At 48.2% G+C, this 71,021-nt stretch overlaps 2 protein-coding genes across 2 annotated transcripts; both read right to left on the bottom strand.

The window, feature by feature from the left end:
• Nucleotides 1-10,691: 10,691 nt before the first annotated feature.
• ABHD8 (abhydrolase domain containing 8) lies at nt 10,692-20,177 on the bottom strand. Its single transcript, XM_056845181.1, has 4 exons — nt 19,471-20,177; nt 17,039-17,209; nt 12,502-12,718; nt 10,692-10,847 (listed from the first exon to the last, which is right to left on the bottom strand). Exons 1-4 carry the CDS (start codon nt 20,175-20,177, stop codon nt 10,692-10,694), a joined length of 1,251 nt encoding a protein of 416 aa, XP_056701159.1.
• A 22,956-nt stretch (nt 20,178-43,133) lies between these two features.
• LOC130473140 (vomeronasal type-2 receptor 26-like) lies at nt 43,134-70,382 on the bottom strand. Its single transcript, XM_056844670.1, has 9 exons — nt 70,303-70,382; nt 69,910-70,149; nt 61,751-62,042; nt 57,441-57,639; nt 56,788-56,969; nt 49,230-49,526; nt 47,770-47,988; nt 44,853-44,979; nt 43,134-44,038 (listed from the first exon to the last, which is right to left on the bottom strand). Exons 1-9 carry the CDS (start codon nt 70,380-70,382, stop codon nt 43,134-43,136), a joined length of 2,541 nt encoding a protein of 846 aa, XP_056700648.1.
• Nucleotides 70,383-71,021: the final 639 nt, after the last annotated feature.

The raw sequence follows: 71,021 nt of genomic DNA, 5'->3' as shown, positions 1-71,021 counted from the left end.
CTAGGAAGCCCACAAACAAGATGACTGCAGCAGCATTCTCCTTCCTGTGTTCCAATGCATTTAATATAATAGGCATGTTCCTCTGATCCTGGAGAGAACAGGTATGCATCATGACTAGTATCCAGCTTGACTAGTAGCCATGGATAGCCCTCTCCTCCATGAACATGTCCACTGTAGCTAGTCTCACACACACAGTCACTTGTGAAGCTGCCCGATACTGAATTGGAGCCTTGGTCCATCAAGGTCAATGTTGCATACTCTCCAGACTCTCAGATTTTGGTCTTTCCCATCACCTACTGCCTTATAAGAACATAAGAAAAGCCCTGCTGGATCAGACCAAGGCCCATCAAGTCCAGCAGTCTGTTCACACAGTGGCCAACCAGGTGCCTCCAGGAAAGCCCACAAACAAGACGACTGCAGCAGCACCATCCTGCCTGTGTTCCACAGCACCTAAGCTCATAGGCATGTTCCTCTGATCCTGGAGAGAATAGGTATGCATCGTGATGAGTATCCATTTTGACTGGTAGCCGTGAATACCCCTCCTCCATGAACATGAATACAAACAACAACCCGTAAATTGCAATACATAACAGTAAATTTCTCCAGTCTAAAATATAACAGAACAACATTATTCTGTGTGAAAATATGCTATTTTACTACCTTCCATCTTCATTTTACTTTCCGTTAATAAAGAAAAATTAACTGTGTTTTGATGTTATCACTAGTGGATTGCTCATTATTCTATTCAGACCTTCTTTCTGTGTTGTAGATAAAACATAGTATAGTTAAATTTCTCATATTCTTGTTCAAATGAAACGGAAAGCTTAATTAAGTTCCCTAAATTCTATTCATCATCGCTATATAGATTAGTGAAATTAGCCATGTTACTTAATAACTTACGGATTTAAAAATGATTTAAAAGATATAATCGTCATACAATTTCCACTTTTTCTCGAACTCTTCCAGGGGTCTTTTATTCACAAGGTTCATTAGCTTGGCCATCGCTGCATGTTCTGCAAATGTGTCTAGCCAGTCCCCACCCCTGACCCTTCTTTCCTCTCTGCCTCCAGGGCTGAAGATGCTGACCAATCAGAAGCGGGGGAACTACTACGGCGTTGTGGCGGGCTGGCCCATGAAACGGTGCCGGCGCTTGGGCATCCACCTGCTGCACCGGGCCATGCAGATCTTCCTGGCCGAAGGGGAGCGGCAGTTGCGCCCCGCAGACATCCGCCCAGGCCAGTGACGGGCCGGTCGCCGTCCCTTTGCCTACCCGACAGCGGTTCAGGCTGCACGCCGGGCTCTCGCCGGTGCTCCAGTTGTGGGGATCGATCCGCTTCGCTCGCCAGCAGCCATGGCTTGGACTCAGAACTGGCCTGCGAGACGAGCTTTGATACTCTGCGGATTTGTAGTGGCCGAAGAGGGCGTTTGTCGGAACTGGTTGCCACTGTATCCCTGAGGCCGGAACTGCCAGGAATCCATGTTTAAAAGTCCAGATGGGCAGCTGCAGGCCCAGCCGCCTGAGTAGGGTTGCCGTATGCTAGTTAAAATGGCGGACTATTGCCCGCAAATTAACTGGCCTGGCTGCCATGCCTCAGCTGGCCGGCAGGCGGAAGCAGGCCACCTGAAGGGGGTGATCTGTGTGCACAGCGAAATTATGTCCCTTCCAGGTTCACCCTGGAAGCGACAGGGACGCTCTAGCACATTCCTCCAAAAACTCTGTGGTTACCATAGGGGGTTTTTTTCCCCAGAAGGATGCACTGGAGCGTCTCAATTGCTTCCAGGGTAAAACCAGAAGAGCACAAGCAGATCGCTTCCCACCTCCACCCCACTATAAGCAAGATCCCACCGGTAGCAATTAGAGACTTGGCAACCCTACACCTGAGGAAAGCTATGTTGCCTGCCTGCCAAGATACCGGTCTCCCTCGAAAGACTCACTTGAGATGCTCTGCTGCTTTCCCCCTTTCCAAGTTGTGAGTCGTTTCCCCCCAGCCTTAGTTGTTAACTGCATCCTTTTCCATATTTGCTAGGGATAATGTATAATTAATAATGTTAAGCAATAAGGTTACTTTTTAGAAACACAAGAAAAGAGCATCCTCCTTGCGTTCCAGTCAGCTTGTGAAGGGTGCCAGAGGTCTTCCTTTGTGGTTTTTGGACCAAGTTTCCTCCTTTTGGAAATGAAATTACTGCTGTCACTAGACAGATTGAATGTTCATCTCTCTCTCTTGCAAAAAATCAGGTTCTCTTTTCTTATAAGGTGCATGGAAGCCATTTTCAAGAACACATCAGACTACAGTAAATTCTTTTATACCTCTGTGGTTTTTATACTTTTTGATACTTTTCTAGGTGTGGCAGCATTAAATGATATTTCTTAGATCAGGCTCTGGACCTCAATTCTTTCCTTCTCGTTGACGCTCGTTGTGATTCCTGGCCTGTTCTTACCTTTTGCATTCTCGCTTTCAGCAGCAAGAGCAAAGTCAAGACATGTGAAATCTGCTTTTTACCAAGCCAGGCCTTTGGTCCACCCAAACCACGGTCTCAATTAGACGGGAGCTGTTTAATGAACTGATTTGGTTTCTAGGAATGTCTGGAAATCAAAGTACAAAACGAATTGACTCCTTCTGCAGGTTCGCATGAGAGTTGGCTGAAGAAGGAGCAGGCCAAATCGGGCCTCTCGTTTACCACGCAACTCCTATGTGCATGTTCTGCCCAAATGCGGGAGAGCTCTACCAATTCTATATGAGCTCTTCTGCTTTTCCTTTGATCCTGTAGATGAATGGCACTCAGCCCCACCCCTTCTTGATAGTCAGAGGTAGGCTGCCTCTGAACATGGTGTTTCCATTTAGGTGTCAATCGCCAACAGCAATATCTGTTGCTTTACTCCTTTATTTTTTATCTTCTCTTTTTTATTTCCTTAAAAAAAAAAACCAAAAACTTAAGAAGAATATACATAAGGACAAAAATATAATAACTGTGGTGGCAAATCTAGACATAAGTTTCTATAAATGGTTTCCAAATATCTAAAACCAAGTCCATGCGCAATTGACGTCTATATGCTGTATGTTCCTCCACACATTGAAGGTGGTGTTTCCCAAAACTTGCAGCCTCCTTCGCTCTTACAGTCCAATATATATATGTATCTTCTTACTTAGGTCTTAGAAAAAGGTCATCTAGCCAATGTTGCCTCATCATTTTAACCTCCCTTGACTCGCATCACCCCGCCTCCCTTTGAGGAAGTCAAAGTGACATGCCCAGTTCCTATTGGTGTTAGCCAAATTGCTCTTTAACTTGGGGAATTAGCAAGCAAGATGGCAAACTACAATATTTATATAGCGAGAGCAACCTTTGTATACCAGAGCCGGTAACTGTGACCTTTAAATAAAGACAGAAGCAAAGGATTCCGAATTAAGAGAGTTTATATTGTTTCCTTTCAAATCAGTGATGCATACACACATACAGAGAAATCTAAGAAATGCAAAGAGAGTAGTACAAGCACAGATGCCAACGTGGCAGGGATTGTTGATGGGGTGATATTTACTGTTCTTGAAGAGGTGTTGTCCGAGTTCACGTAGACTAAGAAGAAATTAAGAGCAAAGGCGGGGGCAAGGGGTTCCCGTAGACTTGGCCAGCAAGGCGGGAGGGAGCGTGGTCAGGCTGCGTAAAACCCAAACCAACAGAGTAATGGCAAAGATGCCAGGAAGAACCTAAGATAACTCAATGGGCTGGAGGCATCCCAGATATACTGTTTTTCTGGGGGCGGGGAGAGGGGATTTACCCCTCCTAGGTTCCCAGGTGACAAAAGGTGACAAAAGGATTAATCTGTGGCTACCGGGGTGGGGACGGTGAGAATTTGGAAATCTATTCTGATTCCAATGGCTTTTGCAACGTGGGAGGAACCGGGAGATCTCTGCTGAAGTGATTAATGTTTTGGAACAATAGGCATGATCTCTGCAAACGTCTGGGGAACGCTGCTGCATCGCTGGAGGAACGACTCATTGCTGATATCAGGATCGCGGCTGATTGCCCATTAAGCTGCAGATGTTGCAATGGGAAAGAGGGGTGTTGGCACTGACTACGTGACTGTCTGCTTTCCATGACATGGCTGCGGCTGGAACAGAGTCTGCACAGGAACATGGAGTCTCTCAGGTTCGCTGGAGGTTGCCCTTGCTTCTGTTTCCTAGCTGCTGGCTGTACGGAGCTCGCAGGAGCGGCCGTGCTAGTTTCAATGGAGCGCGCAGCGGCCGTCCAGTAGGGTTTGGGACGGGCACGCGGCTTGGAGCAGTAGTCGTGTGCCTGCATATCGGGTTGCCAGGTCCAGTCCGGGAGTTTAGGCGGCCCGTATGCTTTCATTGGTTGTTTTCCAAAAATCGTGATATTCAGAGGGATGCTACCTCTGAATATGGATGTTCCGTTTAGGTATCCATAGCTGAGAAAACTTGTTAAGTAACTCTTCCTCCATGAATATAGCACCTGTCTAGCCTTTTCAATAAAAGGACAGTATCATGGGGCAGTGGGGTGCATCTATACTTCCCCTTTTCCTGTTCCCATCAGAAGAAGAGGAGTTGGTTTTTATACCCCGATTTTCTCTACCTTTTAAGACTCAAACCGACTTACAGTCTCCTTCCCGTCCTCTCCCACAACAGACACCGTGTGAGGTAGGTGGGGCTGAGAGAGTTCAGAGAACTGTAACTAGCCCAAGGTCACCCAGCAGGCTGCATGTGGAGGAGCAGAGAATCAAACCCAGTTCTCCAGATTAGAGTCCACCGCTCTTAACCACTACACCATCTAAATTCTGGGTACAAATAATTGCCCCTAGAGCATCCAAGTGATGGGCTTGTTGTCTGACCTATTACAACCATTACAATCTCACTTTTTCCTGAGTTCAAGAAATGGATCCACACCTGTTGAGAATATAATACTTTATTTGAGATTCTGGAATAACAGTATTGTGCAGTCCTATTTCATCTTCCAGATGGTGAGATCGTGAGCCACAATCTCTGCTGCGAAAGCAGAGGGAATTTTGGAGTTCCCAAGAATGAACTTCAACAGACGCACCGTGGTATGAGAACGGCTGTTAACAGTCCCCAAAGAATACAAGGTTAAAAAAAACAACCTTAAATCTGTGTGTTGCAAATTGCCTGGCTCCTAACCGGGATCAAAATCCTCTCTTCCATCAAGATTTATTCAGTCTAGGGGCTACAAGACTCAGTCACTCCATCTTCCACCCAAGGCTTGTACCCCTGCGGCTGCCCGAACAAAACCAGGTGGAAGATGGAAGACAGAAATTGGCCTCATGGGTGGATTTTATGCTGTGGCTTTGATTTGTGGCATCCTGAGATGTCTCCTCTGCCCTCCCCATTCCACTCCATACCCTCTAAATATGGAGTTACAGGCCATTTATCCATGGCTGTTTCCTCACCGTCACCCCGCTGACTACTCCGGGGCTGTGCTTTGTTTATGCAGACTGCCAGAGGTTGCCTCACTCTCACTTCTCAGTGCGTATCCCCCACATTTTCTGGATGCTGGCTAAATACAAATCCATAAAACGCACGGGGAGAGTGAGGCAACTGCTGACGGCTGGAAAATGCAAGCATAAAGCAAAGCCCTGAACTGGTCGGTGGAGTGACCGCGAGGAAACAGCCATGCACAAATGGCCAAGACATTCATAGAATCAGAGTTGGAAGGGACCACCAGGGTCATCTAGTCTAACCCCTTGCACAATGCAGGAAATTCATAACTACCTCCCCCCCTCATCCCAGTGAACCCTACTCCATGCCCAGAAGATGGCCAAAACTATATATATTGAGCTGGATTCAGCCAGAAAAGAACTTGCTAGGATTCTGGGGTTAAAAATATAAGGTAATGGTACCAATTCTACTTTAGGTGGGGCAAGGATTGGATTAATGAAATCGGAGATACCTTTGTCCTTATAGCTGCTTCAAATATTGCTTTTTAATTGATTTGGGTGGGGAGTGGTGTGGGTATTTTACATGCGGGAGTGTTTCGGTCTTAAGTTGATCACACACCCAAGGTCTGAGAGGCTGAACAAGCCTTGACGGAATGGATCCTACCTACAGTTGGCTAGAGCCTGAAAACCTTCCCAAAATATGCCCTGTTAGGTTCTGGAGGTATAATGAAGCAGTCACCCACGAGTGGCACAGACTCCAAGTTACTTAAATTAAGCGACATGATGTTGCACACATCCATCCCAACACCTGCCAGGTGTGTTCGCACTGGCGTCCTTGTTGTCAAGGCTTCAAGTCTGATCCAGATTCAACAACTCGGGACAAGTTCACCGCAGTTACACTCGAAAAGGATGCTTCACTTCCAGAACCAGCGAAATTTGCTCAGCCTTTTTGCCTGAAGGGTCGGTGAAACCACTACAAACTTGACCTGACCCTAACGATTCAAGAGTAGACTATACCAGTTGTGGAAGAAATAGTGGTGAAGCGAAAGGTGTCTCTTTATGTTTGTGTGTGTAAAGTGCCTTCAAGTCGCAGCCAACTTATGGCGACCCCTTTTTGGGGTTTTCATGGCAAGAGACTAACGGGTGGTTTGCCAGTGCCTTCCTCTGCACAGCAACCCTGGACTTCCTTGGTGGTCTCCCACCCAAATACTAGCCAGGGTTGACCCTGCTTAGCTTCTGAGATCTGACAAGATCAGGCTAGCCTGGGCCATCCAGGTCAGGGCGGATCTTTATGTTTAGGTTCTTGTAGGTTATCCGGGCTGTGTAACCGTGGTCTTGGTTACACAGCCCGGATAACCTACAAGAACCAATGAACTCTGACCGTGAAAGCCTTCGACAATATTTATGTTTAGGATTTTTTTTTTTTAGGGTTATAACAGTGGATGCAATCCAATCCAAATGAAGGTCTTTTAAAGCCCCAAAAGAGTCAGTTCGATTTAAAAGAAAAAGAGTTGGTTTTTATATGCCGACTTTCTCTACCACTTAAGGCAGAGTCAAACCGGCTTACAATCACCTTCCCTTCCCCTCCCCACAACAGATACCCTGTGAGGTAGGCGGGACTGAGAGAGCTCTAAGAGAGCTGTGACTAGGCCAAGGTCACCCAGCTGGCTTCATGCGAGCTCTAAGAGAGCTGTGACTAGGCCAAGGTCACCCAGCTGGCTTCATGCGGAGGAGTGGGGAAACCAACCCGGTTCACCAGATTAGTGTCCGTCACTCATGTGGAGGAGTGGGGAATCGAACCCGGTTCTCCAGATCAGAGTGCACCGCTCTAAACCACTGCTTTTAACCACTACACCTCACTGGCTCTCTAAAAAGCGCTTAACTTGCACTGGGTTGCATCCAGTGCACATTCTGGAAGAGAGAGTGCAAAATGCAAGCCAGTGCAGCATGGCGTTTGGGTATGGCCCTGAGTAGCCAACATTTCCCCGACCCAATACAATTCAAAGTGCAGCAGTCTACCCTGGGAGAAAATGCCTGGTGCTTCAAAATGCCCCCTCAGCACCAGCATCCCAAAGATGCGTCTCCCTTCTCAGGACTATTCCCTGCCTGACACATGCTTAGGGTTGCCAACCTCCAGGTGGTGGCTGGAGCTCTCCTGCTATTACAACTGATCTCCAGCCGATAGAGATCAGTTCACCTGGAGAAAATGGCCGCTTTGGCAATTGGACTCTATGGCATTGAAGTCCCTCCCTTCCCCAAACCCCGCCCTCCTCAGGCTTTGCCCCAAATATTTTCAGGTATTTCCCAACCTGGAGCTGGCAACCCTATGCATGCTCCTGGATAATAGTTGGCTTTTGGTTGGCATCAACAAGCATGCTACGTTCACTTGGGTGTGGCAAAGAAGCAGCCTAAAGAGCGGCTTCCTCAGCTGACGAAAAGGGGCTTTGAGAACAGATTCTGCCCTTCTAAAGGGTCTCTGATGAGGGGCCGAGATCCCCCCCCCCGATGAAATGTGATGGGCAGGGGAAAATCATACAAACTCAAACCTAGTAGAGCAGCCAAGCGAGCATGTCAGTATATTTATTTTGTGGTCTGTGGAGGTGGAGCCAGACAAGAGCTGAATGTTTTGTCTCAGGGGTGTCAAACATAAGGCCCATGGGCCGGATCCTGCCCCTTGAGAGCGCTTACCCGGCCCGCAAGCCAGCCACCCTCCCCAACACTCTCGATCTGGGCTGGCGAGGCATGGCTCAGCTCCACTAAGTGACATTTATGTAATTTCCGGCCCTCGTAACGAATGAGTTTGACACCCCTATTTTATCTGATAGTAGGGTTGCCAGGTCCCTCTTCACCACCGGCGGGCGGTTTTTGGGGTGGAGCCTGAGGAGTGAAGGGTGTGGGGGAGGCACTTCAATGCCATAGAGTCCAGTTGCCAAAGTGGCCATTTTCTCCAGGTGAACTGATCTCTAACGGCTGGAGATCAGTTGTAATAACAGGAGATCTCCAGCTATTACCTGGAGGTTGGCAACCCTATCTGGTAGGTGTTTCAAAGATGTGCCCCACCCTGTGTTAGCTTCTTCCACACTTTGCTAGCAGTCCAGAAGTGTCCCTTGTGTCTTTTCACAAGCCTTTGCACTTAAGTGCCGTTAGGCATGTCTTACAGTCCTAGGGCCTGGGGGCTCAACGGCCACACAGGAAGGCATCCTAAACTGATCTGAAATGGGACTGTGTGCGGGCGCTGTGGGCTGTGATCAAACCCTGACTCTTTGGTCACTGCGAGAGCGAGAGGAAAAGGGACAGAGGAAAAACAAGACGAAGCAGTGAGATTAGGCAGACCCTCGCGATTGTACATGAAGTGGGTGTGATTGGGGCTCCGAGAGGCCCACAAGATATCCTAGGAACATAAGAAAAGCCATGCTGGATCGGACCAATGCCCATCAAGTCCAGCAATCTGTTCACACAGTGGCCAACCAGGAACCTTTAGGAAGCCCACAAACAAGACGACTGCAGCAGCAGCATCCTGCCTGTGTTCCACAGCACCTAGTATCATAGACGCGCTCCTCTGATCCTGCAGAGAATAGATGTGCATCATGACTAGTATCCATTTTGACTAGTAGCCATGGATAGCCCTCTCCTCCATGAACATGTCCACTCCCCTTTTAAAGCCTTCCAATTTGGCAGCCATCACTACATCCTGGGGCAGGGAGTTCCACAGTTTGACAATATCAAAGGGCAGAAGTAATACACCCAATCTTAGGGTCCCCCTAAGAGCCTTCTGTGTTATCCTAATATTCTTAGAAACCAGCTTTTTAGACTACACCAAAAAAAAAAGAATTCCTGGGAAAAACAAGTTCCAGAGAGCATCGTTGCTACTTGTTTCTCCTCCTCACAAGCAGGAAGAGAAGCAAGTGTTTGTGAATAGCATAGAACAGTGGAAGTAATGGCTTAAAGGTCAACAGTCTACCGCTGTGAGTTGACTTTCACTCTTCAAACCCAAGCGCCAAAGATCAGAGGTGTCAGCGTCAAGCCTGTGATCTAGGTCAGTGATGGCGAACCTTTTAGAGACCGAGTGCCCAAACTGCAACCCAAAACCCACTTATTTATTCCAAAGTGCCAACACGGCAATTTAACCTGAATAGTGAGGTTTCCTCCCAGCTCGGCAAAGGGGGGGCGGCGGGAAGTCCAGGGAAGAGGAGCCCTTCAAAGCCTGGCGGTGGGGAGTCCAGGGAAGGGGGGGGCTTTGAACGGCTCCGCGCTCTCTTCAAAGCCCCCACCGCCCCCGAGAATGCCCACAGAGAGGGCTCGACGTGCCGGACTTGGCACACGTGCCATAGGTTCGCCAACACGGCTCTAGGTGAATGTTTTTGTAATGTTTATGAGATGTAAAGGAGAGAAACAGCCTCTCCTATGAGCAGGCTCCAGAATCTTAGGGAGCTAGAGATTTGGGGCTGATGCAGAGAAACATCTCTGGGATAGATATCTTACGGAGAACTAACACTGGGCAACCCCACTTGAACCTGTTTCGCCGCAGAGCCAGGCGCTGTAAGAACAGCTGCTCCAAGGGGGTCATTTGGCATCTTGGCAGAGGACGTTCCCCAAAGCAGGCGAAAGAAATCTAGCACGGGCATGTTTCTAGTAGCAGCTGAGTTCACGTGCCACCCCTGCTACCGTTGACGTGTCCTTCCCACCTTCCCAACTCAGCCACTGCAAAGAGTCTTATCGGGCCAAGACCGACGTGCCGCAACCCTTCAAGAAGCAGCGAGTCACGGACGGGTTCCCCCAGGTCTTAAATTTCGTCCCTTCTGTTTTCCTCTCTGTGTGGCAAGCGGCCCATTGTCCTCTCTATGGCCGAGGTAGCTGGCTGAGCCAAACCCAAGAAGAGACCGCCATCTTGGCCCCAGTCGAGGAAAGGACACGCCCAGAGCTGCCCGCTTCCTGTCTTCTGTCGGTTTCACACAGCCGCAGCTATCTCTCCAGCCTGCCCGAGGCAGGAGCATGAGAAATGAATGAGGTTGCTACAAACAGAAACGGGATGGAAGTTTCACGCGGGCGGACTCTCCCTTCCCTCCCAGGCACCTGAGAGGTCACTTTATTTCTGCCTCGGGGCCATGGCGCTCAGCCCCTGCTCCATCCACCCTGCTCGTAGTCAACAGCTTTCCCCCTGAGGTAGGGCGGGCTTCTCCCAACAGACAAGCCTCCTGCCGTTGCAGACTCCCATCGGGAAAGTCCCTTCTTCTGGGGAGGCAACAAGGGAAGCGGGTCTCTCTCCTGTGCGCACCCCCACGGCTCTTTATTTCTCCGCCGTTTTTTGCCCGTCCTCTGCCGGAATCGGTTCTGGCTCCCAGAGTAGGAATTCGTGCAAGAGCGTGTTGACCGTCTCTGGACATTCCATCATGACCATGTGGCTGCCCTCCTCGATCACCTTCAGGAACGCAATTAAGAGGATCTGGGGACAAAATTGGGAGGAAAACATGATTTATTAGAAGAGTTGGTTTTTATATGCTGACTTTTTCTACCGCTTAAGGCAGAATCAAACCGGATTACACTTTCCCTTCCCCTCCCCACAACAGACACCCTGCGAGGTAGGTGGGACCGAGAGAGTTTGAAGAGCACTGTGACTAGATTATTAAACCGAGGCTGGGCAAACACTTGTCAGGGATGCTGTAGGCCAGTGGTTCCCAAACGTTTTGAGTCATAGAGCACTTTTCAGGAGAGAAATTAATCACGGAGGACTAATTTTCACCTAGCACCTATATACTAAACCGAATGACAGTAGTATTTTTCTTTCCAATCTCTTCACGGAGCACTAGGACAGGGGTCGGCAAACTCATTAGTCAACAGAGCCAAATATCAACAGTACAACGATTGAGATTTCTTTTGAGAGCCAAAACGCCTTTTAACAACCATTCATGCATGGGAGGTTTTGCCTTGGATTTGCCGCTCTCTAGATGCACATTTCCCCCATCTGCATTCTCAAAACTCTGCAAGGGGGCTTATTGTTGAGTTTTGAGAATCTGGATGGGGAAAATGTGCATCTGAGTGGCAAATCCAAGGCAAAACCTCCCATTCATAAATGGGCTTTCGCCTCACCTACCTGCCCGGCCCCTTTAACCGGAGATGCCGGGGGGTTGAAACTGGGACCTTCTGCGCGCCAAGCAGAGGATCTGCCGCTGAGCCACGGCCCCTCCCCATGGCCCTCCAGGGTCTCAGGGGGAAGTCTTTCCCATCACCTTCTTGCCCTGTCCCTTTAACTGGAACAGCCAGGGGTTGAAGCCGGCACCTCCCGCCACCTGGCCAAACACGCCCGGCCGGAGCACTACCCAGGCCGGCGGGCCGCCGCGTGAACTCCGCTGAAACTTGGAGCCGGGCTGGGCGCGCGGCCGGGACGCCGCCACATCCCCCCCTGCCCCCTGGGGCTCTTGGCGCCGCTCCAAAGCCGCCCAGTCCCGACTTCCTGCGCCACTTGGCTAAATTTAGATGGGGGGGCACCGCCGAGGGGCCTGGCCGGCGCCTCCTCCAGCCCAGCCAGCGGCTGTGCGCCCTGGCGCGTCCCCGCTGACGCTGCCCTCCTGCGCTCGGCCCGGCAGTTCCGGGGCTCACCGTGCTTGCCGTAGTAGTTTTCCTCGCCGCCCGCCATGCCTGCCGCCTCGGCTCGGCCCTGCCCACCACTGCTGCTGCCTTCGCTGCCTCCTCCTCAACACCTCGGCCTCCTCCGCCAGCCAAAACCAGCGGGAAAAATCCCACCTGCTGATTGGCTGCCGCCGCCCGCCTTGGCACCACCGGCCCTCGAGCGCCGCGTGCAAAATCCGGCCGCGCTGTGAGGGGAGGGAAAGGGCGGGAGGAGGAGGAGGAGGGCGCTTTCCAGAGCCGCACTCAAGGGGCCAAAGAGCCACATGCGGCTCAGGAGCCGCGGTTTGCCGACCACTGCACTAGGAGATGTTTCGCGGAGCACCAAGTGCTGCGTGTAGCACGGTTTGGGAACCGCCACTCTAGGCTGATCCTACATTGAGCAGGGGGTTGGACTAGATGGCCTATATGGCCCCTTACAGCTCTACGATTCTGTGCTCTTTGGGTAGTGAAACCCTGTTTGCAAGCCATACCTCGGCCATCCGCTGATCCTCCTCAATGGGGACGAACTTATCGTGCATGCCGTGCACCAGCAGCACCGGCACGGTTAGCTCGGCGTGGTAGACCTCATCTCCCTCGGGCCAGTACTGCCCGCTCATCATGGCTCTCAGGACGAAGGACGAGACGTTGAAGGCATTCCCTTCCTTCAGCAGCTGCTTCTCCTTGGCGCCTTGGCGGGCAAAGCCGGCCCTGCGGAGGACGAGGGAAGCAGACAGCTAAGGAGGCAATCTGGAATTACAAATCGAGGCTGGGATGCTTCTCAAATTCTCCCCCCCCCCAAAATATTTTGGAATTTGGATATTTTTAATCGCATTCTCTTCCTTCAGGTGTGGAACAGAAACATTGGTCATTTATACATGTGTAGTTTCACTCATGTTCACCTCCCCCCCCATCTGCCTCGGTTGTTCCTTGGAGTTATGCATGAGTTTTCCAACCATTAGAGATGACCTCGCCACCAGCCCTCACAAATCCCAGGACTTCCCGTCCCTCTATTAACCTGATTCTTCCCTCTCCCCTGAGCAGAGCCCACTTGAAATCCCAATGCCTAAGGCAAAGTGCGGGACACAGAAGCTTAGTTTCTCCCAGCAAGCAGATAGCCAATTACAAAGCAGCATGTCAAGGGGCGGGGATTCAAATGCTTCCTTCTTCCTCAGAGTTCTTTCTGAGCAGAAGGCTTTTAAAAATAAGGCTTTGGTTTCTCCCCTCCCCCCTTTCAAATAACTCTTAGATCTCCACAAAATTAAGGAAGTTAATTTTGAAAAGGTGGTTTCTGAAATAAATGCCCAATTGCAGTATTGGAATAAGCTTTATTTGTCGTGGCCAGATAGGATTTATTTAATTAAGAGTTTTGTTTTACCTAAATTTCTTTTTTTGTTTCAAACTTTGCCTATTAAACTGAGAGGAACGGAATTACAAAAATGGCAAAAGTTAATTACAGATTTTATCTGGTCATATAAAAAACCTAGATTTAAGAATATTATATTATATAGATCAGCATCAAAAGGGGGTCTTGACCTGCCGATACTTAAAAATCATTATAGGGCAGCTAATCTTTGTAATCTACTGAGAATGATATATAAAAAAACGGAAGATGGGTGGATGCAAATTGAGCAAGTATACACCAACCCAATACCTTTGGATGATGTTATTTGGAAAAAAAGTCAGAATAGACCTCCAAATGTCAAGAATAATGAGTTTATTTTTAGTACTCTTCAAATTTGGGATAGATGCAGAGGAAAATTAGCTCCAGACATTTCTCCCTTGTCTTCTTTTTTGAATCAAAATTGGTTTGAACCAGGGAAAAATTCCACGGTATTTAAGAAATGGCGTAGAGCTGGTCTGTTTCGAGTGTGTGATTTGTTTAAGAAAAATAGTTTTATGACAGAGGTAGAATTTGAAGACTGCCTCCTGGAGTCTATTCCCTGGCTCCAATTCTTATAATTAAGTCATCTTGCCAGCCTATCGAAAATCAAGGGAGTTTGAACTCCTTCTGAAATCATATGATGGTCAGACCAGGGGAACTTTGACTAAATTGTATAAATTTTTGGGTTAAAATCAAGAACAATTTTTTTTTGAAATATCAACAATTATGGCAACAAGATTGTGATATAGAGATCTTGGACGATCAATGGGCACAGATATGGAATTCTCCAGGGTATAGGTCTAAGGTTTTTAAGATTCGATTCCAGACTTTTAAAGTAGTTACTCGTTGGTCTCTCACTCCACGTAGGCTCTCTAAGTTTAATCAGCAGTATAGTCCTCTTTGTTGGAAAAAAATGTGGACAGCCTGGTACGTATTTACATTGCTGGTGGTCATGTGGTGTAATTAGGAATTTTTGGTCGGAGGTATTTGGACATGTAGAAAAAATGATGAACTGTAAGATCCCAAATACTGGCACCCCTGAGATTGCTTTACTTGGTTATTGGCGCCTAACTGTAAACTCTCTAAGTCGAAATTAGCAATGGTTTTAACACTTCTGTCAGCAGAATGGTTATTGCAGCTAAATGGAAGGATGTTAAACCACCTTTGATACAGAATTGGTTTGATAAAATATGGCATTTATTTGTAATGGGAAAAATCCAAGATGGTTTGGACTCCTTAAATAAGGATAGCCCTTCCAGTTTTGTAGAAAATTGATTTTCGATAGTTCAATATTTGACTGACCTTGATAAACTTCCTTCAAATTTAATATATCATAACTGGCTGTATTTTTGAACGGGAAATGTAAGGTTGAGTATAGTTGACTGGTTGTTGTAGTTAATAAGGGCAGTGTGAATTGAATCGTATTGTATGATATGTTATATCAATAAAGTGTAAAAAAAACTAGCTCCATTTTTGTTCTTAAAATGCTCTTAACATGCTTTTTATGCAGCAACTGGGTTTCGGGGGGGCTTTTCTCTTACTACAGCCAATTACAAAGCAGCATTTCAAGGGACGGGGATTCAAATACTTCCTGATTTGAGCTTGGAGACTGCTTGTGCAGAGATTCCCAACAGGAAAGTGTGGGTCCAGCGAGCAACGAACCTCAAGTAAAACTCCCATGCATAAACGACCGTTACATGCCGTCATATTGCAAGTCACTTCTCTTCCATTCCTTTAATGGTACAACTCCTAGCCAACAGGCTGTGAGCTAACCACACTGAACTGCTGGGCAGAATTTGTAAAATTATGTTATTTTATATAATTTATTTAATTGTAGATATGTTCTTTAAATTCTCCTCGTGTCCCTTAAATTCAAATAAACCCAAAAATAAATTTCAGTACTGGAACTGAGATAGCTGGATCACAACTACCCAGCAGAAATTGTAGCTTATTAGCTACAGACATGTCTATATAATGAATTAATGGATTGATCAGCTGTGTTCTTAAGTGCTGATACAATAAAATAAGACACGCTCCATGGTTTCGATAGAACCTTTTCCACATCCACAAAGACGCTCAGAGTAGGGCTTTCTAGAATAGCGCCCACCCAAAACGGCTGTGGATAATACATAGGGTTGCCAGGTCCCTCTTTGCCACCGGTGGGAGGTTTTTGGGGCAGAGCCTGAGGAGGGCAGGGTTTGGAGAGACTTCAATGCCATAGAGACCAATTTCCAAAACAGCCATTTTCTCCAGGTGAACTGATCTCTATTGGATGGAGATCAGTTGTAATAGCAGGTCGTCCTCGCCTTGCCTAAGTTTCTACTTTCTCTTGCAAGGGTTGTCCTTGCCCTTGGGTCCAGTTTCGTTCCCACGGAGTGCCATATAAATTGAACACTTACCTGCAAATTGTCGGCTGGCCATCAGGAAGCAATTTCGGACATTGGCATATCTACTCACTGTATGGACCTTGTCACTACCTGTTTACCAGACTTTAAGCTATGACAGCTTAATATTTTATAGTGTTTAGCCTGTTAAAGGGTTTTGAAAAATAGATGAGGTTATGCGGCAAACATTAAATTGTGGAACACAATAGTGACGATTCGTGGAGTTGTTCTTTTTCACACACATCCTATGTAAAAGGTATGTCTATTGCTGTTTGTTTATGGATCGTTACTATCTTATATCTGTCTAAACCTCTAGGTGGGGCCTGGTAGGGTTGCCAGGTCCCTCTTTGCCACCGGCGGGAGGTTTTGGGGGTGAAACCCGAGAAAGGCAGGGTTTGGGGAGGGGAGGGACTTCAATGCCATAGAGTCCAACTGCCAAAGCAGCCATTTTCTCCAGGTGAACTGATCTCTGTTGGCTGGAGATCAGTTGTAATAGCAGGAGATCTCCAGCTACTACCTGGAGGTTGGCAACCCTAGGGCCTGGAGATTTCCTGGAATTACAAATTATCTCCAAGTGACATAGATGAGTTCCCCAGGAGGTAATGGCTGCTTCAGAGGGTGGAAGGCTTTAAGAGGGGAGTGGACATGTTCATGGAAGATAAGGTTATCCATGGCTACTGGTCAAAATGGATACTAGTCATGCTGCATACCTATTCTCTCTAGTATCAGAGGAGCATGCCCATTATATTAGGTGCTGTGGAACACAGGCAGGATAATGCTGCTGCAGTAGGGTTGCCAACCTCCAGTTAAAAGCTGGAGATCTCCTGCTATTACAACTGATCTCCTGCTGATAGAGATCAGTTCCCCTGGAGAAAATAGCTGCTTTGGCAATTGGACTTTACGACATTGAAGTCCCTCCCCTCCCTAAACCCCACCCTCCTCAGTCTTCGCCCCAAAAACCTTCTGCCAGTGGCAAAGAGGGACCTGGCAATGCTATGCTGCAGTCATCTTGTCTGTGGGCTTCCTAGAGGCATCTGGTTGGCCATGTGTGATCAGACTGCTGGACTTGATGGGCCTGGGTCTGATCCAGCAGGGCTTTTGTTCTGTTCCTGTGTTCTTATGACTGTATGGCATTATACCTGCTAAGGTCCCTCCCCTCCCCAAATCCTGCCCTCCCCAGGCTCCACCCCCACCCCCCAAACCTCAAGGAACCCCCCAAGCCAGAACTGGCAACCTTAGGCCCCTAATGTCTCAGTTACTCACTTGAGAAAGCTCCAGGCCAGACACGGCGTGAGGCAGCGGAGGATGCAGGTTGGCATGTTGAAGATGGAGCAGAGGCTGGGCTCCAAAGCCGTCGGCCCCCCACCGTTGATCATGATGACCTTGTGAACCAGGTCGGGGTACTCGTGGGCCAGGAAGGTGCAAAAGGAGACCCTGCAGTGGGGTGGGAAATACACAACTCAGGAATAAAATATGCAACAGAGGGGCACCCCCTCAGGAGCACAAAGACCGTGTGTGTGTGTGTGTGTGTGTGTGTGTGTGTGTGTGTGTGTGTGTGTGTGTGTGTTAAGTGCCGTCAAGTCGCAGCCGACTCATGGCGACCCCTTTTTGGGGTTTTCATGGCAAGAGACTAACAGAGGTGGTCTGCCAGCGTCTTCCTCTGCACAGCATCCCTGGACTTCCTTGGTGGTCTCCCATCCAAATACTAACCAGGGTTGACCCTGCTTAGCTTCTGAGATCTGGCGAGATCAGGCTAGCCTGGGCCATCCAGGTCAGGGCCGGAGCACAAAGAGAGAGACCATCAATTCCTGCTCTGTTTAAACTGAACTCCAACTTCCTATTGGTATGTTGAATTTTATATTTTAGATTCAAATGTCCACCAAGGCATCTGGCGGTACGAGGGCACAGGTGACATGGCTGTTATCAGCTATAAATGATGATGTTACTCTGTGGCAAACTTTATAGGTAGGGTTGCCAACCTCCAGGCGGTGGCTGGTAAGGTTGCCAACCTCCAGGTAATAGATCCTGCTATTGCAGTGGATCTCTAGCCGATACAGATCATTTCACCTGGAGGAAATGGCCGCCTTGGCAATTGGACTCTATGGCGTTGAAGTCCCTCCCCTTCTCAAACCCTGCCCTCTTCAGGCTCCGCCCCAAAAACCTCCCGCTGGTAGCGAAGAGGGACCTGGTAACCCTAGTGGCTGGAGATCTCCAGCTATTACAACTGATCTCCAGTCGACAGTTCCCCTGGAGAAAACGACCGCTTTGGTCATTGGACTCCATGGCACTGAAGTCCCTCCCCTCTCCAAACCCCGCCCCCCTCGGGCTCCACCCCCAAAATCTCCAGGTATTTCCCAACCTGGAGTTGGCAACCCTATTTATAGGGGCTATGATTAAATACCAAAAGAATAACACTAAGTAAGGCATTTTATTAATATATTTTCTGCTCAAGGCTATAGCTGTATGAGCAGTACTAAACAGAGATAAAATTTTTGATTGTAAATTCCTTGAGGAAGGGACCTGTTTTATATTTCTTGACCAGCTTTTTAACTTATAGCTGTCGCTGCTGTGTTTTTAAGGATTTTTTTTTTTTAAATGCTGGTTCCTGTACTCTTGCACTCTGCTTTTACTGTTTTTTGTTGATACTGTGCTTGGATTTGATTTTTACCCAGAACACCACCCTGGACAGGTTGCGGAGAAAGCAGCGAGCAAATATAGTCCTTAAAAAGGATAAAAGAGGAGGGTGCCGAGTTGTTTTCTGTTGCCCCGAAAGGTCGGACCAGAACCAACGGGTTGAAATTAAATCAAAAGAGTTTCCGTCTAGGCATTAGGAAGAATTTTCTAACAGTTAGAGCGGTTTCTCGGTGGAACGGGCTTCCTCGGGAGGTGGTGGGCTCTCCTTCCCTGGAGGTTTTTAAGAAGAGGTTAGATGGCCATCTGTCAGCAATGCTGATTCTGTGTCCTTAGGCAGATCATGAGAGGGAGGGCATCTTGGGCATCTTCTGGGCATGGAGTAGGGATCACTGGGGGTGTGTGGGGCAGGTAGTTGTGAATTTCCTGCATTGTGCAGGGGGTTAGACTAGGTGACCCTGGTGGTCCCTTCCAGCTCTATGATTCTATGACTCTATGGCCATTTATGCATGGTCAATATTGATACTCCCTCACAGCTCTTTTTTCAAATGCGACTTTAAAAATGCCTATTCATTGTCCCGACGCAAAAGGAGAAATTCCACCTCCCCACTCGCCTGCTCCTTTGTTCCTGTTTGCATAGCCATTAGCATATGCATAGCTAACGCGCCGCTTTTGTTTTGCATGGTTCCTTCAGGGGATTCTTCGCAGAGGCGGCGGAGCACACACAAAAGATCGCGTTATAGGGGCTCTTAAGTAATGCGAAGCAGGTATGCGGCGGCTTCGCAGTCACTTCCGGAATGACGGTTCAGCGTGAAAAATTCAAAAAAATATGTGGGGCAATTCAGCCTGGAACTCGCTGCTAATTGCCATGCATAAATGGCCTATGGAAAATAGATAACGACAGCTAAATTGCTGGGGGTGGGGTGGCGGCACCCACCCCATCTTCTGTATTTGACTAGACATCTGATACAGAGAAGTCAAGGAGCCCTTTTCTTGCATCTTGCTTTCCCAGAGGCAATTCATAGGGGACAGGGGAACCCCTTCCCACCCCTTCCAGTCCTTACCCATACGAGTGTCCAATGAGGATGTTTCTCTTCTTGGCGTAGCGCTTGAACACGCTGCGCAAGTCTTCCGCCAGGGCGTAGAAAGTGTAGGCGGCGGCAATCTGGGGGGCCGAGCTGGAGCCGTGGCCAGCAAGATCGGGCGCCACGACCTCGTACCCCAGCTTGGAGAAGAAGTCCAGCTGCTCCTTCCAGATGTCCAGGGAGCCTCCCACGCCGTGGATGAAAAAGAGGGCCACGTCGGCGTGGGTCCCTTTGCAACTGGTAATGTACTTGGAGCAGTCAATGTTGATCGTCTTCTTCGGCTTGCGCCGGCGGCGCTTGATTGCCGTGGCGGAGGGGTTGGCCGAGGGTGGGGCTGGGGTGTTTGGGTCCGAGACATCCACTTCCACAGTGCTGTTGGGCTCAGAGCCGTTCTGGCAGTGGAGGAGGTCCGAGCGGACTGTGTCGCCCAGGTTCTCGATGACCATCTGCCCGTTGCGGTAGACCGTGATTCGCCGTTTGCAGTGCACCGCTCCGGATTCCTTTGGGAGTTCCTCGGTCCCCGGCGGGCGGGCGGGAGCTATGTGCTTCACGCGCAGGACCCGGCCGGGCTTCACTTCGACAAAGCTGTAGCCATCGCTCGTCTCGACGCTTTCCAGAGGCCCCACCGCATTGGACGTTTTGCCCATCAGGCAACAAAGCAGCCCCTCGGTGATGCTGGTCAACATTGTGATTCCTGCAGCCGACACCGAGAAGAGCAAAACGCAGCCGTTAGCAGGCAGAACTCTCCAGCCCTCCAGACACCATAGGGTTGCCTACTCTGGGTTGGGAAATACCTGGAGATTTGGGGGCGGAGCCAGAGGAGGGTGGGGTTTGGGGAGGGGAGGGAACTCAATGTCATAGAGTCCAATTGCCAAAGCGGCCATTTCCTCCAGGGGAACTGATCTCTAACGGCTGGAGATCAGTTGTAATTAGGGTTGTCAACCTCCAGGTACTAGCTGGAGATCTCCTGCTGTTACAACTGATCTCCAGCCGATAGAGATCAGTTCACCTGGAGAAAAATGGCCGCTTTGGCAATTGACCTCTATGGCATTGAAGTCCCTCCCCTCCCCAAACCCCGCCCTCCTCAGGTTCCGCCCCAAAAACCTCCCACCGGTGGCGAGGAGGGACCTGACAACCCTTGGAAGGGACCACCAGGGTCATCGTCCAACCCCCTGCACAATGCAGGAAACTCACAACTACCTCCCACACACACACCCAGTGCCCAGAAGATGGCCAAGATGCCCCCCCTCCCATGAACAGCCCAAGTTCATAGAATCAGCATTGCTGACAGATGGCCGTCTAGCCTCTGCTTAAAAACCTCCAGGGAAGGAGAGCTTACCACCTCCCGAGGAAGCCTGTTCCACTGAGGAACCGCTCTAACTGTTAGAAAATTCTTCCTGATGTCTAGACGGAAACTCTTTTTATTTAATTTCAACCCATTGGTTCTGGTCCGACTTTCTGGGGCAACAGAAAACAACTCGGCGCCCTCCTCTATATGACAGCCCTTCAAGTACTTGAAGATGGTTATCATATCCCCTCTCAGTCTTCTCCTCTTCAGGCTAAACATACCCAGCTCCCTCAACCTTTCCTCATAGGACTTGGTCTCCAGACCACTCACCATCTTTGTTGCCCTCCTCTGGACACGTTCCAGCTTGTCTACATCTTTCTTAAATTGTGGTGCCCAAAACTGTACACAGTACTCTAGGTGAGGTCTAACCAGGGCAGAGTAAAGCAATACCAGCAGTGTGCTTTATGGCAGTTTTGCAAAATTCATATCTGCTTTCAGGCCGTAGTCAGTTGCTGCTCCTTCTTTCATCTAAAGGGCACAGGAGGAACTAGGCCCAAATGATAAGAGGGATTAGATAAGGGTTTTGCTGCTCGATTGTACCAGTTTTGGTTTTTACCCTGACTCTTCTGGATAGTTTTTGGAAATAAATAGAGGCTAGTTAAGTACAGTCATATTTTGAGCTGTGGATCCAAGCACAATATCCCCCTTTTATTTTTCTTCCATAGAAGTGAATGGTTGCCATAAATGTAAATGGGGGGGCTGCTGTGGTATATGGGCAAAAGCCACCCTCCTTCCTGACACCAACCGTGCAAGGCAGGTCAATTCTCCATGCTGCAAAGAAGAAGGGACTCCCCAAATACCAATGAGTGAAGTCATGGCAGAAGTGAGATTCAAGCCATGGACTTCTTGAGTCATAGCTCAGTTTCTTAGCTGCTACATGGCATAGTGTACATGCATTTCAATGCCCTCACATGAACATCAAAGGCATGATTCTTTGGCTCCACATTCATATGCACTACTGTCTAGCCACAGAGCAAACATGAAACCTATTCTATTAATCTGGTTGGGAAGGAAGGCTGTGGCTCAGTAGTAGAGCATCTGCTCAGCATGCAGAAGGCCCCAGGTTCAATCCCCGGCATCTCCAGTTAAAGGGACTAGGCAAGTCAGTGATGTGAAAGACCTCTGCCTGAGACCCTGGAGAGCCGGTCTGAGCAGACAATACTGACTTTGATGGGCCAAGGGTCTAATTCAGTATAAGGCAGCTTCATGTGTTCAACCAGAATCTCTCCCTTTAAAAAAAAAAAAAAAAGTAAACAGATCCGAATAGGCGCTTTTTAAATTTTGGTGAAACTTTCACAGTGGCCATTTATGCACGGCTGTTTCCTTCCGGTCACCCCGCCGACTACTTCGGAGCTTTGCTTTGATTATACTTGCATTTTCCGACCATCAGAGGTCGCTCCGCTCTCCCCGTGTGTTCCTCCCGCGTTTTCTGGATGCTGGCTAAACTCAAATCCAAAACATGCGGGGTGAGCAAGGTGACCTCTGGTGGTCAGAAAATGTAAGCACGATCAAAGCAAAGCCCCAAAGTAGTTGGGGTGACCGCGAGGAAACAGCCAGGCATCAATGGCCAATCTGTTTACTAGCATGTCCTGTTTTAGAAGTCAGGAAAGGGAAAATAAATCCGACAGTCAGTAGCGAAGAGTCTTCACCAGTGTCTAATCCCTGGATCACAAGGGTTAGCAGACAGTGACCCCTAGTATAATAATAGTTATAGGTGAGGAGGAGCCCCGTGGCACAGAGTGGTAAGCTGCAGTACTGCAGTCATAAGCTCTGCTCACGACCTGAGTTCGATCCCGACGGAAGTCAGTTTCAGGTAGCCAGCTCAAGGTTGACTCAGCCTCCCATCCTTCCCAGGTTGGTAAAACGAGTACCCAGCTTGCTGGGGGTAAAGGGAAAGTGACTGGGGAAGGCACTGGCAAACCACCCCGCAAACAAAGTCTGCCTAGTAAACGTCGGGATGTGACATCACCCGGTGCTTGCACAGGGGACCTTACCTTTTATAGGTGAGGAGCACTGTGAATATCCCCTATCTTGCCAAAGGCCTTGGATGCAGGTCTGGGAGCAGTGCCGGCCAGAGAAGCATGCATAATATCAGCAGTGATTAGTCTGTTGGGTAAATAGAACCTCCATATTTAGAGGCAGTATACCTCTGAATACCAGTTGCTGGAGAGGGGCAAGCAAAAAGGGAAGGCGGCTCTCTTCTTCTTGACGTGACTGCTGGCCTTCCCTAGTTGGGAATCAAAGCAGCTCAGGACATCATTCTGCCCTTCTCCTTTTTCTCACAACAACCCTGTCAGGCTGAGAATATGTGATGGACCCGAGGTCACCCAGCAAGCTTCCATGGTAAAAGTGGGGATTCGAACCAGGGTCTCCCAGGATCCTAGTCCAATGCTTCATCCGTTATGCCATGCCAGGGGTCAACAGTCAAGTGGCATCCAGCTGGTCTCTGCGACCATCCTAATGTAGGGTTGCCAGGTCCCTCTTTGCCACTGGTGGGAGATTTTGGGGGTTGGAGGGTGAGGAGGGCGGAGTTGGGGAGGGGCGGGACTTCAATGCCATAGGGTCCAAATTGCCAAAGTGGTCATTTTCTCCAGGTGAACTGATCTCTATCGGCTGGAGATCAGTTGTAATAGCAGGAGATCTCCAGCTAGTACCTGGAGGTTGGCAACCCTACCAACTCCAGCTTGGAAAGTTGCTGGAGATTTGGGGGCGGTAACTGGGGAAGGAGAGCCAGCGTGGTGTAGTGGTTAAGAGCAGTGGATTCTAATCTGGAGAACCATTTTCAATTCTCCACTCCTCCACATGAAGCCTGCGAGGTGACCCTTGGGCTCAGTTCTCTCCGAACTCTCTCAGTCCACAGAGAGATAGGCAATGGCAAACCACCTCTGAACGTCTCTTGCCTTGAAAACCCTCCAGACACTTCCCACCACCACACACCTGGGGAAAGCAGTTTGGATAGGGTTGCCAACCACCAGGTACTAGCTGGAGATCTCCTGCTATTACAACTGATCACCAGCTGATAGAGATCAGTTCTCATGGGGAAAATGGCAGCTTTGGCAACTGGACTCTATGGCATCGAAGCCCCTCCCCTTCCCAAATCCCACCCTCCTCAGGCTCCACCCCAAAAACTTCCCACCAGTGGCGAAGAAGGACTTGGCAACCATAGCTGTGATTCTGGGAAAACTCCAGTCCCCATCTGAAGGTTGGTAACCCCAGGTAGCCATCTCCCCGATTGGTAGGGTTGCCAGGTCCCTGTTCACTACTGGTGGGAGGTTTTTGAGGTGAAGCCTGAGGAGGGTGGGGTTTGGGGAGGGGAGGGGCTTCAAAGCCATAGTCCAATTGCCAAAGCAGCCATTTTTTCCAGGTGAACGGATCTCTGTCGGCTGGAGATCAGTCATAATAGCAGGAGATCTCCAGCTAGTACCTGGAGGTTGGCAACTCTGCTGATTGACTAGTTTTCTAGGTTTGGGAATCCACCACCACCACCCAAGCATCCAAACATGTCACCTCCCATCTGTAATCCGACCTGCTACAGTCAAAGATTCGGGAGGGGAGCCAACCCTTCCAGCACAAAACCCACAGAGCCCCCTGGGTTTCATCAAAAGGCAGAAAGAGGGCAGACATTATGGAGGCTTCCTGATTTAATTAACAGGCTGTTAGCCTAATTAGAGGCTCCTTTATTAGAGGCAAGCAAAGTGAAGCCAAGAGGAAGCTGCCAAAGGGGAAGGTTAACCCTTTGGAGTCTGTCGTTTCGCCTGCCCCAAACCCACACCTGTTCTCCAGCAATGGCTACTCAGGGACAGACCGCCTCTGAGGATGGATGTTCCACTTAGCTAGAATGGCAATGAGCCATGAATAGACTCTCCTTCCTCCTCCTCTTCCATGAATTTTTCTAATCCTCTTTTTATAAGAACGTTAAACAAAACCCTGCTGGAGCAAGCCAAGGGTCCATCATACCCAGCATTCTGTTTCCACCTATGGTCCGTGGGAAGCCTCCAGTCTAGGTTGCCTGTTGTTTGCCCCCCAGCAGCTGGTTTTCAGGGGCAGACTGCCTCTCAACCTGGAAGTTCCATTTGGCCATAATGGCTTATATTGATAGGCCATGCATTTGCCTAAACCTTTTTTGTTGTTGTTAAATTAGGGTTGCCAACCTCCAGGTACTAGCTGGAGATCTCCTGCTATTACAACTGAACTCCAGGCGATAGAAATCAGTTCTCCTGGAGGAAATGGCCGCTTTGGCAATTGGACTCTGGCATTGAAGTCCCTCCCTTCCCAAAACTCCGCCCTTTTCAGGCTATGCCCCAAAAACCTCCCACCGGTGGCAAAGAGGGGTCTGGCAACCCTATACTAAATTCTTCTAAGCCAGTGGCCACCTTGTGGCACTGAGTTCCGTAAGTTAATTGTGTATTGCATGAAAAAAGACAGTCTTGTGCCTAAATATCTTGCCTATCAGATGCCACCAAGTTCTGGTATTTGGGGAGAAAAAGTTCTCTTTGTTTACTTTCTCCATGCTGCACATGATTTCATGAACCTCCATCATTGGCTGGGATGAAATAATGACTGTTATACCTAGAGTTGCCAACTGCCAGGTAGTAGCAGATCTCCTGCTAATTCAACTGATCTCCAGCCGATAGAGATCAGATCACCTTGAGAAAAATTGTCACTTTGGCAATTGAACTCTATAGCATTGCAGTCCCTCCCCTCCCCAAACCCCGCCCTCCTCAGGCTCCGCCCCAAAAATCTCCCGCTGGTGGCGAAGAGGGACCTGGCAACCCTAGTTATACCAGTTTAAGATGCATACTACAAACTAATTTAAAGTCTCTCTCTTGTGCATTCTTTGTGCTGACCATAATATTGTTAATGCCGGGAAATTAAAAATGAAATCTGCATCCCTCCCAATACAAGCTTTTCATTCACATCAGGAAACAATGTAAACTTTATGCATGGAAATAATTGGCTTTCTGTTTTTTTTCCTTTTATGGAGGTAGGTTTCCCCGCGGTCACCCCCCGCCGACTGTTTCGGGGCTCCCTTTCAATTATGCATGCCTTTTCCACCCATCGGAGGTCGCCTTGCTCTCCCTGCGCGTTCTGCCCATGTTTTCCAGATGCTGTTTTAGCCAGAATCAGAAAAACGCAGGCAAAACGCGCGGGGAGAACGCGGCGACCTCTGATGGGCGGAAAAGGCATGCGTAATCAAAAGGAAGCCTCGAAGCAGTTGCTGGGGGTGACTGCTGGGAAACGTCCCTGCATAAGAGGCCTTTGTTATAATCCTGGCATAGTAAAAGATGCAATGCTTCTGAACCAGCCCCAGAATCCGTCCCTTTAACAGCACTTCAGTCTGCGGCCTGGAGCAAGTGGTTGCATTGAGAACCATTCCCTGAAAAACCATAGAATCACAGAGCTGGAAGACCAGGGTCATCTAGTCCACCCCCCTGCACAATGCAGGAAATTCACAACTACTTCCCCCCCCCCGCACCCTCAGTGACCCCTACTCCATGCCCAGAATATGGCCAAGATGCTCTTTCTCTCATGATCTGCCTAAGGTCATAGAATCAGCATTGCATTGCTGACAGATGGCCATCTAGCCTCTGCTTAAAAACCTCCAAAGAAGGAGAGCTTACCACCTCCTGAGGAAGCCTGTTCCACTGAGGAACCACTCTAACTGTTAGAAAGTTCTTTCTAATGTCTAGACAGAAACTCTTTTTGATTTAATTCCAACCCGTTGGTTCTGGTCTGACCTTCTGGGGCAAAAGAAAACAACTCAGCACCGTCCTCTATATGACAGCCCTTCAAGCACTTGAAGATGGTTATCACATCCCCTCTCAGGCTTCTCCTTTCCAACAGCTGGGTTTTTTTGCAAATCAAATCTCAGCTCAAGGAACAGCAGAGGAGAACTGATTTTGTTGCTAACCCGTCGGTGCTTCTGAGAATTCAGGAGAGCTCTTTATAAACTGGGATGGATTCCAGAAGGAAAAGCTGCAGGAGGAGGGGGAGAAAGAAAAGCTGCCATCAGCTTGTTTTGGAACTAAACCAATTTGGGGGGGGGGGGACAAGGATGGGAAGGCCAAGGCAGTGCAGAGATGCCTCTTGGAAAGGATCTCACTCGGTCGTTTTTTTCCCCTGGGGGGGTTGGCTGCCTCCTCTGCCACCCCGTCTGCCTCCTGGGAATTCATCATTGTCAGAAGGAATCAGCCGTCCTTTCTGAGGGGCATGGATTCGGGAATCAGGAGGATGGGTTTAGGAGTAGAGCAGGGGCAAACCGGCCATTTCACTTGCCGGGACATTTCCCGGCGGTCCAGTTCTCTTTCAGGGCCACTGGGGGTGAGGGGAGTGAGCCGAGTGGTCTCTGACGTGCTGGCAGCCGAGGGTACTTCCATGACTGTAACAGGGCTGGGCTCAGCATTGCAGGGGCTTTTCAAGGCAAAAGACAAAGAAAGGGGGTTTGCCACTGACCGCCTCTGCAAACCCTGGACTTCCTGGGTGGTCTCCCAACCAAGTATTCCACCCCCAAAACCTCCCAGCAATGGCGAAGAGGGACCTGGCAACCCTAATCATGACTAGTATCTATTTTTACTAGTAGCCATGAATAGCCTTCTCCTCCATGAACATGTCCACTCCCCTCTTAAAGCCTTCCAAGTTGGCAGCCATCACCACATCCTGGGGCAGGGAGTTCCACAATTTTAACTATGCGTTGTGTGAAGAAATACTTCCTTTTATCTGTTTTGAATCTCTCACCCTCCAGTTTCAGCAGACCCCGCGTTCTGGTAATATGAGAGAGGGAGAAAAGCTTCTCCCTGTCCACTGTCTCCATACCATGCATAATTTTATAGTCCTCTATAAGATTCTTCTCTGACTTTAGCCCACCCCACCCTTCTGGTATTCAGGGGTATTCTGCCTCTGACCTTGGAAATTCGATTTTGTTGCTGACCTTCAGACCTGAGGATGCTCACCCCTGGTAAACTTTCAAGGACAGAGGTGTGGGGGGGAACCCTTAAACACTAGCTAAGCAACCAGCATGTGAGCTGGTCCTCCTCAAAGGTGATTCTGTGCAGAGATTGCGGCTGCTTCCATGCTTCTGTGTCAAAGGGCCCTTCTCAGTAGAGGACGAAATTAAATCTGGTGAATTGTAGGGGATCTTTGTTAAAAGAGAGCGGGGTGGGGAGAGAGAGAGAGGATGCTGGTAACCATAGCGACTAGGGCAGAGTTGGGTACCACTGCATGTTCTGGCTGACAAAGTTGACACTCTAAGTGCCACTTTCATAATGTGATTTGCAAGAACTGAGTCAGATGTGAACTGGGTTGCATAACCCCTCTCTTCCGCCCCACCCCCAGCAAGCATGATTGGTTCAAATATGGGGGAATCAGGGCGAGCTGACAGCAAAATTGGAGCTTGCGGCATACACAAAGCCCTCCTGCTTCCTCTAGTCTGAAAGGGACCCCTAATTCAGAACAAAAGCAGAAGCGGCGGGTCACGCCTCCTCATTGATGCAGATTACAGAGGGGAAAAGGAAAGAGATCTGGGTAGCTCTTTTAGAGTGCCGCCTCCAAGGTGTGTTAAGAGCCGAATGTACAGAGCGATGGGGCTGGAGAGGGGCTGTGGCTCAGTGATAGAGCATCTGCTTGGCATGCAGAAGGTCCCAGGTTCAATCCCTGGCATCTCCAGTTAAAGGGACTAGGCAAGTAGGTGATGGGAAAGACCTCTGCCTGAGACCCTGGCGAGCCGCTGCCAGTCTGAGCAGACAATGGATCAAGGGTCTGATTCAATATAAGGCAGCTTCATGTGTTCATGTGGTATCTATTGAGGGAGAAGACGGAGGGGTGAGTCTGTGTGTTCCACAGGCTCAGGAAAGGTGGGCTGTGTGTAGCCAAATAATTGTTTTGTGGGGCGTCGGATCAGGTAGATGCTGCTCGCTTCTTCGAGCCTGCAGGCATTAAAAAGATACGATGTCTGTTCAAACTCTGGTTTCTGTGGGTGGGAAGGGGGAGGGCTGAACCAGACAGAGAATGTTGGAAGCTGTTCTAGGAACATAATTTTTAATATTGTCTAAGGCTTTCACGGTCAGAGTTCCCAAACAGGACACAGGGTCTTATTCCAAGACACTGAAAGACTGGACAATTCTACCAACTATTTTGTCAGATTGCACAGAGAAGCCATTGAAATTCATAAACATCAGCACAACTTTAACAGAAAAGAAGAGAGTTTAAGAATGAATAAGGCTTGGCTTCCTGTCCTGAAAACCTCCAGACTAACAAAGACTACAGTCCACAATAGCCATGCGGATTAGCTTTGGATTTCACACATTAACAGATCACTTCAGGATACAATGGTTCCACATTAACATACCACACCCTCAGCACATTATCTTGATACTTACAGGACAATGATTAGCACATTACCTTTAATACTTTGCAGGACAATGACTCAGCTCAAACCCAACCCCCTTCTGACTATATATTACTCTTCCTACACACTTGACACTGAGAGACACTGTCCTTCAGTGTTACTCCTCTGAAGATGCCTGCCACAGCTGCTGGCGAAATGTCAGGAAAGAAAATACCAAGACCACAGTCACACAGCCCGGATAGCCTACAAGAACCGATAATTTTTAATGTTGTTACCCGGCCTGAGCCTGGCTTTGGCTGGCAAGGGCGGGAAAGAAATGTAAAGTAATTATAATTATAATTAATAATACAAGGAGCCCTGCTGTACCAAAGGGCCAATACGACTGCTAACAACCTTTTCTCCACCTAATCTAGCACCCTGTTTTTAACAGCAGACATATGCCCCCGTGAAGAAGCCTGTTACCAGGGCACAAAAGGCAACAAGCATCCCCACTGTGTGCTTCCTGGCATGTAATTATTTACAGGTAGACTGCCTCTGAACCTTGAGTTTCCATTTAGCTGTTTTGGCAAATTGCCATTGCTAGACCTGCTCTGTCCGTAAGTTGAGCTTTGCTGGAGCAGAAGAAAACTTCATCGAGTCCAGCATCCTGTTTCAAATCAGATGCTCCCAGAAGGGCTATGAAAAAAAGCATGGAGACAACATTCCTGCCCTGCTTTTGCCCCCCCCCCCAGTATCAGAGATAGGCTGCCTGTGAACTTGGAGGTTCCATTTAGCTATGACAACTAAATAATAGGCCTCTCCTACTCTGTGGCTTTGTTTTCTTTCACTTGTTAAATTAAGGTCTTAAAGGCCTTTAATGCATGGGTTGTTCCAGTCACAGTCACCCCTCCTAATATTTTGGGGCTTCATTTTAATTATGCATGCATTTTCTAAATTTCAGAAGTTGCCTCGCTCTCCCCTCACATTTCCCCCCATGTTTTCAGGATTCTGTTTAACCCCGGGTTTAAATTCTGCCTCGATCCCAAATCGGAATAATACTGGAAAAGTCTGAGGATGCTTATTGGTCAGTTTCACAGTGAGTGTGGTCAGTTTCAGACTTCAGCCTGATTGAACAATTTTTTTTTGTTTGCAACTAGCAAGAACACTGAAATAATTACGAACTACCTATGTAGCTGCTTATTTGGTCAGTTTCACAACGAGTGTGGGTAAGTTTCAGTTCTCAGCAGGGTGGAACAGAGCTGGGCTGATTTGCCGCCCTCCCCTTATATATGTCCTCTTATAGATATGAAAGTGTTGTTGTTTTGTTTGTTTTTTGCGAGTGGAAGACTACCAATTGAGATAGCCAGAAACAAATTGGTTTTGGGGTGTGTGTGTCCAGATCCTTCTCTGATTTGGCTGTAAAATGGCCACTCGGTTCAAATCAAATGAAAGAATCCCACTTCAGGGCTGGCAGGGGCTGGTGACGTATTAAAAAAAAACAGCCAATTACAAAGCAATGTTTTCAGGGGGGAGGGACTCACATGGTTAAGAAGCTTGGCATTTTCGCTAGGGATGCATAATTGATAACAAGGTACTTCTAGAATTTCTTTGGGGCAAAAAGCCCTTGTGCATAGTTTTTTGAGAATTCAACTGCAAATACTGTACAGTTAGAGAGCAGCAGATCCATGCATAAAAGGCCAAAGATGGGTCCTGCTGAGTCAGGCTTGGGGTACCTGGCTCAATTATCATGTTTCCTATAATGGCTAGCCAGATGTTTCTCCATGCTCATGAGCAGGATATGAAACAGCAGTTTTACTATTCCCTGTTAGGCTGAAAGAGTTTCCACAGAGCTAAGACAATGCATCCATTCCTCGGGGCTCAGGGTTGCATATGGCTCTAGAGAGAAATGTTCTGTCCCTTTCATAGAGGCTTAGTAGGACCTTGTGTGGTTTAGTGGTTAAAAGCCGTGGACTCCAATATGAAGAACCAGGTTTGATTCCTCATTCCTACCCATGAGCAGTGGACTCTCATGAGGGGCGGACTCTAATCTGGAGAATCGGGTTTGATTCCCCGCTCCTCCACATGAAGTCTGCTGGGCGACCTTGAGCTAGTCACAGTTCTCTCCAAACTCAGCCCCATCTACCTCACAAGGTGTCTGTTGGGGGTGGGGGGAGGTGATAGTAAACCAGTTTGAGACTCCTTAAAGATAGAGAAAATCGGGGTATAAAAACCAACTATTATTATTATCATCATCATCATCATCCTTCTCTCAGGAGAAGACTGAGAGGGGATATGATAACTATCTTCAAGTACTTGAAGGGCTGTCATATAGATGATGGTGCAGAGTTGTTTTCTGTCGGACCAGAAGGTCGGACCAGAACCAACAGGTTGAAATTAAAGAGTTTCCATCTAGACATTAGGAAGCACTTTCAAACAGTTAGAGTGGTTCCTCAGTGGATCAGGCTTCCTTGGGAGGTGGTAAGCTCTCCTTCGCTGGAGGTTTTTTAAGAAGAGACTAGATGGCCATCTGTCAGCAATGCTGATTCTATGAGCTTAGGCAGATCATGAGAGGGAGGGCACCTTGGTCATCGTCTGGGCATGGAGTAGGGGTCACTGGGAGTATGGCGGGAGGAGGGAGTAGTGAATTTCCTGCGTTGTGCAGGGGGTTGGACTTGATGACCTTGGTGGTCCCTTCCGACTCTATGATTCTATGAACTAGCTGATACCATGAAAAGCTTCAACTGCCCATTTCCATACATTAAGCCTCTTTTGAAGGGATAGCACAGTTTTCTCCAGGCCTGATAGCAACTCTACAACGAAGCTAGAATACCAGGCAGCTTAAAATTAAGAGTACCTGCCGAACCTGGCTGACAGGTGTAGAAAAGTGCCGTGTCCGTCCAAGAATGACATTGCGGTATCTCCTAGGAAACCATCCCATGTTGATTATTGTTGATGGCGGAGGCAAGATGGCCTCCATATCTGCTATGGCAAAAAGCACAGACAGGGGCGCTGACCAAAAACGGAACCCTGGTAACCCAGAAGATACAGTCCTCAGTGGGAAGAGCCTTTCTAAGAGGGAGAAGCGGTCAGCTGGTCTCCCCTTCCAAGTATCCCTTTCTCTGGTTGGAGCCAGACTTTGGAATTCAATGATGCCCACTGATCTAAGAATTCTGTGGTTCTAGGCCAGCGCCACAACGCTCTGAAGCTAAACGTTGATGGGAAAAGTAAAAGGCTTGCCTCCTCTAGGGATGCCAGCCGCCAGGTGGGACCTAAAGATCCCTAGAAGAGGGGCCGTGGCTCAGTGGTAGAGCATCTGCTTGGCATGCAGAACGTCCCAGGCTCAACCCCCGGCATCTCCAGTTAAAAGGACTAGGCAAGACGGTGATGTGTGTTATGTATGTGTTAGAAGGTAAGCAGGGGGAAATCCTAGGAGCTTGAGTCCTGGGCAAAGGCTCCTAGCCCTGCTCGCCCCATTGGCCGAAACCGGGCCGCGCTATTGGCCCTAAGCCAGCGCGTGCCGTTGGGCACGGGGAGGTTGTTCCCCCCCTATCACGGATCGGGGGGGAGCGGCCACAGGCGGCCAGGGGGGCATATAAGCAGGACCATTCCCAATGTATCCCCAGTTCTGTTCTACCCTACAATAAACGTTGGTTGCATTGAACTCCGTCTCCGACCTCTTGAATCCTGCCAACTCAGACTTAACAATGTGAAAGACCTCTGCCTGAGACCTTGGACAGCCGCTGCCGGTCTGAGTAGACAATACTTACTTTGATGGACCCAAGGGTCTGATTCAGTATTAGGCGGCTTCATGTGTTCATGTTCAATTATAGCTCCTCTCCAGACTACAGAGATCAGTTACCCTGGATAAAATGGGTACTCTGGAGAGTGGATTCTATGGTCATAGTGGATCTGGCAACTGTACCCCCTAGGGTTGCCAGCTCTGGGTTGGGAAATACCATAGAGATTTTGAGGGTAGCACCTGAGGAGGATGGGTTTAGGGAGGGGAGGGACTTCAATGGGGTGTGATGCCACAGACTCTACCTTCCAAAGCAGCCATTTTCTCCAGGTGAACTGATCTCTGTCACCTGGAGGTTGGCAACCCTAGTACCCTCACCAGTGGCCAGGGGGACCTGGCAACCTTAGCCTCCTCCCCGAGCCTCCTCCCCCCCCAAGCCTCCTGATCGTAACCTTCCTTACAGTTTTGTCTTCCCACTAACAGACTTGGTCTCTTTTCTCGAGCTCGATTCTGGACAAGGGCTTTCTCAATGCTGTGAAACACACCAGCGGCACCGTGAAGCGCTCAAAAGATGCCAGCAATTTAGATCCTGGGGTAGACAGGGGTACAATTCATTCCCAAAGCAGCCCTGAATGCAATTCCTCCCCTCCTCCATTGTAAAGAAAAACAAAAGATTAAAGGTAGCCAGGTTTTGAATAAAGCCCACCACGATTCATTCCTTTGAGAAATTAGCCCTCCTCATATCCTATGCCAAGTTCTCTTCATTCACATTCAGAGCCACCAGCACATATGCGCGAACACACCCCACTTCCCCACCTCCTGTCCTCCCCCAGCTCATATTCTCCTGTGTGCCTGGCAGAAGCCGCCAGAAGAAGGGGAAAAAAACAGCTTTGCTGACCTACTTTGAAAGGCGAATGCTCAGATTTTATATAACTCAGCACAAAGGGAGCTCAACTTTACTGTGGAAAGCCGTGGCTGCCGAAGAATGCTCCACATCGGCTCCCGCTGTGGGACAGCGGCATAGAGCGCTGTATGAAATGAAGCCTGAGGAGGGCGGGGTTTGGGGAGGGGAGGGACTTCAAAGCCATAGAGTCCAATGGCCAAAGCGGCCATTTTCTCCAGGTCAACTGAGCTCTATGGGCAGGAGATCAGTTGTAATAGCAGAGGATCTCCGTCTGGTACCTGGAGGTTGGCAAGCCTAGCGATCAGGGACAGAATTTGGTGCAGAAGCCCAGGACCCCAGCTCACCTGCTCAGGTGTCCCAAAGGAGGCTCTAGCTCTGCATCTGAAATACACAGTGCTATCTAAATGCTCCCTTCCCGCCCCCTGCCCCCAGATCCAGAATCTAAAATTATCTGACTACTCCACTGACATTGGCAGCTGCGAGAACATCCCTTCTGTGTTTCAAATCACACTGGTGAGGGGCAGGAATCCTTATTCATCCCTCTCCATCCCCTCGTTGATCTTGCAGAGGCTAAATGCTCCATTTTATGCCCCAGGCTCTCTGTTTGACCTTCCCCTGTCCCTTCGGAGCGCCAAGCAAACGGCAAAGCTGCCTTTTAAGCCAACGCAGTTTTACTGACGCTAATAAGGCCCAGTCAGCGTTAAGCTATGGCCGTTGGCAGTGCCACCGATCATCTTTCTGGGCCCGGTTGCAAAACCAGGAAGTGAACACAACAATCCCTCTTTCTCTCGGTTGTGTGAAGACAAGTAAATTAAATGCTGATCCAGGGGGCCAAACTGGATAGGGGGGTTTAAAATGAGCCCTGCCAAAAATCCATATAAAGTATGTAGGTGAGGGTTGCCCGCTTGCCTGTCATGGCAGTCAAGAACATAAGAACATAAGAAAAGGCCCATCAAGTCCAGCAGTCTGTTCACACAGTGGCCAACCAGGTGCCTCTAGGAAGCCCACAAGCAGGACGACTGCAGCAGCAGCATCCTGCCTGTGTCCCACAGCACCTAAGACAATGGGGATTAACGCATGGGCAGAATGTTCTTGGTTCGCTCCTCCCTTATCTCACAATATTTTATTCCAAGACAGGATAGCCAAACGCATGACGCTAGTCCATCCCACTATAAGTCCGAAGCAAGTAGCTGCTGGAGGCTCCCCGTGTCTTTGAGCCACCCATATAATGTGGGATAGTAGTGGAGTGACCGCCGTGTCATTGCCCAAGGATTGGCTGAGGGGTTATACAATCAAAGGCCGATTCTCCCCCCTTTTTTTCTTGGGACACCAGCGTTCCAGTATACCATCGTGACGGTGTGAAGCACCCCCCCCCCCGTACAGGGCTGGTCGAGGGGGGGGTCTCTCTGGCCTGGAGAGGGTTGGAGCTTGAGGCGCCTCTTCAGCCTCAGACCAGTCCGAGGGAGAGTCTGAGCTTTCCTCTCCCTTAGAGGCTACCCGGGTGGCTCTATGCTCAGCCAGCCTGGGTCACAGCCTGCTTCCTCCCTGGCTACAGCTCTCCTCTGGCCTTTTATACTCTTCAGGCCAGAGAAGCTCTGCCCCTTCCACCCTCTGCCCTCCCCCCGGAAGTCCATAAGAGGACTTCCCCATCGCGTCACTTCCCTTCCTAGCCAGCAGCGCTGCTCGCACCTGCCCAGCCCTTGCTCACCCACAGCTCAGCTGTTTGTCGGGGCTGGGAGCTTGAACAAAAGGAGGTTAGTAGCGGGCTAGTTGTGTGATTACACGCACGCTGGCATTCCAGTAATGTTGCGAAATAAAAAAACCTAGCGGTTTAGCACAGAAAAGATCGCTAGAAACCAGGGATTGCTTAACCCGTTTTGTTTTGTTTTTGCTTAAATCGCGCCTAAGGTGGGTCCGATACGCTGCCCTCGGACGGTCATGCGTTTAGACCATGGGAATTCGCTACTTTTAAGGCACAAAGGCGAGAAAAATTGGCCATGTGTTAAACCCCATAAGGCATGCTCCTCTGATCCTGGAGAGAATAGGTATGCATCATGACCAGTGTCCATTTTGACTAGTAGCCATGAATAGCCCTCTCCTCCATGAACATGTTCACTCCCCTCTTCAAGCCTTCCAAGTTGGCAGCCAACCCCACATCCTGGGGCAGGGAGTTCCACAATTAGCTATACGTTGTGTGAAGAAATACTTCCTTTTATCCATTTTGAAACTCTCACTCTCCGTTCTAATATTATGGGAGAGGGAGAAAAACTTCTTCCTGTCCACTCTTTCCAAACCATGCATCATTTTATAGACCTCTATTATGTCTCCCCTTAGCCGCCTTCTTTCCAAGCTAAACAGCCCTAAGCATTTTAACCGCTCCTCATAGGGCAGTTGCTCTAGTCCCCTGATCATTTTGGTTGATTAGTCAACCTCCGACCCACACCATCTCTCCCCCAACCTGGTCTTGCAGCAGGAGAAAACAGGGAGGGGTGAATGTTGGTGTAGACGTGGTAGCATCACTTCTAGTCACCATATCCATAATGTGATAGGTATTTCCCTAATTTCTATGGTCTTTACCATAGAAATTGGGGAAATTCCTAGAGCGTCATGTGTCTTTATCCAAAAGTAACATCCCGATGTCGCCTGACACTCCCCGTCCCTATGCCCCACCCACCCCAAAACTCCCAGGGTTGCTAGGTGCAGGCTTGGAAACCTTGAGGGAGGGATTAGTCGTAGTAATTGTAGTAGTATTCCTTGCACTAGGGTTGCCAACCTCCGGGTATTCGCTGGAGATCTCCTGCTATTACAACTGATCTCCAGCCGATAGAGATCAGTTCCCCTGGAGAAAATAGCAGCTTTGGCCATTGGACTCTATGGCATTGAAGCCCCTCCCCAAACCCTGCCCTCCTTAGGCTCTGCAGACCCTACCCTGCACTCTTGACAAAAAATATTTCCAGCATGGTATGTGCATACCAGAGCTGAACCTGATTTGTTTTAATTTGTGGTTTACTTTTCTATGAACTTTCTGCTAGCCATCTTGGAGGAGCCAGAAGTAATGCCTGGCCAGAAGAGATAGAGCTGGGACATTGTGGTGACTGTCTGCTTTCCAACCTGGCGAGGCAAAAGCATTTGGCCATGGGACTTTGCACTTAAACATCACACTGAAATGGGGACACTACTAGAGTTGCCAACCTCCAGGTGGTAGCTGGAGATCTCCCGCTATTACAACTGATCTCCAGCCGATAGAGATCCGTTCACCTGGAGAAAATGGCCACTTTGGCAATGGGGCTCTATGGCATTGAAGTCCCTCCCCTCCCCAAACCCCACCCTCCTCAGGCTCTGCCCCAAAAACCTTCCACTGGTGGCGAAGAGGGACCTGGCAACCCTAGACATTACCCCTGCCCAGTAGCTCCATGGCCTACATAGCCACTTTGTCCAGGTAGAAGAAGAAGAAGAAGAGTTGGTTTTTATATGCCGACTTTCTCTACCACTTAAGGGAGACTCAAACTGGCTTACAATCCCTTTCCCTTCCCCTCTCCACAACAGACACCCTGTGAGATAGGTGGGACTGAGAGAGCTCTAACAGAGCTGTGACTTGCCCAAGATCACCCAGCTGGCTTCGTGTGGAGGAGTGGGGAAACAAATCCAGTTCACCAGATTAGCCTCCACCACCCATGTGGAGGAGCTGGGAATCAAACCCGGTTCTCCAGATCTGAGTCCACCGCTCCGAGGTACAGCCCAGTTTCACCAAGGTGCTGCATAAGTGCAAAACCCAACCGTGTCATGTGTTAAAGCAGACCTCCAGCACACACCACTGCTTTGTACAGATTGGCTAGGATCCCAGTTGGGTTTTAACGTCTTGTTTGACCTTAAGATGTTAATTCTCTTGGGTAAGGGACATGGAGCACAATGGGAGAGCAGCATACCAGAAATTATATCCGTCCACAGTTTTCAGTTTAGGGTTGCCAGCTCCGGGTTGGGAAATACCTGGAGATTTTTGGGGGGTGGGGTGTGAGGAGGGCTGGGTTTGGAGAGGGGAGGGACTTCAATGCCATAGAGTCCAATGGCCAAAGGGGTCGTTTTCTCCAAGGGGACTGATTTCTATCACCTGGAAATGAGTTGTAATAGCGGGAGATCTCCAGCCACCACCTGGAGGTTGGCAACCCTATTTCAGCTGCCTGTTATCAGCCTCCATCCCTCCCCCGTGAAACAGAAACACAGAACTGGTGCCAAGAGGGACTTTAAAAGGAAACCATCTGCCAGATACGCTGGGTCTATAACTCTAAATTAACAAAATGTCATTGGCTTCTTAATGTTGACAAGATTATAATCTGGAAAATCTTGGGAGAATCCAAACTGCCTGTCAAAAGCAAGCTGAATTTTGCAGTTCATTATGCGAGTTGTGCGTATTTGCATATATTGGCAAATTATTCAAGATTCGTGCCGTTTCTGCTGGTCACAGGAAAGGGCAGCAAGGCACTATAGCGCCACCCTCTGGGCACTGAAGGTCCTGATTTCTGAGATTCCACTGGGATTATTTCGACAATCTCAAGGACTAGAAACTTGCTTTCTTAAAGTAAAAGACAGAGCTGAGGTTTTTCCAGCACTGATTTCTGCGATCAGTACTCTTTTTTTCCTTGCATAAATGCAAACTCAGAATTGCAGGACCCACACAGGTCTGGCTGCCACGATTGGCCCTTTTTATGTAAAATTGAACCCCTAATCGTGCTCTTACTTGGTTTTGCAGCCCTACCCTGACAGTCAATGCGGAGAGAAAGAGGGAGCTACACCAAACAGACAAGAAGCCATTTTACAAGCGCTCCAGAGCGATCAGAACTCACTGCCTTTTTGTGAATACCTCTTAAATGTCACAGGTGCCGCTATAAATCAGAAAGAAAGCGGATCAGCCACACCAGGATTCCCTAGTGGGAAAATGTACCAACTCTGAGAAGAAAGCCCCTGACTGGAATCTGGAGTGGGGCAGATTCTGACAAACCTCAAAACAAGTTAACGTTTTGGCAGGAAACCAGAAACCCACCCGCCCCGTAACTTAAGAGCAATATTGAGTACTGACACTTCCATGCACAAAAATAACGTATCTCAGGTAAGGACAGATCTCCCCAGCCTCTGTGGTATCTGATCTCTGCCATGGCTTTCCCCACACTGGCTCAGTTTCGCACCTTTCAAAACCATGCCCTCTCCCAAACCCAGCTGGCATGTACGCAGTGCCTGCAGAGCCAGGATTCCTTCTGACCTTGCCTGGATGTTGCTCTCTCGATCCACACATAGGAAGGGGGTGGGGGAGAGGGGGAGGGAATTCTGGCTGCCCCATGGCTCCCTTTGCATGCTCAACAGCGGTTTGCTGCAATGACAACAGTAGATGCCCCTGATCTGCGGGAGGGGGAGGTGGCCGTGGCAGGCCCCTCTGTCAAACACCCTCACCAACGAAATGACGCCAATGTCCTCCAGTTATTAAGATGCCAACAGCCCCAGGTTGGCAGCAGGAAGAGATCCTTCCCCGCCTCCTTGTCTCCTTGCTTCGAGTCCTATTTAAAGCCTTGCAAATCCTGGCTGATCTTCGAGCTCCTGGCCATTTTGATGCCTTCCCCTCGCTCAAAAGATATGCCTCCTTATGTCGTGTCTCCCCATAGTCAATCTCATCTCTAAGAGATGCTGCCCAAATGGAGGCGCACAGGCTCCTGATGTTGCAACCAGAGAATCTCACCTCATTTATCGGCCCTCGCTGCCGGCTCCTCGAAGGATGCAGGGTGCCCAGATCCTGGCTCCGCTGCCGGTTACATTCCTTCCCCCTCTGCCGGGGGCTGTAGGGACACCCACCCCGGCACAGGCCACCTGCTTCCCCAGTTCATCTCTGCCAGGCAGATGCACGTTCGGGTGGGTGGATGGAGGAGGTGGAAGAGGAGGCGGGAAGAGTTAATTTGCCCTTGTGTTCAGTAGCCATAGCAAAAACCAGGCAAATCCCTGCTTTCAGGGGGAGGTTCTTTGGGATGACAGGCAGGTGGAGAAGTCCTTTGCAGGGCTTGCAGGAATGCCAGAGGGGAGGGGAGCGGAGCGGAGGGGAGGACTTCTAGTCTTCCATGGTTGAATGAGGATGTCTTTGAACAACAATTCCTTGGATTTACTGATGTGCTTTTTTAAAAAAAAGAATATAGTTTAACAAAATCTTAGCTGAATGATCACACAGGTTTTAAGCCAATGGATCAAGGAAATGTGCCTAAGTTTGCAGGTGGGAGGGGGGAGACATAATTTGAAAGAATAAAATAATATTTTCTGTGGTTTTCTGATGGCATCCTCAGAAAATTAGAGAGTCTTAGAGAACCATGGTGGACTATTTCCATTGGTTTTTAAGAAGGAGGAAGAGGAGGAGAGTGGATTTTTTATACCCCACTTTTCTCTGCATTTACGGAGTCTCAAAGTGGCTTGCAGTCCGCATACCCTCCCCACAACAGACACCTTGTGAGGTAGGTGGGGCTAAGAGAGTTCGGAGAGAACTGTGACTGGCCCAAGGTCACCCAGAGAGCTTCCATGGGAAGAAGAAGAAGAAGAGGAAGAGGAGGAGTTGGTTTCTATACCCTGCTTTTCTCTATCTTTTAAGGTCTCAAAGTGGCTTACAATCGCCTTCCCTTCCCCTTCCCACAACAGACACCCTGTGAGATAGGTGAGGCTGAGAGAGTTCAGAGAGAACTGTGACTAGCCCAAGGTCACCCAGCAGGCTTCATGTGGAGGAGTGAGGAAACCAACCCGGTTTACCAGATTAGAGTCCGCCACTCTTGTGGAGGAGTGGGGAATCGAACCCTGTTCTCCATATTAGAGTCTGCCACCCTTAACCACTATATCACACTGGCTCTCTTTAAAAGGCAAGCATGGTCACACAGGGAAATGGTTTAGATGGGGATGGCATAATGAGTGGGGGGAGAGGGGATTTAACCCTTATCCCCTCCACCGCGGGAAGCTTCACTCTGAATCAGGGCCGGTTCTCTGGTCAACCACTGAAATGACCTCTCAGGGTGGCTCGAGAGCCATTGGAGATCTAGGGTAGCCAGCTCTGGGTGGGAAATACCTAGAGATTTGGGGGTTGGGGCTTAGGGAAAGGAGGATTTGGGGAGGGGAGGGACTTCAGCAGAGTATAATGCCACAGACAGGGGTGTCGAACTCGTTTTGTTATGAGGGCTGGATATGACATAAATGTCACTTGGTCGGGCTGGGCGGTGGGTACCATAAATTTAATGCCAGGGACCAGAGAAACAAACTTTACAGAAGACACAGGAAAAGCCAATTAATGATTTTTCATTTTTACTTTATTTTTTACTTTTAAAAACAAGCATGTTTAAAAACAACAACACTCTTACAGTATTTTCTTTTATTTAACAGTCTTTGATGCTTGACACCTCAGGACTAGAGGGGCGGGTGCCTTGGCTGGCTCACGGCCGGATAAGAGCTCTCAAGGGGCCAAATCCGACCCCCAGGCCATATGTTTGACACCCCTGACATAGAGTCTAACCTCCAAAGCAGCCATTTTCTCCAGGGAACTGATCTTGGTCCTCTGGAGATCAATTGTAAGCCGGTTTGATTCTGCCTTAAATTGAAGGGTTAACGCACTAACAAAATAAATCATCTGTAGAAACGTTGTATCGTTGTCTCAACGCACCCCAAACCAGGGGTTATCGCACTTTGTATTCCCAGCGATGTATTAAGAGTTCTTGTAGGCTATCTGGGCTGTGTGACAGTGGTCTTGGTATTTTCTTTCCTGACGTTTCGCCAGCAGCTGTGGCAGGCATCTTCAGAGGAGTAACACAGAGACACTGTCCTTCAGTGTTTCAGGGCTTCGGACTGGGGCGGGGGGCGGGGTAAGAACCAGCCGAAATTGCTTTTGATGGGGTGGGGGGGATGCAGCAGGAGGAGAGAGGGGGAGAGAGAGCGCACACACACACACACACACACACACAAAATCAGGGCAGGTATACAGTCCCAAGTCTCTACCGCCGACACACACACGCTCCTCTTTGTAACTCTCTCAGTGCTCTGCACTATGGTGGCAGTGCGGCTCCTTCCCTTCCCCTCGCACACTTTCCCAGTGCAGAACTAGTGCCGAAGGATATGCTGAACCGCTGTCTGGATCCCAATCTTACACAGAGAATTCCCAATCTCCCTCCCCTTCCTCCTGCTCTTAATTTTTTTTTCCAAATATACATGTTCCAGCGTGCAAAAGAGATATTCTTAAAATAGGGGGTAGAGGTATTTTGGGAGGTGCACTCTGATGTTAGAAGCAGAGAGAAAATAACATGGTGCGAGGGAGAAATTTGAATTCGCATCCAACACTATCATCTTCAAGGCATTTGCAAAACGTTTCCCAGAATGAGTGTGATAGGCCCCTGGTAGAGAAAGTCATCATATAAAAACCAACTCCTCTTCTTCTTTTATTCCAATTGTGTGCAGCCTCAAACCTGACCAGCAGAGAGCAGTACAGCATAATCATGCTTAGCATTTGTTCTCCAGGGTTCAAAGTGCTTCACGACGTACATTATTTTGTTATCATCTTGGTGACAGCTAGAAAAAAATATTATTATCATCCCAAAATGAAGCTGAGAAGGAAATAAGAGCCTAAGATGACCGAGTGAATTCGTGGCAGAGATGAGATTTGAACTAGGCCGTGGCATGGTCCCTTGGCCACTATGTCAGCAGATCACGTTAGGTTGATTTAATGCATTTATATGCCCCTTTTCTCCTAGAAAGCAGCCACCTTCCCCCGTCCTGAGGTGTCAATTATCAAAGACTGTCAAATAAAGAAAATACTGTAAGAGTGTTGTTTTAAAAAGGTAAAGGTAAAGGTCCCCCGTGCAAGCACCGGGTCATTCCTGACCCATGGGGTGACGTCACATCCCAACGTTTCCAAGGCAGACTTTGTTTATGGGGTGGTTTGCCTTTGCCTGCCCCAGTCATCTTCCCTTTACCCCCAGCAAGCTGGGTACTCATTTCACTGACCTCAGAAAAATGGAAGGCTGAGTCAACCTTGAGCCGGCTACCTGAAACCAACTTCCGTTGGGATCGAACTCAGGTTGTGAGCAGAGCTTTGGACTGCAGTACTGCACCTTAACACTCTGCGCCACGGGGCACGCTCATATTTTAAATAAAAAATAAAGTAAAAATAATATCATTTGCCTGTGTCTTCTATAAAGTTTGTTTCTCTGGTGCCTGGCATTAAATTTTATGGTACACATGGCCTGGCCTGACCAAGTGACATTTATGTCATATCGGGCCCTTGTAACAAATGAGTTTGACACCCCTGCCCTAAAGGGTTAGATTTCCCCCATTATTTTGGCTTTGTTCTTATGAGATGATCTTTGGTATTGAGATCAGGCCTCAGGACAATAATGAAGCATTTGGGAAGAAAGATGCAACCCAGGAGACCAGCCCCAGAAGCCAAGATGGAGAAGACCTCCACAGCCACAATGGACTTCCCTTGAGTGCTCAGGTAGGTGGGCACGAAGGAGATCCACACGCTGCAGAAGACCAGCATGCTGAAGGTGATAAATTTGGCTTCATTAAAGCTGTCAGGTAGTTTCCTGGCTAGGAAAGCCACCATGAAGCTGACCAGGGCCAGAAATCCCATGTAACCCAGAACTATGTAAAACATGATGACTGACCCTTCATTACATTCCATTATGATCTCTTTGGCCAAGGAATGGAAGTCCAAGTTGGGGAATGGGGGAGAGGTTCCTAGCCAAATGGCACAGATGACAGCTTGGAGGAGGGGACAAGCCAAGACAATGGAATTGACCCGTTGCTTCCCCAACAGTTTTCTTCCCATGTTTCCTGGTTTGGTAGCCATAAAGGCCAGAACAACTGTGACTGTTTTCGCCAAGACGGAAGAAATGGCGGTGCAAAAGACTATGCTGAATGTGGTTTGTCGGAGAAGGCAAACGACCCTGTCGGGTTGACCAATGAATAGAAAGGAACAAAGGAAGCAGAGCAGGAGGGAGATGAGGAGGATGTAGGTGAGCTCTCGGTTGTTGGCTTTGACGATCGGCGTGTCTCGATGTTTAATGATCGTCGCTAGGACGAGAGCTGTGATCAGAATCAGTAAAAGAGCAAGATAAGCTAAAACTACCCCCAACATCTCTTCATAGGAGAGGAAATTTATGATCTTTAAGATACATCTGTTTTGGTCCTTGTTCGGGTATTGATCTTCTGGGCATGGGACACAGCGATCAGCATCTGGAAACAAACAACAACCAATGAAGTATCTACAGCACAACTCAAGGTTTGTTGTGTTTGTAGTCTCCAGTTGATCACCACCCAAAGAGATGGAATGATACAGCAGCCAGCTGAATATATACCAGTGGTTCTCAAACTGTGGACTGGGGGCATATGAGTTGGTTAAAACTCTCTTTCACAGGTGGATTGAGAGGCCAGAGGAAGGGGAGGAATAATGTTACTTGGGATAGGATGCTCTGGAAGAAGAAGAGTTGGTTTTATATGCCAACTTTCCTTACCACTTAAGGAAGAATCAAACCGGCTTACAATCACTTTCCTTTTCCCTCCCCACAACACACACCCTGTGAGGTAGGTGGGGCTGAGAGAGCTGTGACTAGCCCAAGGCCACCCAGCTGGCTTCATGTGCAGGAGTGGGAAAACAAATCCAGTTCACCAGATTAGCCTCCACTGCTCATGTGGAGGAGCGGGGAATCGAACCCGGTTCTCCAAATCAGAGTCCACCGTTCCAAACCACCGTTCTTAACCACTACATCACACTGGCTCGCTTGACCACAAAAAGTCAAGGATGGGTCGATGAGCTGCCATCAAAAAAACGAAGTCCTCTTTCCCAGCTGGTGAACAGAATATGAGCTAAAAATGACATTATTCAAGCATCCCAAGCTGGAAGCTTTTTCTCTGAAGAACATTACCAAGGGGGAGATAAGACCACTGAGTGCAGAGCCCAAGTCTAACTGATGTTCATGCTGCCTGCAAACCAACTCAAGTCAAAACAACTTCTCCCCTTTAGCATGGTTTGAAGACAGGCTGAGCTAACCTGTATAGTTAGAAATCGCCCCTTCTGCACAACGGATGCATTCATAACAGCAAACCGGCTTCCCTTCTCGAACTGCTCTGCTGGAACCTGGGGAGCAGCTCTCCACACACCTGGAAGAGGGCTGCTTCTAAGGAGTGAAAGAGGAAACAGAAGAAAAAGAAGAGTTGGTTTTTATACCCCACTTTTCTCTGCGTTTAAGGCGTCTCAAAGCGGCTTACAATTGCCTTCCCTTCCTCTCCCCACAACAGGCACCTTGTGAGAGAGTTTGGAGAGGACTGCGACTAGCCCAATTTCGCCCAGCAGGAGGAGTGGGGAATTGAACCTGCTTCTCCAGATTAGAGTCCACCACTCTTAACCACTACACCATGCTGGCTGCATGGCTAGAAAACCTTTCTTGCACCAAAGAGGAGGCAGACTTACTGGGAGGACTTTTCTTCTGCATGCTGGAAAGAATTGTCAACTTGGGAGGGCAAAATATCTCCATGAAGTTGAGTTTGTTTTATTAAGCCCACGAAAAACCCCTGTTAGCCATGGGTGTAGACCAAGCATCAAGTTTCTTGAAGCAAAGGGTGGAAGACATTGAACGCCAGACAGACCTTGGAAAATCATCATTTTTCCTAGTACCTGATAAGTCTAGATCAGTGGATCCCAACGTTTTTTTGGCCATGCCCCACCTAAGCATCTCTAAAATCCTGATGCCCCCCCCCTCGGTGACATATAATTCTTATTATTCAAAAAATAAACTCCTATTCGCGTGGAGGAAGCTTAAAAGGCCACTAACCTGGTGTATGTCACAATATATATTTATACACTGTATATGAGGCCCCTAGAACCATAAGAAATGCAAAAAAATCACTGTTAATAACTCATTCTCGAATTGCCCCCCTTAAAAATTGCCCCCCTGTGGGGCGTGTGCCCCATGTTGGGAACCACTGGTCTAGATACTTAGTCTCACCTGCGGCTTATTTTTCTCATCTTGAGCCTATTAATTATAGGAAGGCCTTTACCCTTGCCAGATGCCAGGCCCTACCATCAGCTGTTTTAGAAGGGAAATATAAGAAGATCCCTAGATCGGAGAGGTTTTGTCCGTGTGGGACAGGGGACGTTGAAACCATCGAACATGCACTGATATGTTGCCCGTTCTACCACGAAGTTAGATCAAAGCTTATTTCTCCCCTGCTTGGTAAATTCCCTGATGAGTCAGTTGAGCTTTTGGCAAAGAAGCTCCTATTAGGAGAAGACCCTCCGCTTATGCTCCAAACTGCCAATTTCTGCGCTGTTGCTATTATATTAAAATGCGCAGAACTTGATTAAAGAAGGATCATTAGAATATTTTACAATTTTACCAATTTTAAGGTGATAATTTTAACCAGGGGTTGTTTTTATTGATCTTACACCTTTATTTGTATGGGGCAGTCTGAGATTCTGCAGTCCACGACAGCAGGAACAGACAGGAAACGTGTCCACCACGACCCCTTCCTATGCTACCCAGTGTTGCTGCCGCCATCCCCTTCTCCTCCCACTTTCCCCACGGTGCCTGTGTTGGGTATTAGATAGCGAGCTTTGCTACATGTCAGACAGTTAAGGGTTAATATTGTAATTAACCAAGTGGTCAGTATGGTGACCACTGCAATCTTGCCTGCTTGTCACGTACACAAACAATTTGCATGTTTAACTGCTTTCTATATCCTTTGTTTGGAAGTGAAAGCAGTCCAGTAGTTACCTTTTGGATGGAGCCTGCTAGGATGGAGAGGCTTTCTTGCCGTTTAAGAATGCCTACTCGAGAGTAAGCTTAGCAACTGCCAGAGGCTTCTGGCAAGGTTAGGAAAACTTAGAATGTAGAAGGTTTATTTGTTTTTGCTCCCAGTGAACCCCAACCCTGAGTTTAGAGTAAACATTGTTTTTATTAAGACAAACGACTTTGTCTTTCTTTTGCGCGCATGTGTGACTCAAGCTTTATTTTCAATAGACCATGATCAACGATCCGATCCCTCTGAATGGTAGCAGTAAGCCCTGAGAATCTAACAGCCTGCACAATGGTGTAGCCATAACAGCAAATGTGACAGTATGTAGGGTTGCCAGGTCCCTCTGTGCCACTGGTGGGAAGTTTTTGGGGAGGAGCCTGAGGAGGGCGGGGTTTGGGGAGAAGAGGGGCTTCAATGCCATAGAGTCCAATTGCCAAAGCGGCCCTTTTCTCCAAGGTGAACTGATCTCTATCAGCTGGAGATCAGTTGTAATAGCAGGAGATCTCCAGCTAGTACCTGGAGGCTGGCCACCCTAACTTTTAAGGAGCCTCAAAGTGGCTTACAATTGCCTTTCCTTCCCCTCCCCATAGCAGACACCTTGTGAGGTAGGTGAGGCTGAGAGTGTTCGGAGAGAACTGTGACTGGCCCAAGGGGAGGGGCCGTGGCTCAGTGGTAGAGCATCTGCTTGGCATGCAGAATGTCTCAGGTTCAATCCCCGGCATCTCCAGTTAAAGGGACTAGGCAAGTAGGTGACGTAGAAGACCTCTGCCTGAGACCCTGGAGAGCCGCTGCCGGTCTGAGTAGACGATACTGACTCTGATGGACCAAGGGTCTGATTCAGTATGGCAGCTTCATGTGTTCATATGCCCCAGAACCCTCTCCCCCCCCGCACACACACATACTTTTGCTTACCCTACCAACCTGAGCAGTAATGCTACAATATGGCTCAGCAGGGAAATGGGGGAAAAACCCTTTAAAGGGCTAAAGTGGAGGAAGTATTTTCAAACCAGAGCCTAGCTGCTCCCCTCCCAATCTGTGGATTCCGTCTTCTGCCACATCAAAGCACATTTATTTTTCATCCGATTTAAAGCGAGAAGCCCTGGGAACAGGTCAAGTCGTACTGAGAAGTTGCTAATTTCCCCCTGACTCAAGAATATTCACTTCATCCCCACCTGGGTAGGCCAAACAATCGTGTCGGCATTAATGATGAAATCTTGGCCTAGGGGAGCTTGAGGGTCCACCCTTCCAACTTTCACTTGAGCTGAAGATTGATTCGGGAAGAAGATCAGGTTCAGGATATCATAGACAGCTGATGGCTTGTCGTTTTCAGTAAAAACCACTTCCTCTCCTGCACTATTGTTGAACTGGGTGTTCCTCAAAGAGGCGTGGATCTGAAATGAAAGAGATGCGTAGGGAAGGAGAAGATTTGTCAATCAATCAATCAAGTTTTATTTCGATACAATATCAGCTCAGAATAAAAATCAAAGTTAAGTTAAAATAATAAAATAAAACAATAAAAGTTGATGATTCTGGGAATGATGATTTGAAGAGGAGGAAAGAGCTTCTATGGGGAAAGGATTTCAATTAGCCGTTTACGAATCCCACTAGACTGGAGGCAACATTTGGCTACTTGAATGGTTATCTCCCGAGAGGAGTCTGCTAAGAGAAGGGAAACTTTAGCTTCCTCCGATCTCCCAGGAAAGGATGACAATATGGGGAGAATGTACTGCGAGAAGATTTGTCATTAGCACAAGTCTGGCTAGCATGAAGGGCACTAGAGAGCATGCTAGCATTGTGGGCTGGCTGTGTGTGTGTTAAGTGCCGTCAAATCGCTTCCAACTCATGGCAACCCTATGAATCAATGGCCTAAAACGCATGGTCACTTAGCCCAGTTCCATCCCCGTTCCAGCCCAGTTCCCTCCCAGTTTCACCCATCTTCGCAAACAGACGATACCTTATTTACTCTTCTTTCAGCCCTGTATCGAAGCGAAATGAACCCGCCTTTTCCCATTCCTCTTCTGGGAGAAACAGAAACAGGGGAAAACACAGATGATTGGCATCTCTCACAGCCAATCGCGAAGCAGTGTTTGAAGTGGCAGGGATTCAACTGTTTCCTGCCTGCTGCTACTTCGGAGCTTTTTCTGAGAAAAAGAAAGTCTTTTTTAAAATGAGGCTTGGATTTCTCCCCCTCCCTTCTTTCAGGTAGCGCCATTTGTTTTTGTTTTTAGCTCTTAAAATGCTTTTAAAATTACGGGTCACTTCCGGTTGGGCAAGATGGCGGAGTGACCGCACCTCCAGGAGCGGGAGCGAAAATAGCCTGTTCTGTGGCTAAAAACTGGACTCTTTAGCCCTGAGTGAGAAGATTTCTTCCAAAACTCAACTCTCAATGAGAGGAGGAACGTCGCGACCCAAAAAAAAGGGGTTCTGGACGCACCAGCAGGCGAATTTCAGGCAAGTCCTATAAAGCTCCGACCTTCCAACCGACTACCCCCCCCAACCTCTCCCCCTTCCTCTTCTCCCTTTCCTAATATTACCCCCTTTGCCTTAGGTAATAAGAAATTAATATAAATAGGATATTAAAACGATAAGAACTTCACTAACTTTTTTTTTTCCTTCTTTCTTCTCCGGTTACCCCCTGACGGCGCGAGTAAGAGCGGTGGCGTGGGCCCCCGGGGAGGACGAGGCGCAAGAATTGGGCGGCGAGACCAGCTGCAGCGGAGGCGAAACCGGCGGCGGCGGCGACGCTGACCGATAAGCGAAGACAGGCGGAGAAAGGCGGGCGGGCCGGCACAGAACCACGAGGAGAAGACAAGGGCCCCGGCATCAAGCGAGTGAAAACAGCGGAGCGACTAGCAAAGAACCCCCCCGAAACCGGTGGGGTAGGAGCAGGTCCCCGAAGAAGACAAGAGTCCCGAGGGCTGTCTGCGTGCTAGCGGGACGGCGTTGACTCGCGAGGAGTGCGTACAGGACCGCGGAATGTAAGAGGTGCCGGCGCCGACTCCCGAGGAGGCAGCACCTTGCAGTGACAGGCAGGACTAGCTGCCGGCAGTTCTGGTGACGTTAACCTGTTTTACATAAGACTACAAGTCCCAGGATACTTTGCGACCAGCCCTAACTAATCTAAGCCAGGGGGGAAGAAGAACTTCAACCATTATTAATTGAGGATACTTGTGGGATATATATTAATGTCATAGAGGGGGTGTGATAAACAATCAAGTGCTCCTGTGACAATAAGGATACGTATTGAATTTATTATTTATTGAATTTACTGAACTTAAGTAAGTTTAATTTATTTAAATAATTTTAAAAAAAACTGCTATTTTTTTTTGTGAAGAAATTAATGTGCCTCTACTAAATTGATTATTATATCTACTATAAGGGATTTGATTTAAATATCTAATTAAGACTTTACTGAATTAATTGTTGTGCCTAATATGATTGATCTGATTTAAATATCTAATTAAGACTGACCAATATTTAAACAAACAAACAAAAACTACTTACTCTTACGTTTTATAACTGTGCATGTCTGGCACTTATACAGAGTTACAAACAAGAAGGAAAATATATAGATATAATTTAATGAAAAAAAATAGAAAAACAGATAAAGCTAGTATTTTGACTTTAAATAAAAATCTGGAAGAAGAGGAGAAAGAAGAAGAAGAAGCAGACAGTGCAGTAGAATCTACAAGCCATCAATTTCAACAAAAAAGACCTAGTAAAGTACAATCTAATATGGAGAAGGCGCTGGAGAAATTGGCTGCCCAACTGACGGCACTAACAACCCAATTAACAGGAACAGAACAAAGATTAGAAGCAAAAGTAGATCAAATAAACAGTAAGATGGATAAGGTAAACAAAGACCTAGAAAGGCTGACCAAAGAATGTAACTCGGTCAGAACAGATGTACAAACGGTACAGATGGAAGTGAAGACAGTTAAACAGGAATTGGTGACTGGACTCCAGGACATTAAACAAAAAATAGAGGAAAACGCTAAGGACATATTGGATAATAGAGAAGATATTAAGAAACTTAAAACAAGACAAATGAAGACAGAGCGAATACAATCTGAACACAAAGCTTGGACAGAAGAAGCGGAAAACAGACTTGCCACAACGGAAATGCAAGTAAGAGAGAATAACTTGCGTTTCCAAAAAGTGTCAGAAGATATGCCCCAAGAAAGCCTAGGAGAAAATATGACACACCTGCTCGCCTCTTATCTTGATATTGACGAAGAAGCTGTTGATATCAGGGAAATTTATAGAGTTAACTCCAAATACGCGACTTCAAAAAAACTTCCAAGAGAAATCTTAATAAAATTTGCGGACAAACGAATAAAAGAGGACATACTGAATAAACAAAGAGAGGACCCACTAGTATATAAAGGAAAAGAAATACAGATCTTCCCGGACCTACCATTCTCAGTAAGGAAAAAAAGGCGTGAATTTGACTCTCTACGTAAGTTACTACGTGAGCGGGAGATAAGATATAGATGGGTGGGACCGTACTTCTTAAGTGTTCAACTCTCCTCTGGCAGAATCTTAATACGAACAATAGAAGAAGCTTATGATTTAGAAGAAGAAATCAAAATAAAGACCAAAGGAAAAGACACTAGAACTGGTGGATCAGGCTCACCACGAAACAAAAATAAGAATTCGGCGACAAACCAAGAAGGTCTAATGGATGAGGCGGCAGCCTTCAAGTAAAAAACAACATGACGGATGGCCTAGAAATATTATCTATCAACATAAATGGCTTGAACATACCACAAAAAAGAAATAAAATATTTCATGCGCTTTCCAAATACAAAGCGAATATAATATGTCTACAAGAAACGCATATAAAAAGAAAATACAATTATTTACTAAATAACAAACGACTTGGCACAGTATACACATCTTCAGCGCTGGAAAAAAAGAGGGGCATAGCAATATATATTAGAGATCCTACCATCAAAGTTTTGGAAAGTATAAAGGACGCCAAAGGCAGGAAACTAACGCTTAAATTACAACTTGCAACAGGAGAAATAAAAATATTAACATCTATATATGCACCACTGACATCAAAGGAAAAATTCTTCACAGAGCTCTTTACAACACTTGAAGAACAATTGGAATATGAGATCATCGTCATCGGGGATATGAATGGAGTTTTGGATGCCAAATTGGATAGATCTAAAAATCAAAAAAGCGGTAAACTTCCAAAAAAGGTAAAATTAGACATGCAGCGTCTCAACCTGTTGGACATCTGGAGAACCAAAAATCCTAATATCAAAGATTATACATTCTATTCGGATAGACATAGGACCTTTTCAAGAATTGATATGTGTTGGACCTCGAATACCTTAGTGAAAAACCTAGAATACATCAAAATACTACCTCGAACTCTGTCAGATCACAATCCGTTAGTAATAAAATGGCACAATCAGAAGAAGAAAATATTCAGATGGAGACTAAACAATGCGTTACTCAATAAGGAAAAAGATCTCAACACAGGCCGTGAAGAACTTAAGGAATTCTTACTGAGAAATGAAACACAAGGAATGAGTCAAGCAACAATCTGGGACTGTTCGAAGGCCTACATGAGAGGCATCTTTATTTCACTAAACTCAAAAAACAAAAAAGATAGGGAAAAACGTTTGACAGATCTTCAAACCAACCTGGCACAGTTAGAAAAAACTCATCAACGAACAAATAGCAAAAAAGCCCTGAAAGAGCTCAAAAAGGTTAGACATGAAATTGACCTATTCTATACAGATGAAATGGCAAAAAAGCTAAAATTTATAAAACAGAGACACTTTGCATACGCAAACAAGCCGGGCAAGTACTTGGCATCGATGATCAAAACAGAAAAACAGAAAAGAACAATACTTGCAACAAAAATAAAAGGACAGATAACATATAAAGAAGATGAAATAACACAGTGTTTCCTAGAATATTTCGATGATTTGTACAAAAAGAAAAAACAAAATGAATCACCGGAGGAGACAAAAACCTATATACAACAGAATCATCTGAACTATCTTTCCAAAGAAGATATAACTTGTTTAAACCAAGAAATCACTATTGAAGAAGTAAAACAAGCAATTAAGAAATTAAAGAGTGGAAAGACGCCAGGGCCAGATGGTTTTACAGCCATATATTATAAATCGTTTATGGAAGAAGTAGCCCCAACGTTAGTGAAAGTGATGAATGAAATATATAAGAAAAAGAAGGTGCCAGATTCTTGGAAAGAAGCATATATAACGCTTATTCCTAAAGAAGGAACAGATCTAACGCTACCCTCCTCATATAGGCCAATATCCTTGCTTAACACAGATTATAAAATATTCACTACAATAATTGCACAAAGATTGTTAGCTCATGTAGAAACACTGATTAATCCAGATCAGATAGGCTTTATTCCCAAACGTCAAATGGCAGACAATATTAGGTTCCTGATCAATGCGCGAGAGCTTGTAAAATACAGAAAAGAAAAAATAGCCTTTATTTTCGTGGACGCGGAAAAAGCTTTCGACAACATTTCATGGAATTTTATAAAACAGGTGGTCTACAGTATAAGCAATGACGGCAACTTATTTCATTGGATATCTAGTATATATACGGATCAGCAAGCGAAACTTTTAATAAATGGCACCCTGACTAAAGATATCATTATTGAAAAAGGAACCAGACAAGGTTGCCCTTTATCACCTTTGTTATTCAACCTAACACTAGAAGTATTGGCAAATAAAATTAGATCAAACCAGAGAATAACGGGCCTAAGTGTACAAGGAGAAGAATTTAAAATCAGAGCATATGCCGATGATGTTTTGTTAACAATTTCGCAACCAAAGTCTAGCATTAAAGAACTCATGAATGACATTCAGGTCTATGGACAACTGGCGGGTTATAAACTTAATAAAACCAAAACAAAAATCTTTCTAGAACATCTAACAAAGGAAGAGGAATTAGAAGTAACAAATATCTCAGGATTCACAATATCAACCAAACCAATAAAATATCTGGGAATAACTTTTCCAAAAAAATCCCAAGATTTATATAATCACAATTATCAAACGGTCTGGAATAAAATCGAATGTGAACTCCAAATTTGGTCTAAGCTAAAAGTTTCTTGGTTGGGCAGAATATCTTTAATTAAAATGAATATACTTCCAAGACTTAATTTTTTGTTTCAAATGATCCCCATCAAAATTCAAGACAAGGTCTTAAAATCTTGGCAACGTAAAATTAACAGATTTGTCTGGGACAAAAAACGTCCACGAATAAAATTCAAAATTATGACGGACGAAAAGAGAAGAGGAGGCATGTCTCTTCCAAATCTAACAATGTACCATCAAGCGGCGACCTTGGTATGGATTAAAGACTGGATCATGCAAACTAACGAAAGGACTACCAAATTAGAGTTGGCAAGTTTGCAAGGTGGAGTACATCATCTATTATGGGGAAAGAACTGGAAGAAGAGCCTAGAAGCAATGGGAGGCCACCCAATTGTAGAAAATATGATGGCAGTGTGGCGAAAATTGAAACCCAGATTAAGTTTTGAAAAATCACTACTGATGGCGCCCTTTAACGTCTACGGCTTAGTAGCTGATAGGAAAACATATGGGAAAATACAATATCAGAGTCTGGTAAAAACAGATGGTTCCATCAAGACACTAATAGAATTACAAACTGACTATCCACAGATGTCTTGGCTGATATATCATCAATTAATTTCAAGATTTAAAGAGGACTGCTGGATTCGGGGAGTTCTAAAAGGTAAAACAGATTTTGAACAGCTGATAAGCAAGCCAACAGATCATCTTTTAGGTAAAATTTATCGGCTGCTGTTGACATATGATACGGAAGATGAACAAATAAAATCATGCCAAATCAAATGGATGGAAAATTTCAACGAGATCATAACAACGGAGGAATGGGAACAACTATTTCGTGGTAATCTCAAATTTACTCTATGTCAAGGAATTCAAGAAAATTGGCTGAAAATGTTGCACAGGTGGTACATTACGCCAAGCGATATCCAGAACATAAACAGCTCGACATCTGGCCTGTGCTGGAAGTGTGGTAAAGCCAGAGGCACTTTCTATCACTGTTGGTGGACATGTACACTTGTCCAAAAATTCTGGAAGAAAATTCATAGGAACATAGAAACTATAGTCGGTCAACCCATTGCATACGACCCCAAACTTTTTCTCCTGAGTAAAATACAAGACGCATGTACTAAAGACCAACAGATCATACTAAAATATCTAATAACAGCGGCAAGAATAGTCCTAGCTTCACTGTGGAAAACAGAAAAAATACCTAAAATCGAACTCTGGATTGATAAAGCATATGAATTTATATCAATGGCACACCTAACAGAACTATTACAAACAGACACTCAAAATTCAAAAAAAGACAAATGGCACACCTTCTATGAATTTATTAAAACCAAAAAACAACAATAAATTTGATAAATGTAATGAAACTAAAGTTGATGAAGTAACACAACATGTTAAAAAATGATGACAATTGTAACCTTGTTAAGGGGGTAAAAATATGACTGTTTCTTTTGTTCATGTTTTCCCTTACCCTTTTTCCTTTCCTGTATTCCCATTCAATACTAGAAATTAATAAAAATATTTATAAAAAAAAAAAAAATGCTTTTAAAATTACAAGCGGGTGGGGGGAAGCTTCCATTAGTCAATTCGAAAGGACCAATCACCAGGAGCTTTTACTCAGCAGGAACCCGCATTTTCTGTTTACATGGATCCATTTGCACACAGTTTCGTCCCTGCTCATTCCAGGTAATGCGGGTTCATTTGATCCTGGGTGGAACGGGGATGGAACTGGGCTGGAACTGGGCTAAGTGACCATGCGTTTTAGGCCAATATCCTCCAAAATGTCCTATCTTTGACAGCCTTGCTCAGATCTTGCAAATTGAGGGCCGTGGCTTCCTTTATGGAGTCAGTCCATCTCTTGTTGGGTCTTCCTCTTTTCCTGCTGCCCTCAACTTTTCCTAGCTAGAGTGGGCTGACTAGAATGAAGGAAACTGGAGGTCAATGGAAGGAAACTCTTTACTTCTGGGGGCAATGGAAGGTTTAAAGCAGGGGAGGGGTGTCAAACATACAGCTCGCGGGCCGGACCCAACCCCTTGAGAGCTTTTAACCAGCCAGTGAGCCAGCCAAGGCGGTCACCCCTTCACTCTCGATCTGCGCTGATGAGGCAGTAGGGTTGCCAGGTCCCTCTTTGCCACCGGCAGGAGATTTTGGGGGGCGGAGCTTAAGGAGGGTGGGGTTTGGAGAGGGGAGGGACTTCAACGCCATAGAGTCTAATGGCCAAAGCAGCCATTTTCCCCAGGGAAACTAATCTCTATCTGCTGGAGATCAGTTGTAATAGCAGGAGATCTCCTGCACCAACTGGAGGTTGGCAACCCTAGGAGGCAGGTCCGGGCCCGATAGGGTTGCCAGGTCCCTCTTCGCCACCGGCAGGAGGTTTTTGGGGCGGAGCCGGAGGAGGGCAGGGTTTGGAGAGGGGAGGGACTTCAATGCCACAGAGTTCAATTGCCAAAGCGGCCATTTTCTCCAGGGGAACTGATCTCTGTTGGCTGGAGATCAGTTGTAACACCAGGAGATCTCCAGCTAGTACCTAGAGGTTAGGAAATCAGTACAGGAGCGAAATAAAGTTTAGAGTGGAAAAATAATTTTATATGCTACTATATCTAACCTTATACAACACACAGATACAACAGTAAAAAAGACATACAATGTACAACAAAGCACCCAAAGGTGAAAGAAGAAAGGGAACAGTTCATGTATGACGTGTCTCAAAGGAGTACAAGCATCATTCTTCTGCGCTTTTCTCAATGCAGGTGAGTTGGAGAATATCAATATTCAATGAGGAAAAAATGGCCAAAGCGGCCATTTTCTCCAGGGGAACTGATCTCTGTTGGCTGGAGATCAGTTGTAACACCAGGAGATCTCCAGCTAGTACCTAGAGGTTGGCAATCTGACTTACACATGAATCCCACAGGGAGTTATAGAAGTTCCATATGCTATGGGACCACTTAGTTTCATTTGGATGTGTTGGTAGCACTGCCCCTTCACTTCATTGACCCAAACAGCAAGGCCCACCCCCTTTGGCAGCTTAGTAGGGGGCTGTCCATTCCTTTACACAAGGGCTGCATATAGGAGAAAGGATGTTACCTGCCATGGCTGGACATCAGGAAGCCTCTTGCTTTTCCCCATCATTGCCCGTCTGGATCCAAATGCGTACACGGCATGCAGCGCATGCGCTATGGAATAGACGGCGTTGTAGACATTATAGCTGTTTCCAGTCATGCTCATTTCAAATACGGAGGCTGTCAGGCCCTCGATGTTCTCCTGCCCTGTACATTTTGGTATACCCCCTTGAAGGCTTGAACCCGGTTTCGGAATCAAACACCAAAACACAAGTCTCCACCAGCTGCTGAGAAAGACATCTCCTTGGGGTTGGAATGGATCTAAACTCCGGAGAAAACGGTGGAATCCCGGCACATCACGCGAGCGGCCTCTGAAAGACAGGGCGCCGTGGAAGGCCTGTACGGTCCTCCATTCAAAGGGGAATCCCACCGCGGCAAATTCCCATTGGCTCATCACAATCCAGACCTTCCGGTAGGAAGTTTTCGTCTTTTCTTGGTATCGAAAAAGGGGTCTGATTAAATTCCGTATAGCGTTTGAGTCCCCAGAGACAACGACCGCTTTGGCCTCTCTCTGCAAAACAGCTGAAACTAATTTGTAATAGTTATCGAAAGGAATATAAAACATAGAAAGTTCTGACAGGGTTCTTTCAGTAAACTCAACACAGATTCCGTTCTGACCAAGCATTGGTATCAAGGCCTGGATGAAGTTTTCCCCGCTGTCGTCGTCTGGAGCAACAATCCCAATCCAGTTCCAGTGGAAATGAAGGAGTAAGCGGATTATCCCGAAATACTGCGGGAGTTCGCTGGGGTCAATCCGGTGGAAGGAAGGAAAGGTGGTTCTTTCTCCCAAAACAGGGTTGAACGAGCTATAACCAAGCTGGTGGAAGAGAGGAGGAGTTTTAGTTTTTCGTCCTGGGTCATGCGTTCAGGACTCCACAAAAAGCAGGGACGTGGAGGTAATCCCATGTGCCAGTGGCTGAGTTTTCTGCATGCCTGATCCAGAAATCCCTTCAGATGTCAGATCTCGCCAGAGGCCAGGCTACCGACCCAGCAGGATTGAAACGGGGTTGAATCAAGAAAGGAACTGGGTTGCAGCAAAGCAACCACTTTAGCAGTGGAATGGTACTGAGAAGGGGAAAGTTTAAAAAAAAACATTGGGTGGTGACAGAAACCATGACACCAGGCCTATTGATGCATGGATGTTTCTTCACGGTCACCCCACCAACTACTTGAGAGCCAGTGTGATGTAGTGGTTAAGAATGGTGGTTTGGAGCGGTGGAGTCTGATCTGGAGAACCGGGTTTGATTCACCCACTCCTCCACATGAGCGGTGGAGGCTAATCTGGTGAACTGGGTTGGTTTCCCCACTCCTCCACATGACGCCAGCTGGGTGACCTTGGGCTAGTCACAGCTCTCTTAGAGCTCTCTCAGCCCCACCGACCTCACAGGGTGTCTGTTGTGGGGAGGGGAAGGGAAGGTGATTGTAAGCCGGTTTGATTCTCCCTTAAGTGGCAGAGAAAGTCGGCGTATAAAAACCAACTCTTCTTCTTCTGGGCTTTGCCTTGATTATGTTTTCCGACTCTCAGAGGTTGCCTCACTCTCCACGCGCATTTCGCCCGAGTTTTCTGGACATTGGCTACAACATGAATCCAGAAAACGCGGGCAAAATGCGCGGAAACTCGAGGGGAGAGTGAGGCGACCTCTGACAGGTTAGCAACAGCAGTTAGCAACTCTGGGGCTAACACCTGATTCATCTCTTTCTGCAGTGAGCCTAGGGTTGCCAGCTCCGGGTTGGGAAATACCTGGAGATTTTGGGGGTGGAGCCTGAGGAGGGTGGGGTTTAGGGAGGGGAGGGACTTCAATGGGGTATAATGCCATAGAGTCCACCTCCCATAGCAGCCATTTTCTCCAGGGGAACTGATCTCTGTCTCCTGAAGGTCAGCTGTAATAGTGGGAGGTCTCCAGCCACCACCTGGAATTTGGCAACCTTATGTAGTGCTTAAGATCAGCGGACTTTAATCTGGAGAACCAGGTTCGATTCCCCACTCCTCCACATGAAGCTTGCTGGGTGACCTTGGGCCAGTCACAGTTCTCTCCGAACTCTCTCAGCCCACCTAGAGCCAGGCAGCGGCAAACCACCTCTGAATGTCTCTTGCCTTGAAAACCCTACAGCAGGGGTCGGCAAACTCATTAGTCACAAGAGCCAAATATCAACAGTACAACGATTGAGATTTCTTTTGAGAGCCAAATTTCTTAAACTTAAACTATATAGGTAGGTACACTGTTTATTAACTTAATAAACTTTAATTAAAGTTTTAAGTCTTAATTAAACTATAGGTACACTGAATAAAACTTGATATCATACTTAATAGTGATCTTATTTATTGATAATAATTAAATTGTAAGTCCTTGCCATTTCCCCCTCCCCATCCGGAGTCCTTGTCTGGAGGCCTGGTCTACTGCCATAAAAGCCTATTGGTAGACCTGGCCTCCAGCTGAGTCCCATTGGGAGGCGAGGTCTACCCATTGGCTTTCTTAGCAGTAGACCTGGCCTCCTGAGGCCCATAGAAGCCAATTGGTAGACCTGGCCTCTGAAGGGGGACTTTTTCCCCTCCTCGGAGTCCAGGTCTACCACCAAGAAAGCCAGTGGGTAGACATGGCCTCTCAATGGGACTCAGCCGGAGGCCAGGTCTACCAAAGGAAGCCTGCCCCGCCCAACAGCTGATAGGCGGGGGGGCCAGGAACCGCTGAGCTGCCCGCCCAGCAATCGCACGGCTAGAGGGGAGGGGAGACTTTAGCCTCCCAACCATTGAGGGCAAGGGAAAGATGGACCTGGCCATTCTCCACGGCGGGGGGGGGGGGAGACAGCGCACCCGCTCGCTCTCTCAGGCGTGCCGGCTCCGCAGCCCGACTGCCGGCGCGAGCGGGCGCGAGAGCAGGGGCTCCAAACCAAGTTCGGAGAGCCGCACTCAACGGGCCAAAGAGCCGCATGCGGCTCGGGAGCCGCAGTTTGCAGACCCCTGCCCTACAGGGTCGCCAAAAGGCAGCTGTGACTTGACGGAACTTTCCACCACCACCAAAGTGGCGTAAACTCTCCATTTAGGATGGGAGAAGCAGATCCCTACTCCCCTTCATGGTCTTGGTTGGAGGGGGAAGATGCAGATGGCTTCCCTTCCAAAGCCGCCAGCTTCGTCTGCAGGGCACACATGTAGAAGCAGATCGTTCCTGTGTGGTGTAGTGGTTAAGAGCAGTGGTTTGGAGTGGCAGATTCTGCTCTGGAGAACCAGGTTTGATTCCCCACTCCTCCATATGAGCGGCAGAGGCTAATCTGGTGAACTGGATTTGTTTCCCCACTCCTACACATGAAGCCAGCTGGGTGACTGTGGAATAGTCACAGCTTTCTCAGCCCCACCTACCTCACAGGGTGTCTGGTGTGGGGAGGGGAAGGGAAGGTGATTGTAAGCCAGTTTGATTCTCCCTTAAGTGGCAGAGAAAGTCGGCATATAAAAAAACCCAACTCTCCTCCTCCTCCTCCTCCTCTGCAGCTCAGACTGTCAGTCCATTTTGTAAGGTTGGGGTGAAGAGGGACAAAAATGGCTTCCTCTCTGCCAGAAACTGACAGAATGGTCTGCTGTGCATGGGAGCCATGTGATTCTGTTCTTTGCAGCCCAAGATAACTGCTGGGAACTTGGGCTTCAGATAATGGTATCGCGAGAATTTTTTGAATTGAACATTAGTTCATATTAAATATATCAGTTTATGTTAAATGAGTTTGGGTTAAGAATAACCACATGCATACCTTAATATTATAACCTCTAGTCACACAAAACCTGACTAAGGCTTTCAGAAAGCAGCCCTTTAGCTGACCCCATCTTTTCCATTAGGTTCCTGACCTTAGAAAGTAACAGGAGATTTGCATTGCTAACAGTTAATCACCCACAGCACATCAGATACCCCAAATTTATGCAAGGTCACTAAAGCAGACAACAAATTATCTGCTCAGGTAAAGGAGGGATTGTTTTGGTACATTGATGGATGGACAGGACAATCAGTTAGCAGATCCGGACACTGAAAGAATTATTATGGAACAAGATATTTCTAAACAATCTAGTTATGATTTGTGGAAACTCATTTCCTAAATAATGTGACAGGGAGGGGTCATTTGAGACCCTCTCCTCACGGTCCAGCCCATAAAAGGCTGATCCAAATATCCAGTCTTTTGTCCTTCCACAGAGAGATCACAGACCCATTGAATGGTTGCCATCTCTGCCTCTCTCTCTGGAAGTGACCCAGAGGCCTCTGTAACTGTTTGTCTGTCAGTATGTATACGTTTGTTAAGTGCTGTCATATATATTCAGTTAAATATTGCTTTATATTCTTTTTGTAAGTTCAATAAAACTGTTTGGTTTACTGTTCATATGGTTTGACTGCTGTTTAAGAGTGACTGTGTAAGAGTGCTTCTCTGTATGCAAGGACCTTTTCTATCCAGATCTCTCTGGGTTGCTTTTTGGTAAGTGAAGCAGGCAGAGAAAACCATGCACAACAAACTACAATGGGGGGGGGGGGGGAACAAAAGAATTTCTCTCATCAAATGGGAGCTTATAATTCCTATCCTCTGCAGCCATTTCATTGGTGTTGGGTGGAGAAGATCACTCAGGTCCAAGTCTGACCTACTACATCACACTAGCTATAAATTCTACATATCATCAGAGGAAATATATTACAGAAGGGTCTGGTTCTCAACTCTTACGTGTTCTTTCAGCACCTAAAGACAGATCCCGTTGGCTCCACTATGGTCGTTTATGCATGGGTACTTTCACTCACGTTCACCCCCATTCTGTCTTGGTTGTTCCTAGGAGTTATGCAAGAGTTTTCCGTCTGTTAGAGATGACCTCGCGGCCAGCCCTAAAAAATCCCGGGTCTTCCCATTCCTCTATTAACCAGATTTTTCAATCTCTTCTGAGATCAGCACCAGTGAAATCCCCTTACCTGCGGGATCTTGAAGAGGCCCAAGAGGGAGGCCATCTGCATTGAGATTCTGGGGTAGAGACTTCCGATGATGGAGAGCAGCTCTTCCTTTCTGCTGCATCTATAGTTAGGGACTGTCAGACCCTGCTCGGAGAGAAATGACAGGCAGGCCTGGCTGGTCACTCTTGCGAAGTAGGTGTCCTCAAAAATGCGGAAGCCCACTGTGACATTGGGGAGGAGTGCCGGATCCTTGTTGATTTCGTTGACAGCAAATACAAGGGCCAGGATGTGCTGATAGTTTTTGGGCACCTGGCTGCAAGAAGAGGCATGATAAGGGGAAATGGCAGAAGGAGAAGAATTAGGTTGATTTTTTAATGTTGGTTTTCTCTACCTTTTAAGGAGAATCAAAGCGGTGGAGTCTGATCCGGAGAACCAGGTTTGATTCCCCACTCCTCCACATGAGTGGCGAAGGCTAAGCTGGTAAAGTGGATTTGTTTCCCCACTCCTACACATGAAGCCAGCTGGGTGACCATGGGCTAGTCACAGCTCTCTCAGCCCCACCTACCTCACAAGGTGTCTGTTGTGGGGAGGGGAAAGGAAGGTGGTTGCAAGCAGGTTTGAGTCTCCCTTAAGTGGTAGAGAAAGTCGGCATATAAAAACCAACACTACTACTACTTCTTCTTCCCTTCCTCTCCCCACAACAGACACCTTGTGAGGTAAGTGGGACTGAGAGAGTTCGGAGAGAACTGTGACTAGCCCAAGGTCACCCATCTGGCTTCATGTGGAAGAGTGGGGAAACCAACCCTGTTCACCAGATTAGAGTCCGCCACTCGAGTTTAGCAGTGGGGAATCAAACCCGGTTCTTCAGATTAGAGTCCACCGTTCCTAACCACTACACCACGCTGAACTAAAGGATGCAAAGGCCATAGGGTTGCATCGCCCATTTCTTAAAACCAAAACCCCGTAGACCTAAAGACTAGTTTTAAATCCAGTCACCAGAGATGTGCAGTCCAAAATCTGGCGATGGTCTTCATCCAAGTGGCCTGTGAGGCAATCTCCTCTCCATCCAGACCTGGAGCTTTCTGTTTACCTCGCAGCAAGCCTCCACTCTCCTCACATTCTTACCCTGGCAGCAGTAGTTATTAAAAGTAATATCAATAATAATTGATAATATCAAAAGTAATGTCAATGGCCTTTTATGCAGGACAGTTTCCCTCACGGTCACCCCTCCGATTACTTCGAGTCTTTGTGCTGATTATGCGGGCCATTTCTGACCATCCGAGGTCGCCTCGCTCTCCCCCTGCGTTTCTGCACGTTTTGCCTGCGTTATCACATTTGTGACAAAAACAGGTCCCTGAAAACGTGGGCAAAACGCGCAGAAACAAGCGGGGGAGAGCGAGGCGATCTCTGATGGTCAAAAACGGCATGCATAATCAGAACAAAGACCTGAAGTAGCGAGCGAAACAGCCATGCATGAAAGGCTAATGCTAATTTCATTAATTAATGCTGGTGGAATTTATTTGGGTGGGTTGAGAATTACTCAGCTTTAAGGTTGACAATGAGGACATTGAAATTGCTCAACACTTTCTGTTCCTTGGCTCCATAATCAACCAAAAGGGAGACCGCAGCCAAGTAATCAGAAGGAGATGGAGACTGGGAAGGGCAGCCATGTGTGAGAGATCCCCTCTCTCTGAGTTTACTTCTCCAAATCAAATGTTCAGACGTTGATAAAGAAACAAAAGATTTATTGAAGACATCAGGAGTTGAGACAGGCACAGGTAGCGAGTTGCAAGTGAGGGGCTAATCGGGTTTACAGAATATATTGACTCCAGGGCCCTGGGGCACTGGGGTTCACACTTATTGTTATGGGAAGTTACAAGCTTGGCATAATACAAAACATCAGACGAGTCCCAGGAAGTCTGGTGAGGCTATCGCACTTCCAAGGCCGCAGCGGCCTGAGGGAGTACTGACAGGAAGGACAGCGGGGGGGGGAAGATACATGGGCGATCAGGTCTGGCGCCTGAGACCAGAAGGTGTGAACTGCTTTTACGAGTCCACTGATAAGCAAATGATGGAAAGCAGAGACATATAGACAGAGACCCTCACATTCTGCCCCCCTTAAGGCCCCCCTCCGGGGTCTTCGAGAGGGCGAGGCTTATCGGGATAAGCGAGGTGGAATTCCCGGACTAAGCGAGGGGCCGCCATGTGGGGTGCGGCCACCCACTCGTCGTGAGCGGGCCCAAGGTTTTTCCAGCGAACAAAGTAAAACAGTTTCCCCTTCTTCCATTTGGAATCTAAAACCTTGGATATTTCCAGATGGGTATCCCCTCCTACCACAGTAGGAATCTCATGTTCGGGAGGGGGGTGGAACTGGGGAGCAGCCACATACGGTTTGAGGAGACTTATATGAAAGACGGGATGGACTCCCTTGAGAGTCTTTGGGAGTTCCAGTTCCACGGTGACTTCATTGATCACTCTGGTAATGGGGAAAGGTCCCACATAACGGTCGCTCAATTTTTTGCAAGGGCGAAGTGAGCGGAGGTTTTTGGTGGACAGATATACTTGCTCCCCCACCTTTAATTCCCATCCCGGAGACCGGTGTTTGTCCGCCTGTTCCTTGTACTTGCTTTTTGCCTTCTCAAGATTTTTGAGCAACCATGGCCAGGTAGATTGAACTACCTGAATCCACTCCTGAAGATCAGGGGTGGCTTGGAGCTCTGGCGTGACGGGGGCGGAACCGAAAGGACCGAATTCCGTCCCGTATATTACTTGGAAGGGACTAAAGCCGGTAGAGGAATGAGGCGCATTGTTGTATGCATATTCGGCGAATGGCAGCAGGTCGACCCAGTCGTCCTGGTGGAAATTCACATAGCAACGCAAATAACATTCTACCACTGCGTTTACTCGTTCCGTTTGACCATCCGTCTGGGGGTGATAGGCGGAGGACAGGCCCTGTTCCTCCACCCCCATGAGTTTTAGAAAGGCTCGCCAGAATTTGGCAACGAACTGGACCCCCCGGTCGGAGAGCACCTTCCTCGGGACCGAGTGTAGCCTGAGGACATGGGTGACGAATAATTTAGCCAAGCCCTGGGCTGAAGGAAGACCTGCACATGGAACGAAATGGACCTGCTTGGAAAAAAGGTCCGTGATTACCCAGAGAACAGTTTTTCCTCGGCTAGGAGGTAGGTCGGTGATGAAATCCATGGCTATAACTTCCCAGGGTCGGGAGGGGTTCTCAAGCGGTTTGAGAAGCCCTGGGGGTTTTCCCATCCGTTTCTTTGCTGTGGCGCAAGTGGGGCAGCTGCGCACATACAACTCCACATCAGCTCTCATACCGGGCCACCAGAACTGCCTCCGTACCAGGTGAAGCGTTTTTATGAAACCAAAATGACCTGCCAACCTGGCACCATGTACCAGTCCCAAGACCTCTTTGCGAAGGGAGGATGGGACGTATAGTTTCCCCCCTTGCACCCACCAAGTGTTGGTTCGTTCCAAGCCAGTGGGGAGGAGATGATGCTCCTCCTCCTGTAAGGAGGCGTCCCGGAGCCGCTGCTGGAAGGCTTCCGGGATGCCTTTGAGCCAAGGGGGGGCTTCTGGTCGTTGGGCTTGGGACCGGGTGGTGACGGCTAGGCTTGGGACCTCCCCCCGCTGCTCGGGAGTGAACAGGGAGTCCACCGGGCGATCGAAATCGTTGCGGTACTGGGGAAGTCGTGACAGGGCGTCGGCCAGGGCATTTTCCTTGCCAGGGACATGTTTGAGAGTGAACCGGAATTTGGCAAAGAATTGGGCCCATCGAATTTGTTTGGCGTTGAGCTTTCTAGCTCCCTTGAGAGCCTCAAGATTCTTGTGATCGGTACACACTTCAAACGGCAGTTCGGCCCCCTCTAGGAAGTGTCTCCATATGGTGAGGGCATGTTTGACCGCTGCCGCCTCCTTCTCCCAAATCGCCCAGTTGATTTCGGACTGGGAAAACTTTTTGGAGAAGTAGGCGCATGGTCTCAATCGCCCCCCTTCATCCCTCTGCAATAGGGCCCCGCCCATGGCCACATCCGAGGCGTCTACCTGCACCACGAAAGGCTTGGTGCAATCTGGGTGAGCCAAAACGGGTTCGGATGAAAAAAGCTGTTTTAAACGGTCAAAAGCTTGTTGGCACTGGGGGGACCACTGCAAACGGGCTGAGGGTAGCGCGGCGCTAACCCCCTTGTCCTTGGTACGCAATAGGGCAGTTAGGGGCAGTGCAACCTGGGCAAAGTTAGGAATGAAGTTCCGGTAAAAGTTGGCAAACCCTAAAAACTGCTGAAGTTGGCGGCGAGTAGTGGGAGGTTCCCATTCCAGTACCGCCTGGACCTTTGCGGGGTCCATTTCTAACCCTTGGTGGGAAATCACGTACCCAAGGAAAGTAATGGAAGGTTGGTGGAACTCACATTTGGATACCTTAGCATACAGTCTGTGCTCCCGCAGCCGCTGGAGCACTTCTCGCACTAGGCGCACATGTTCTTCCATAGATTCAGAGTAAATGAGTATGTCATCGAGAAATACCACCACCCCCCGAAACAGCAAATCATGCAAAACCTCATTAATCAATTGCATAAACACACTGGGAGCCCCCGAAAGTCCGAACGGCATGACCAGGTACTCAAACATTCCAAAACAGCTGGAAAAGGCTGTTTTGAATTCGTCCCCTTCTTTAATGCGAATACGGTGGTATGCTTCCACTAAGTCCAGTTTGGTGAAGATTCGGCCCTCCTTTAATTGTGCTAGAAGGTCGGGAATAAGAGGGAGAGGGTAAGCGTTAGACTGGGTAACGGCATTTAGCCTACGGAAGTCAATACACAGTCTTAAATCTCCTGTCTTTTTCTTCACAAAGAAGGCCGGGGCCGAATAAGGAGCCTTGGAAGGGCGTATGAAACCTCTCGCCAGGTTGGTATCCAGATAGTCCCGTAACACCGCCTTTTCACTAGGGCTCATGGGGTAGACCTTCCCCTTAGACAGTTTGCCTTCCCCCACTATTTCTATGGCACAGTCCGTTTCTCTGTGGGGGGGTAATTCGTTACATTCCCTAACGTCAAAGACATCCGCAAACTGCGAGTATTCGGAGGGCAGTTGAGGTGGAGCGGTGGTTGGGGGGGGAGGTCCTACCACCGCAGCGGCCGAAGTCCGGACAACCCGCTCCTTGTCATGTAACCCACAGGGGTTTTCCGGAAACGAGAGTACCCGTTTAACCCAGTCGATGGAAGGGTTGTGTCCCCGCAGCCAGTTCATCCCTAACACCACAGGGGCTACAATAGGGGCAATGGTAAAATACAGGCGTTCCCAATGCTCTCCCACAGACATGATCACGGCTGCAGTTCGGTGGGTCACCGGGCCCCGTTTAAAATCACTCCCGTCCATTTGGGAAAAGCGGAGAGGTCCCGGGAGTCGCTTGCGCCGGACCCCCAGTTTCTTGGCCGTTTCCTCGCTAATCATGGTGCGGGCACACCCCGAGTCAACCAAGGCGGGGAATTCTAAACTGGGACCCCCTTTCGGTAGGGATAGGTGAACACGCACATACACATTGTCCTCTTGGGCGCTTACCATCGGTGGAGCTCCTTGCACAACGACAGGTGCGGTCTGCTGCGGAGCCCCCTCTACAGCAGACCGACGGCGTTTTTTGCCGGCTGTTCCCACTCCTCCTCCTCGCTGGAAGAGGGGGAAGGAGTGGTGGCGGTCGGGGAGCCGTCCGAATCAAAAGTGGTATTTGTAATCCGGGACCCCGTTGGGCCGGTAGAAGTGGAGGCCCCATCCTGGGGCCGCGCATGGAGAGCGGAGGGTGCGCCGGAGCGTCGGCCCGGTGGTCCGCTCCTGCGGCGGGGCTGGTCCTCGGCGGTCGCCTTCTGCGGTTCGGTTGGGGCTTGGCGTGGGGGGTTGGGACGGCCCGCTCGAGAGGGGCATTGCGATGCAAAGTGTCCCTTACCTCCGCAGGTCAGGCAGACCCCAGTCTCAAAACGCTTGCGGCGTTCCGCGGCTGAGGGAACCCCGCTGCCCCCCGGGCGGAAGTCTCGGCCCCGATCGCTTCGGGGCCTTGGGTCTCGTCCGAGACGTTGTTTGGACAAGGTCAAGAGCTGTTTGCGGTTCTCTATGTCGGCTGCGTGACGAACCCAACCTTCCACGTCTGGGGGGTTCCCTTGCATGAAGGCCCAATGTTGGAGGTCTGGGTTGAGGCCCTCCCTGAAACACTGTACCAAGGTGGCTTCACTCCAGTCCAGGATTCGGCTGGCTAGGGACTGGAACTCACTTGCATACTGCGCCACCGACTTGGTCCCTTGGCGCAGTTGCATCAGGGAGGCTTTAGCCCGCTCACCCAGAGTTGGGTCCTCAAAGCGGTTGCGGAGCGCTACCATAAACTCATCCAGCGTTCGCAGCACCGGCGAGCGAAGTTCATACTGCAACACCATCCAGGCGGCCGCCTCCCCTTGCAGTAAGGAAGCCACGTACTGCACTCGGGACTCCTCGGAAGTGAAGGTGCGGCCCTGTTCTCGCATAAAAATGTCTACTTGGACCATGAAAAAGGTCAACTGGTCCCCTGAACCGTCATACGTGACTTTCAGGTCCCGGCGGGACGGGAGGCTAGGAGGCGCGGGAGGGGCTGCCGGTGTTCCGTCCGGAGGGTTGCCAGCAGGCGGTTGCACTTTCAGCGCGTCCAGAGCCGCTGCCATCTCACCCATCACCCGCTGCATGGTCTCCATCTGTTCCTGCATGGCCTGGCGATCCTCCTGCCACTGCCTGCGTTCCTCCTCCATCAGGGCCTCCTTGCGCGCCGGGTCCCCTTCAAGTCCCGTGCTGGGAAAGGCCAAACGGCGATCCTTCGCCGCGGTTCTGGAGAGAGACCAACCCTTGGGGGAGTCCAGCCAATTGTTAAAAAGCCCTCGGGGACGTCCGTCCTGGCCTTGGTCAGGAATGGGATCCTTAGGCTTCTTTGGCTTGGCACCCTCCTCCTTGGGGTCCGGTTTCTTCGGTACCACCGGTTCGCCGGTGCGTCAGGGGTAGTTGGGGTATTTTCCTCATCGCCTGGCATTCTGTCCCAAAAGGTACAGCAGCAGTTCGAGAGGCAAAGACTTGCAACTCAATGTGAGAGATCCCCTCTCTCTGAGTTTACTTCTCCAAATCAAATGTTCAGACGTTGATAAAGAAACAAAAGATTTATTGAAGACATCAGGAGTTGAGACAGGCACAGGTAGCGAGTTGCAAGTGAGGGGCTAATCGGGTTTACAGAATATATTGACTCCAGGGCCCTGGGGCACTGGGGTTCACACTTATTGTTATGGGAAGTTACAAGCTTGGCATAATACAAAACATCAGACGAGTCCCAGGAAGTCTGGTGAGGCTATCGCACTTCCAAGGCCGCAGCGGCCTGAGGGAGTACTGACAGGAAGGACAGCGGGGGGGGAAGATACATGGGCGATCAGGTCTGGCGCCTGAGACCAGAAGGTGTGAACTGCTTTTACGAGTCCACTGATAAGCAAATGATGGAAAGCAGAGACATATAGACAGAGACCCTCACACCATGAAGGAGCTAGAAAAGATTCTGAAGTGTAAGGATGTGTCACTGGCCACCAAGATTAAGTTAATTCATGCCATCGTATTCCCTATTACTGTGTATGGGTGTGAAAGCTGGACAATGAAGAAAGCTGATAGGAAGTAAGTAGATTCCTTTGAAACGTGGTGTTGGAGGAGAGTGTTACGGATACCCCGGACTGCCAACAAAACATATCAGTGGATTCTAGATCAAATCAAGCCTGGACTGACCCTAGAAGCTAAAATGACTAAAGTGAGGCTGTCGTACTTTGGTCACATTATGAGAAAGACAAGAGTCACTGGAAAAGACAATCATGCTAGGAAAAGCTGAAGGCAGCAGGAAAAGAGGAAGACCCAACAAGAGATGGATTGACTCTATAAAGGAAGCCACGGCCCTCAGTTTGCAAGACCTGAGCAAGGCTATTGAAGATAGGATGTTTTGGAGGACATTGATTCATAGGGTCGCCATGAGTTGGAAGCGACTTGATGGCACTTAACACACACACAGAGAGAGATGCTGCTCTCATAACAAATGATGCTTGCAGCCCTGATCTGAAGAACTGCATCTTTTCTAGACACAAACACCCAGCACAGATCAACCTGGACTTCCTCCTGGGAAAACTAACCGTGCAGCAGGGATGGTTCTGGGCGGTTCTTTGAAGTAGGCCTTGATGGCTGCAGTACTGAGGTGCGGCAAAATCCCGCCGACAAGGAGGTCTCCTGGCCTGTAATAGTCCTCTTGGAACTCAAAGGGCCTGGTCAAAAGGCACTTGGTCCTCCGTGTCCTGTGCACTGCCTGAGGCAGGAGCCAGGAGAAGAGCAGCAGCCACATTAGCAGCATAGCCGAGAAACCTTCCTTCCTCGGCCTGCAAACGAGTTATGAGACGGATCCGGAAGTGCCGCTTGGGAGAAAGGTCTCCGCTGGCGCTTTCAATGGGAGGGAGAAAGCGTCCAGCGGCAAGGTGGCCGTTGCCCACCCCAGCCCTTTAGGAAGGGATCCTTTATAATGTCGTCCGTACAAACATGTTTTGTCCTGCATTTCTTTGTTATCGGCTTGGTGGATGGAGAGCAACAGGCGCCTGGCACATATTACTGTCATTTTCGTAATTCCAGGGGTGAGGGGAAAATTACCTCAGTAGCTCTGGGCTCTCTTTGCATCTCTGAAAACAACCCTCGACAGTGTAATTCTTGATTATGTAACTTTCCGTTGGGCCGATGTACTCGGGAAGTTGCCTTTAGGTGCCAAGTTCAGAACTTCGACCTGTATAGGGTTGCTGACTGCTCACTATTATTTATTTATAAATAATAGCCAGCGTGGTGTAGTGGTTGAGAGCGGTGGTTATGAGCGGTGGAGTCTGACCTGGAGAACCAGGTTTGATTCCCCACTCCTCTACATGAGCGGCGGATTTGTTTCCCCACTCGTACGCACAAAGCCAGCTGGGTGACCTTGGGTTAGTCACAGCTCTCTCAGCCCCACCTACCTCACAGGGTGTCTGTTGTGGGGAAGGGAAGGGAAGGGGATTGTAAGCCAGTTTGATTCTTCCTTAAGTGGTAGAGAAAGTCAGCATATAAAAACCTACTCTTCTTATTTATTTATTACCTCACAATTAGGTAATGAATAAATTCCCTCTGAAAACAACCCTCGACGGTGTAATTCTTGACTATGTAATTTTCCATTGGGCCAATGTACTTGGGAAGTGGTCTTAGCTGCCAAGTTTGGAACTTGGACCTGTGTAGG

This window comes from Euleptes europaea, chromosome 2, assembly GCF_029931775.1.
Source record: "Euleptes europaea isolate rEulEur1 chromosome 2, rEulEur1.hap1, whole genome shotgun sequence".
Taxonomy (NCBI): domain Eukaryota; kingdom Metazoa; phylum Chordata; class Lepidosauria; order Squamata; family Sphaerodactylidae; genus Euleptes; species Euleptes europaea.
This window is presented reverse-complemented; position numbering and strand designations above follow the sequence as displayed.

Coding starts and splice junctions, on each gene's coding strand:
- ABHD8 (XM_056845181.1), bottom strand. CDS start 20,177: ATGTTGACCAGCATCACCGAGGGGCTGCTTTGTTGCCTGATGGGCAAA. Junction 17,210..19,470: donor CTCATTGGACACTCGTATGG/GTAAGGACTGGA, acceptor ACCCCACTGCAG/GGTCTCCTTTTGCACCTTCC. Junction 12,719..17,038: donor CTGGCCTGGAGCTTTCTCAA/GTGAGTAACTGA, acceptor CGTCCTCCGCAG/GGCCGGCTTTGCCCGCCAAG.
- LOC130473140 (XM_056844670.1), bottom strand. CDS start 70,382: ATGACAGTAATATGTGCCAGGCGCCTGTTGCTCTCCATCCACCAAGCC. Junction 56,970..57,440: donor GGCCTTGATACCAATGCTTG/GTCAGAACGGAA, acceptor CAAAATGTACAG/GGCAGGAGAACATCGAGGGC. Junction 44,980..47,769: donor CGATTGTTTGGCCTACCCAG/GTGGGGATGAAG, acceptor TTCACTCCTTAG/AAGCAGCCCTCTTCCAGGTG.